The sequence below is a fragment of the Sander vitreus genome, chromosome 11 (genome assembly GCF_031162955.1).
Source record: "Sander vitreus isolate 19-12246 chromosome 11, sanVit1, whole genome shotgun sequence".
NCBI lineage: Eukaryota > Metazoa > Chordata > Actinopteri > Perciformes > Percidae > Sander > Sander vitreus.
In genome coordinates, this window is record NC_135865.1 from 2152650 (window position 1) to 2224738 (window position 72089).

General features: G+C 40.8%; 3 protein-coding genes and 1 long non-coding RNA gene across 9 annotated transcripts in view; 2 read left to right on the forward strand and 2 right to left on the reverse strand.

Moving 5' to 3' along the window:
* The window catches only part of LOC144525948 (interferon alpha/beta receptor 1a-like), a 28420-nt gene extending 21366 nt beyond the window's left edge, over positions 1–7054 (reverse strand). The window contains exons 1-4 of one of the 2 annotated variants that reach the window (XM_078263022.1): positions 6884–7054; positions 4894–5023; positions 4464–4654; positions 1226–1386 (exon numbers count right to left, since the gene is read on the reverse strand). In XM_078263022.1, the coding sequence (XP_078119148.1) occupies positions 1226–1386; positions 4464–4654; positions 4894–5023; positions 6884–6923 (522 nt within the window). In that variant the 5' untranslated portion in view covers positions 6924–7054. The remainder of the gene's footprint in view (positions 1–1225; positions 1387–4463; positions 4655–4893; positions 5024–6883) is intronic. The other variant, XM_078263021.1, reaches the window with a different exon arrangement.
* Positions 7055–14905: 7851 nt separating this feature from the next.
* On the forward strand, positions 14906–25421 carry ifngr2 (interferon gamma receptor 2). 2 transcript variants are annotated; one of them, XM_078263024.1, is made up of 7 exons: positions 14906–15076; positions 16173–16284; positions 17355–17524; positions 18738–18883; positions 22135–22276; positions 23344–23489; positions 24164–25421. In XM_078263024.1, exons 1-7 carry the CDS (start codon positions 15037–15039, stop codon positions 24269–24271), a joined length of 864 nt encoding a protein of 287 aa, XP_078119150.1. In that variant the 5' UTR covers positions 14906–15036; the 3' UTR covers positions 24272–25421. The 2 variants fall into 2 exon arrangements, with proteins under 2 accessions (XP_078119150.1, XP_078119152.1); XM_078263026.1 differs by lacking the exon at positions 23344–23489 and having other exon boundaries at positions 22135–22203.
* A 3446-nt stretch (positions 25422–28867) lies between these two features.
* LOC144525950 (transmembrane protein 50B) lies at positions 28868–50378 on the reverse strand. Of its 4 annotated transcripts, none has more exons than XM_078263028.1 (8): positions 50273–50300; positions 49609–49768; positions 49227–49472; positions 47585–47697; positions 46557–46624; positions 44066–44158; positions 31428–31485; positions 28868–30911 (listed from the first exon to the last, which is right to left on the reverse strand). In XM_078263028.1, the coding sequence occupies exons 3-8, from the start codon at positions 49323–49325 to the stop codon at positions 30866–30868; spliced, it is 477 nt and encodes a 158-aa protein (XP_078119154.1). In that variant the 5' UTR covers positions 49326–49472; positions 49609–49768; positions 50273–50300; the 3' UTR covers positions 28868–30865. The 4 variants fall into 4 exon arrangements, with proteins under 4 accessions (XP_078119154.1, XP_078119155.1, XP_078119153.1 ...); XM_078263029.1 differs by lacking the exon at positions 50273–50300 and having other exon boundaries at positions 28868–30812; positions 30847–30911; positions 49609–50261; XM_078263027.1 differs by lacking the exon at positions 49609–49768 and having other exon boundaries at positions 50273–50378.
* A 4916-nt stretch (positions 50379–55294) lies between these two features.
* On the forward strand, positions 55295–60478 carry LOC144525951 (uncharacterized). Its single transcript, XR_013502717.1, has 3 exons — positions 55295–55441; positions 57365–57457; positions 59934–60478. It is a non-coding gene; the product is annotated as an uncharacterized LOC144525951 (long non-coding RNA).
* Positions 60479–72089: the final 11611 nt, after the last annotated feature.

The following is a 72089-nucleotide window of genomic DNA, read 5'->3' on the forward strand; positions in this document are numbered from 1 at the left end:
GAACTCATGTACTCTCTCATGTGAGATTCACCCGCCTTGTAGCACAGACAGGAATCTCTTCTGCCAGGCATATAGGACACAAGTAAAAACCAATAAAGCAACACGCCCTGCTGAACATACGGAAGAGAAACACAGGAAGCAGGTGCTCTGTTAACAGGGCTGATTGTGAGCGTATGACTTGATTATGTGGCTGCTGCAGTCTCAGGGGTTTCAGCAGGTCTGGAGTGTAAACAGGAGAAACTGTTGGGTATTTTCCCGTTATAACATGTCTGTGTGGATCTCTCCACACTAGTTATTGAACAAAGAATCTGTATCTGAGAGTTATCACATAACATAAAGGCTACAGGGGAATTGATGTAAATTATGTAAAAATCTGTGACAATGCTGATGTATATTCTTCATGTAGTAGAAAAGGCCGCTTTCAGACTGCAGGGGAAAAAAAGGTTGTCCTAAGTCAGATACAGGTCTGATTTTTCAGAGCCTTACAGCCAAGTTTAAAGAAGCTAAAGACTCAAACCACAACAAAGCCGTCATGGATGGGATCACCTGCCTGTTTGACTGCGAGTCTGACCCGGTTTTGGCTGATAATGCCCGGTTGTCAGCCGTTACAGCTGCTTGCTTCCACTGCACATCAACGCTGACTTCAGTGGCCTGCATGTTTACTTCAGTATGACAGCGTGCTGCGTGTGATGTCTTTGTTATTGTTCATTTGTGCATGTGTGTTCAGGACCGTATTGGCCACATATAAAAAATAATGTGAACTAGGGAAAGGCCGATTATCGGGCCGTTTTTTTGGCAGTTTGCCGATTATCTGTAGCGGCGTTTTATTTGCCTGATAACCGATAAATGTAATGAATTAAAAAGTGGTCTACTTTGGCTCGGCTACAGCTCTGTGTCTGTCCCTCTGCTCCGGTTTCACTCATCACTGAGTCTGACTTAATGTCCCCCCCACAACACTACCTGACTATCTCTTACTGGGTACTATGTTGAAATATTCTAATTTATTACATAATTGCTTAAATCATTTAAACAAAGTTTTGTTTGCAACATTTCAAAATCGGTCGATCCCTAATGTCAACAGCTAAACAAAAAAGAACTGGATCTGAGCAATGAATCCAAAATGAGCACTAAGGCTTTCAGTGTGAACGCAGTCAAAGTTAGTTCAAAGGAATATAGTAGGCATGGGCCTAGTGTTTGTCAGAGGGATGAGAGTTGAGTTTCCTACCTGTGTGTCTACAGAGCGTTCCCAGTAGAGGATGTGGTAGTACAGGTCTTCGATATGGTCCTTCATGGAGCTGTTGGTGCTGGTCAGAGGGTCAGAGATGATAATGTCCAGGCCACTTCCAGCAGGAGAAAGATCCACTCTGGATGGAGGACCCACAGCAGCTAGCAGGAGAGAGGAATGGATAGATGAGAGGTCGTTGGGGCCTTTTATTTTTGAAAGCTTCAATACCACAAACCTCGTATTCAATAATATAATTAAAAAAACAAGTTTTAAATTACGCTTACTCGTAAATTTAACTACAGGAATCTTGATTCACAATATCATCACATACTCAAGTATAGAAATGAAACTGATATTTGATTCATTTATTAGTTGATTCACGAAAATTGTATCAACTACTTTTTTTGATAATCAATCGATAGTCTTAGTCTTTTACATGCAAAAATGACGACCTTTCTATTCTCTCTCTCTCTGTTGTTGAAAACAGCTGAATGAGCATTTTAGAGATAGGCCTTTTTCTATTTAATCCATTTATTATAGGCTGTTTATTTATATTTATATTAGGGCTGTCAATCGATTAAATCTAATTAATTACATACTCTGTGATTAATTAATCGCATACATAATTAACGGTGCCTGAACCGATACTTTTTAACAAAGTAAAAAAAGAAAAGAAAAAAAAGGGTACTAAACAACAGTTGGCGACATTAAAGAACGGCTTGTTTATTGCTAAGGCCATATGGTCAAAATGAAATGATTTAATAATAATGTATAACAATAACTTATTTCACTAGTAAATTGCTGTTGAACGACAAAAACAACCACCAGATGGAAAAGGACATTTACAATAACTTCAAATGCACCACGAGGCTGTAGTTTACCAGTTTCATTGAACGCACCGTCTGTGTTGTTTCTCCGACGGCAGCTGCAGATTGTTACATCCCGGTGTTGAATCCTCTACAGTAAAACACAGTCACACTTTACACCGTTTAGCGTTAGCTGTCAGCATTTTAACCGTGTTTAATCCAGCTACTAGCTAGCGGTAGGCTAACGTTAGCTGCTGTTGAGTATAGTGTTAACTAGCTAGCGGTAGGCTAACGTTCGTTGCTGTTGAGTATAGTGTTAACTAGCTAGCGGTAGGCTAACGTTAGCTGCTGTTGAGTATAGTGTTAACTAGCTAGCGGTAGGCTAACGTTAGCTGCTGTTGAGTATAGTGTTAACTAGCTAGCGGTAGGCTAACGTTAGCTGCTGTTGAGTATAGTGTTAACTAGTGTGACATGCAGCGGCGTTTGTGTTTTCTGTAACGTCTGTTTCAGAGCAGCAGAAAGAAGAGCAGACATATCAGTGGCACCAGATTTTCGTCTGTACGCAAACGTCAATATGGAATGGATTAATCTGCGTTAATTTTTTTAACGCGTTATTTTTTCTCAGATTAATTAATCAAAATTAACGCATTATTCTGACAGCCCTAATTTTTATATATATATATATATATATATATATATATATATATATATATATAAATATATGTGTGTGTGCGTGTTGCAGCTGTGTATTTTCAAACAGGAAAGTAAACCTTGTCTTTGCATTTTATTTTGATCACAATCTGTTTAAATTAAAGTGCATGTGACATCTCAAACAGTATGTGATCTACTTACAACTGCACATTTAGCCTTCTTTTTAGAAACTACTAAGTTATATATTGTGTATCACCATTCAGCAGAAAAATACAGAGATATCATTTTTGGTCCATATCGCCCTGCCCTACCACAAGACCAAACTAAATACTTGCAGCGAATCTGCTGCGATAATGGGATGATGCTTAAAACATTTAATGTGATTACAGCAGGGACATCAGCGAAGCAGTTTGCATTGATCTATAAATGATTGTGTGGTTCTTCCAGTATGTGTTATCGTGTGTAATAAACCCTCTCCTTCACCATCTGAAGGCAGCAGGACAAATATGTTGTGAAATCTGCAGCCTCTGATTGGAGAAGTGCTGCCGCAGAGCCATTACACACAGCCGTCTACTGTGTTAACCTGGGTAAAAACATGGCAACCAGGCTGCTACAGAATAACCACACACACACACACACACACACACACACACACACACACCTCAACACACATCAGATTGTCTCCCGGCTACTCTTAATGTCAGGGTCGTGGGTTCGAGCCCCAAGTTGGGGTAGCTTGTGGTACTAGGTAGAGTGGTCGCCCCCTGATCACAAGGTTGGCGGTTCAATCCCACACAGCTGGCCACTGTTCCTGATACTTAGGATGGGTTGAAACACAGTAACAGAATTTGACTACACTCCTGTGTGTATGTGACGATTAAGAATAACGTTTTGTTTATTATATATTTTTATAACTTGGTTTTCCGTTGGCATCCTTTCCAACGTTTCTGGCAAAGGTGTTTTCATGTTTCATTCAGTTGTGTTCACGTCGCTCTGCGCCACCTAGACAAGAATCTAAGTTTCTGGTGAAGCGCTTCACCGTTTAAGTCACTCTTGTCATGCTTCACTGTGATTGGCTTAGTTGTTTTTACAGCTATGTGACCAACAAGAGAATAAATGAATCAACACACTCCCTGATCTATATTCCACCTCACCCATGTAGCCTGCTGCACCTGAGCCAAAATAGCAGGTGAGTTTGGAGACGCCCACACAGTCCGTTCGCCCAAATCTTTACTATCACCTTTCATCTGATCTCAGCTAGTCATTGTTTGGGTTGCTGCATAGTACACATTGAGACCTAATTATATACAAGAAATAATTCAGTTTGAGAAGCATTAACAAATCAATCAGTGAGCAGTATGAGGACCTGCTATTCCAGCCTGTGTGGGGAATTGTAAGCTTAGTGACGCTGTGTTTACAGAAACCACGTTGGAGATGTTATCTTATGCTTCTCACGTAATCTTGACTCAACTCAACGCTGTGGTTTTCATAGTTCAGAGCTGCAAAACACATGCAAAGGTTTCTTTTTCAAAGAATGTCGCTCACAGCTACCTTGTGGTTGTACACTCTTTTGTTCAGTTGCCCTTTTGTTCAGTGCATTTGTCTTGTTTTGGATGGTTTGTGTCACCAAGGATGACATGCTGCCATAGGATTGTGTATGAAATATCTTTCCTGGAAACTGTGAAGTATCTGCCTGACAACATTTAGAGGGACTGATTCTCTCCCTCATCCCACTCCCCTGGGCTCCCTCCACTCGTCTTCATCTCATCCCTCTCTCTTACCATCTTTATCAGGGCAGAAATCCTTCGTCACCCAGTCGGAGACACGCCCGTTCACACTGGCTTGTACACGAAGCACGTAAATGCCCAGGTAGTACAGGTTGAACTTTGTAAGGTCACATGACCTATGTGACGTCTTCTCACATGCCGTTTCCCACACTGGACTCTTTCTCTTAGACTTTAGCTCGAACTTCCTGAAAGGACGAGAAACAAAACAAAATGTAGGGCATTAATCATCGTAACAGAAAATCCATCTTTAAATAGACATCCTTTATTTAAAAAAAATAAAGTTCCTGTAGTTGGTTTGGATTACATTTTGACTCCTTACAAACCACATCTCACAAGTTTGTCACCACAAAGGTGCTGCTCAGCCTCAGTGTCGCTGGTTTCTCTTTCTCATGTATGATCATGTGTCTGTAAAAGTGAGACTTACGCCACATATTGTGTGGTGAAGTTGACAGCGTGTCCCTCTGCAAAACTCTGGTCCCAATCCCAGCTCAGGGTGTAGTTGGTGTTCAGGGTGATCAGGGTCAGGTTCTTCGGTGGGGCCAGCTCTGCTGCGACTGAAACAAGCAAGGGTTAGATCCAGCATGACCACTCAGCCTATGCTGCAGATGTTGTTACAACAATATGGACCGATTCAATCAGGGTCCAAAATTGGCACCATTAACCAGCCAAATGCCAAAGTGACTAGTAGATCTGCTTCACTCATCAGCCAAAAAACAATGGCTATCTATTGAGTGGCTGGTAAAATCTGAACATTCACGGGACTTTGCTTCCAAAAATCTCCAAAATTATACCGTAAAATTGTCTGATTTTCAGTATGACAGTATTAAGTGATGCCCTGTACTCAAATATGTCATTGCCTGGAATTATGGAGCAAAGTCCTTTTATAGCACCTTAAGTTTCAGATATGACATCATTTTACCCTAGAAATGTGGGACTTTTACTTCCTAAAATCTCCAAATTGATACGGTTTAACTGCTTGATTTTAAATATGGGTGTAGTCAGAGGTGTCCCCTGAAATAAATCATTGTCTGGAATTATTCATTGTTAATATTGTATTCTTGTAAACTCAAACAATACATTCCTATCACAATTTACTCATTTGTTTTGTATAAAGGACAGACACAGGTTACATCAGTGGCGCAACTACCCAGTGTCAGAGGGGTATGCAGTGACAATTTCGGCGCCCCCCCCCCCAAAAAAAAACATCATCATGTATGGCCTTTAAATAATATTTTAAAGTATATCAGCGACATTAATGGTTGCACGGTTGTGACACAGATGATTAGGTTGCCAATTGGCCTCAACCAAATTGTGACAATTGGCAACCTAATCATCACCCCGGGTTGATGTGATTTGAGTGGTGAGTGGCTTTCCATCTCTGTCTGCACTATTTCTTCCCCCAAAAAGGACACAGTGAATAGGTTGGTCAACAGAACTTCAAACCATACTGGACGTTTAGTTTTGTGTGGTCTAATAGAAGTCCTACGTGATGTCATCACTGGTCTCATCTCTACCTGATGTCATCACTGGTCTCATCTCTACCTGATGTCATCACTGGTCTCATCTCTACCTGATGTCATCACTGGCCTCATCTCTACGTGATGTCATCACTGGCCTCATCTCTACGTGATGTCATCGCTGACCTCATGTCTGTCTCATTCACTCCTTGCCTGTGTTCTTCTCTACTAAGGCATATTGTCAAACAAATATTATGTAATAGATTTTTCATTAGTTTTTCCATATCAATAATATTAAGAAATGAATCTGTTTGTATCAAGTGGCTCCCCCTACACAACTTACTACTCATAAGCTCGTACCTGCTCACTCAGCGCTCACAGCGCTCACCCCCCCCCCTCTTCTATGTCAACATTCTATGATGGAATCTTATGAAACAGGGCGCCTACTCTAGCCTGTTAGTCCTCTAAAATGTGATGTAATAACACTGAGGAAATGCAGAAATTATTTAGAAACCACTGCTTTGGCACCCCCCATGGTGCTGCGCCCCTATGCGCTGCATACCCACTTTTGGCGCCACCGGGTTACATATATTTTGCTTCTGGTGAATATAATCCATTACTAGTTTTTATATGTACGTCGTATTAACACCTTATTTTGAAAACCGGAAGTAATCCCATGTGTATCATCTCGCTAACTTCGCTACTTGATCTGGGCCGTTTGAATGCGGTATAAGAGCGCACTACAAGTTTAGTGTCGGCTGATTTGACCGCAGTCGTTAAGTGTTTAGCTAGTTTTATTTACAGTCTATGGTTTTTAGCGAGCGTTAGCTTGGGAGAAATTAAGATTTTCATTTCCCACAGACACCCACATACAGGATATTGCCTCACAACTAGCACCGAGAGGTAACCTTAGGTTAGCTAAAAACCAAACTCCAACTGTTAAGGATAACTAATTACCTTGGACGACGACTAGAATGAACAGGACACTGAAAGGCATCGTAACAGAGTCATTTCACAAAGTCCCCGATTGTTTGTCACCATAGCAGTCAGTGTATCTGTCTGTTGAACAATAAGACGACACTTCCCCAAAACCTGACAGTCTGGGAAGTTCCTTGTTTTTTTGGTAGCTTCCTGAAACGCCCCTTAAAAGGAACAGGGGCGATTCCAGGATTTTTAAAGTGTGTGTGTGTGTGTGTGTGTGTGTGTGTGTGTGTGTGTGTGTGTGTGTGCGCGCGTGTGTGCGTGCGTGCGTGTGTGCGTGTGTGTGTGTGTGTGTGGGGGGGGGTCTGATAAGGGGATCTTATCAGAATACAGCATAGAACATCGGCTTAGAAATATAGTAAATTATGGATAGGATAGAACAACACAATTCAATTTTGCTAAATAAAACACATCACATTTATTATTTGAGATACTGTTATAATATTGTCTGTCAAACACTTCATTTTCAACAATTTCAATTCAACAAAAAATTTGTGCCTTTTCTGTATCAATTTATGGTGCAAATGTCTTTATTTATGTAAAGGAAGTTATAATAGGTTTATTGGGGTGGGTTGCATTGGTTGCATATGTTTGATTATAGGGGGGTTGTAACCCCCCCATCCCCCCTGTAAATTACGCCTATGGTTGTGGGAAAGGGAGGTTCTGGAGGACAGGGGTGATGTGATCACGGGAGCGTGAATTGGTGAGCAGACGAGCAGCAGAGTTCTGGATGTACTGGAGTTTATTTCGGACTTATGTTGATGTACCATAAAGAATGATATTGCAGTAGACAAGTCTGGATGTATTGAAGGCATGGATTGAAGTTTCGGCAGCAGAGAAGGTGAGTGATGAGTGGAGAATGGCAATGTTTCTGAGGTGGTACATGGGCAGGAACCCAGTCTGTATAATAAATTATGTATTTCAAAAATTACATCTTGTCTACATGATTTCACTGTTTTGATGTTTGTAAATGCTGCCAAACTTTCCCAAGCAATTAGCGCGTTACTTTTGTTGTTTTCTTCCAACCATTTCAATGCTACTATAATAGCTAGAAGCTCAACTGTATGAACTGATAGATTTGTGTCTCTCATCTTAATAAATATCTTACATTGTGGAATGAAAACTGCAGCTCCAGTACGTCCAGTCTGAGGCTCTTTTGAACCATCTGTACATTTAAATACGTCTGACTATGCCCACTGAAAAGGTTAAAAAACGATCAGACTAAACCAAAAAATATGCAGACTATCACACACGCGCGCACACGCACACACACACACACACACACAGTATTCTTAAGTCACAGAAAACATATTCACAAATGTGTAGATTGATATTTACATGAACACAATGACAGCTGCAAACTTATAGTGCAACATTTACTTGTGTACTTGTTTTTTTAATTCAGGTTCATGTTCCATCACAACCACAACTCAGTGTTTACAACCTCTCGAATCGGTCACTGCGACTTCACATATGTGCTCTCTCTCATCACCAAGCGGCCAATCTGCCCCTCGACTTTTGCAACAGTTCTTGCGATACATTTGGTGCAAAACTAATTTGTACCTGTGGACCGGGTGTGGGGGCTCTCCGTGTCCCACTGGAGCTCAGACTGCAGGTCGGCAGCTGTGTGTATGTGTGCTAATTACCACCAGTGCTTGAAGTGGAGAAAAAAAGGTGCCGGTACTCTCTTGCATTGGCAAATCATTATGACATTTGAGATTTCTACAGTGAAAAACAAAACTTGGAGATATTGCTGATAAGGGGATCTTATCAGAATACAGCATAGAACATCGGCTTAGAAATATAGTAAATTATGGATAGGATAGAACAACACAATTCAATTTTGCTAAATAAAACACATCACATTTATTATTTGAGATACTGTTATAATATTGTCTGTCAAACACTTCATTTTCAACAATTTCAATTCAACAAAAAATTTGTGCCTTTTCTGTATCAATTTATGGTGCAAATGTCTTTATTTATGTAAAGGAAGTTATAATAGGTTTATTGGGGTGGGTTGCATTGGTTGCACATGTTTGATTATAGGGTTGCAACCCCCTCATCCCCCCCCTGTAAATTACGCCTATGGTTGTGGGAAAGGGAGGTTCTGGAGGACAGGGGTGATGTGATCACGGGAGCGTGAATTGGTGAGCAGACGAGCAGCAGAGTTCTGGATGTACTGGAGTTTATTTCGGACTTATGTTGATGTACCATAAAGAATGATATTGCAGTAGACAAGTCTGGATGTATTGAAGGCATGGATTGAAGTTTCGGCAGCAGAGAAGGTGAGTGATGAGTGGAGAATGGCAATGTTTCTGAGGTGGTACATGGGCAGGAACCCAGTCTGTATAATAAATTATGTATTTCAAAAATTACATCTTGTCTACATGATTTCACTGTTTTGATGTTTGTAAATGCTGCCAAACTTTCCCAAGCAATTAGCGCGTTACTTTTTGTTGTTTTCTTCCAACCATTTCAATGCTACTATAATAGCTAGAAGCTCAACTGTATGAACTGATAGATTTGTGTCTCTCATCTTAATAAATATCTTACATTGTGGAATGAAAACTGCAGCTCCAGTACGTCCAGTCTGAGGCTCTTTTGAACCATCTGTACATTTAAATACGTCTGACTATGCCCACTGAAAAGGTTAAAAAACGATCAGACTAAACCAAAAAATATGCAGACTATCACACACGCGCGCACACGCACACACACACACACACACACAGTATTCTTAAGTCACAGAAAACATATTCACAAATGTGTAGATTGATATTTACATGAACACAATGACAGCTGCAAACTTATAGTGCAACATTTACTTGTGTACTTGTTTTTTTTAATTCAGGTTCATGTTCCATCACAACCACAACTCAGTGTTTACAACCTCTCGAATCGGTCACTGCGACTTCACATATGTGCTCTCTCTCATCACCAAGCGGCCAATCTGCCCCTCGACTTTTGCAACAGTTCTTGCGATACATTTGGTGCAAAACTAATTTGTACCTGTGGACCGGGTGTGGGGCTCTCCGTGTCCCACTGGAGCTCAGACTGCAGGTCGGCAGCTGTGTGTATGTCTGCTAATTACCACCAGTGCTTGAAGTGGAGAAAAAAAAGGTGCCGGTACTCTCTTGCATTGGCAAATCATTATGACATTTGAGATTTCTACAGTGAAAAACAAAACTTGGAGATATTGCTGGTACAACAATTTATTGTTATTTATTAACAACAAAAATGTATGTCTTTATTTAAACAAGTCGTGTGTGTGTGTGTGTGCGTGTGTGTGTGATTCTCTTGACAGCTTTAGTCCCATCTCTGTCTGGCCAGCAAGTGAAGGGATGCTGCTACATGTTTTGCAGCCCAGTTTGTTATCTTTAAAAACGAGCCAGCTGCTCATGGAGCAAAAATTCATAATTTGGTCCCTTGTCACAGTCAGGCCATCCATGTGTTTCGTTACTCACGTTATTGTTGACGTCGGTGTCATTGACTAAGGCAACGTTAAGGTTAGCTGTAGAATCCTCATTAACGCTGGCTCTGGCACACACGTTGTTTCAGTTTCAGTTTATTTATAAAAGGGACAATGTGCAATTAAAACATATATGTGACCATTTGATGCATTGCACCAGATTTAGCCTTTGGCTAATTTACATCTGCAGTCCCTCGAAAAACACAAATACAAATACAACATTTTAAAAATGTAAACATCGCTTAATGACTAAACAGAAAACATCCAACAAATAATAATATTTTACATTTCATATCACACACACACACACACACACACACACAGTCAGCCCCGCTCGAGAGACAAGTAAGACCAACAGTTGTGAGGAATGATTAACTAACAGTGTGCATGCATTGCTGAGTCATTTTTAGGTGATTATTTAGATTAGCTTTGAAGCTACTAAACAAACCACAACTTTTTACATTGTCCGGGATAGTATTCCATTGGTTAAGGGCTTTGAAAGAGAAAGCTGCCTGCCCAAAGGCTGAAGAGCGAAAGGGTACAGTGCAGTTATGTATGGAAGCTATTCTAGTAGACCTGCGTTGTGTTTTATTACCTTTCTGAAACCAGGCTAATAATAATGACTTACAAACTCGACACACTTTGTTTTAGTTTCTAGGTTTTCAGCAGTGAAAAATCTGTTACGGTCAGGCTGCAGGCATCAGACAGCTTTTCCAAACTAGCGTCCGTGGCTAAGCGAACTTCTGATAGGGTGGGCCGACTGCTTGCCTTTACGTGATTCTTCAAGATCTGAGGTAGGCTAAGTCACATAGTGCCCTCTGGGTAGTGTAGTTTATGTAACGTTAGGGTCAATCTCTGTGACACTGACGCTTTCTCTGTCAGTGGTAGAGTACCAGCTACAGTAAGTAGTGGTACGCAAGAAAAAGTGCAGGTATGCTTAAGAGTAAAACGTAGAAGTGCCGGTGTTGCACCGAAATCTGTGTCCCTCCTGTTAAAAGCATAGCGCACCCCTCCGTGGTTAAGGTCAGGGACAAGGGTTTGGTTCAGGTTGAGGTAGGGGTGACACCGATCTCTCGATGGGTCACAGATTTCGGTGTAGGGGAGAGCTGGGACAGTTGAAACACTTTTTAATTAAACATAATTTACAAAGCGATCGTATCGCACTGAGAGCTAATATTTTCTCACTAGCAACCTATACCTGTCATCTGTCAAATACAGTTGCATTTTCAGCTTTGAACAAAACCGTTCAGGAATTATTACAGCAAAAGTGGGACGAGCGTAATGTTTCATTCGTCCCGACCAGGAGGGATGAATGAAACAGCATATGGGGACGAATGAAACATACAGTTTAAGCCATATAAACTTCCCACAACTTCAATATTTTACTACATATCATGAATGGTACTCCCAAAAGGTGTTATTTTAGATAGATTGTTGCTGGGCTATACGTCTTGGTGAGTGTCCGTTAACAACTCATTGCTGTCATCGTGAAGCGTGTATGAAGCGGTTATTGAAATATCATGCACTGTGGATGATTCTGCCATTTTTATAGCTAGAACAGTAAGTTTTCCCATTTATATCATGTTTCTATTGTGGAAAATGTCGTTTCACTAGGTTTTTACCTGGGTCAGGCCACTGCACATCCAAATAAGTGCCCTTAACGACCCACAGCCCGTCAGTCTCCATAGGATAACATGGGAAAACCTGGTGGGCCCAAATATATTTTCATCTTTCTAAAACTGCTTTTCCATGTCTCACCTCCATAAATTATTGTATAAACACAGATATTTGTGCATTTTCTTAAAACACATGGAGTTACAGCCTGGTCGGGGACGATTGACACAGCTGTTTCAATCGTCCCGACATAGACATAACCTATTATAGCCTGTTTTGCTTTCCATGTAAACAAGCATGTCTGGGATTGTGAAGAACACTAAATAGTCTACTCAATAAGCATGTAGTCGAACCTTTAAATGAAAAACACTCATTAATAATCAAAAAAGTGTAACCGCTAATGAAGTTTACTTTTGACTATCAAAAGTGGTTTATGGCCTGTAACTCTGTGATAAAAGGAAATAACAGGAAGATATTTGGCTGATAGAAGGAGGTTAACATGCTCTATGTTTTGACCTAAGGAAGTCTGTCTATCATCATTGCACTCGGAGGTCATTGCACTTGGCCCACTTGGCCCACTTGGAGCACTGATTACCACAATCAAAAAAACACGGGTGAGCGGCGAGAGGGAATTAGGATCTGGGGGGTGTGTGTGTGTGTGTGTGTGTGTGTGTGTGTGTGTGTGTGTGTGTGTGTGTGTGTGTGTGTGTGTGTGTGTGTTCAGGCACACCTGAAATCTATTCACAATCAAGCACAGTACAATAAACCCAGGGCCCCGTTTCAGGATGGAGGTTTAACAAACTCTGAGTGTAACCCTGATGTCTGAGTTGATTTACCCTGAGATGGAAACTCTTGAGTTTTCAGAACAGCTGATATGAGTTGGTTCAATCAACTCAGAGTAGGTTCACGCGCGTGCACCGCCACAATAAAAAGGCAGCATGAATGGAGCCGTGATACTATGATTCACCATGGTAACAACCACAAACAAACTTAACTTAAAGGGTCGGATCATGGATGGGGGAGTTATAACCCCCCAATAATAAAAAATGCCCAATGCAACCCACTCCAAAAAACCTATTATAACTTCCTTTACATACTGTAAATAAAGACATTTGCACCACAAATTGATGCAGAAAAGGCACAAATTGTTGCAGAAAAACTCACCACAATGTAGAAAATGAAGTGTTTGACAGAGACTTTTCTTTAACTGACTTTTCTTTGACAGAGACTTTTCTTTAGCTGCCCCCTCCCTCTGGAACTTTCTCCCCAAACACATCTGCGACTGCAGTGCACCAACCTGTGTGGATATTTTTAGTATGTGGATTTCTTTTAAAATACTCTGTAAAGTGTCTATGAGTGTTGTAAAAAGTGGTATATGAATAAAATGCATTATTATTAAGATCTTGAGTTTTGTTCAGACCAGAAATGTGGGACGATGACCGTGGAATGCCAGACAGGGTGGTTTGAGTATCTCACACATTGCTGATCTCCAGGGTGCTTCACCACAACAGTCTCTAGAATTTACAGAGAATGGTGCAAACACTAAAACATATCCAGTGAGCAGCAGTGCTGTTGGTGAGAACACCTTGTTAATGAGAGACATCAGAGGAGAAGAACGGTTTAAGCTGACAGAAAAGGTGACAGCCAGACGTTAACTCAAGAGCGTCAACAGCAGACCACAGTGGGTACCACTCCTGTCAGCTCAGAACAGGAACCTAAGGGTAAAGGCTCACCTAAATAGGACAATAGAAGATTGGAAAAATAAAGTCTTTCAAAATCTCAATTTCTGCTACCACATGTATATGTCAAGAGCAGAATTTGGTATAAATAACATGAATCCATGAATACACTGCCTTATTGTCCAGGCTGCTGCTGCTGGTGTAAAGTGTGGGGAATATTTTCTTGGCACACATTCAACCCATTATTACCAATTGAACATGGTTTAAATGCCACAGCCTAGTTGTTGCTAACCATAGGCCCTATGCATCCATTTATGGCCAGTAGTAGCCATAGATATAAAACATATGTCATAGCAATCAAATGACAGCAACAACATCAATATTTTAATACTATTTATTATATTATTAATAATGTTATTATTATTATTGGTGTGTAATATAGGTCACGTTTCCTTTCAGGGGCGGGTCTAGAGGGGGGGCCTGGGGTGGCACCCACCCCCCCTGACATATGATTGCCCCCCCGGTGCCCACCCAATCCATTGGACTAGAGTGTTGTCAATCTGACAAATTTGATTTCCATTGGATCAGAGTACTGTCACTTTGCTGCCAGTTCTGCCAACCGCTGCCGTTCCATTTGGTAAATGGATATCTACTTTAAACACACGTTGTATGGCAGCTGTGTACTTTGTTTTTGAGGCCAATTTAGAAGTAGAAACATATTGAACTCACTGTAGAGCACTTGTTGCTGTAAGAAATACATTGTGCATTGCACACTTCTTTCTGTTCTGTTTCCTATTATCTGAAAACTGTGTACAGCAATGTTTTCTGTTTAAGTTTGAGGCAAGTTTATTGTAAGTGTATTGCACATTATTCGTTTTTTGATTCTGTGACAAAAAAAAACCTTCCCAGCCCTTGTCACATGACCAATTCATGTTTCCACATATCCACATTATTGCCTTAAGAGCCCATTGAAAATGTATACAATAATGTATTGTATTTGGATATGCAATTTGTTGAGAAAAAAACAACAAGTTAAATTAAAAATGAATGTGATGTGTTTTATTTAGTAACATTTAATTGTGTTGTTCTATCCTATACAAAATGTACTATATTTCTAAGCAGATTTTCTATGCTGTATTCTGATAAAATCCCCCCCCCCCCACTGATTATTGGGCCACCCCACTTTAAAAATCCTGGAATCGCCCCTGTTCCTTTTAAGGGGCGTTTCAGGAAGCTACCAAAAAAACAAGGAACTTCCCAGACTGTCAGGTTTTGGGGAAGTGTCGTCTTATTGTTCAACAGACAGATACACTGACTGCTATGGTGACAAACAATCGGGGACTTTGTGAAATGACTCTGTTACGATGCCTTTCAGTGTCCTGTTCATTCTAGTCGTCGTCCAAGGTAATTAGTTATCCTTAACAGTTGGAGTTTGGTTTTTAGCTAACCTAAGGTTACCTCTCGGTGCTAGTTGTGAGGCAATATCCTGTATGTGGGTGTCTGTGGGAAATGAAAATCTTAATTTCTCCCAAGCTAACGCTCGCTAAAAACCATAGACTGTAAATAAAACTAGCTAAACACCCACACTTAACGTTAGGCTGCTAACGTTACCATTAGTCTTAAACAAAGCCGTTCTTTATTATTATGGAAACAACTGTTTAGATAGCAGGCAGACTCAATTACAAATGCAATTTGATTTATAAAGGGACTTGTGAATCCATTAAACAACACTTAATTTCATTAAAAGTTGAACTCTTTAAGTAAAACTAGAATGTATATATGCCTTTTGAACATCAACAACGTCATGCTTGACTGGTCACCAACTGTGATGTAACGTTAAGGTTAGCTTGATTGTTAACAAGAAAAAGAGTAGAGAGGTCGGATTGACCCAAATATAGATTTTTTCTTGTATTCCCCAAAGACTATATTTATAGTAAAAACCAGAGCACGTTTTTCTCCCATCCCGGAATGCTGTGTGAACTAGACAGACCTTCCTCCGCAGCTCTGTGAAGGAAGGTCTGGAAATGCATGATTACATACGCCTAACTCCTGGCTAATCCAATGGACAGGGAGCGTCCATTGTAGTATCCATGGAGCGTGGATGGAGCTGAGGCGGCTGAATGAAGCCTACAGTCAATGCTCACCTTTTTTTGACGGAAGCCACCTGCACGCCCTTAATTATGCATAACTTTAAGCCTCACTATAATTAAATATAAAGTTGTCATGAAGGGTGAACCTAAGTTCACCTATAGAGACAAACCGTTTTGTACTATTTAGTAAACCTGTTAAATTGGGCATTCTAACATGGGGCTCTGTGGGGATTGAGTCCCTTTTGGAGCCAGCCTCAAGTGACCACTCGATGACCTGCAGTTTTTTCTTTCGGATTGTTTTAATTTTCCTGCACTGGAGGTTGCTGCTTGGTATTCAAGCATAAAGTGTCAAAAAAATCAATCATATTCTCATTCGCTCCTCTGTCCATGTCCATTCCCATCTCTCCCAGCACTGTCCGCGTCGCCACCGGCTCCACAGAACATCCATGTTGATAACTGGCTGCTGACATGGACTCCTGCCGCAGAGGAGGGAGCTACCACCTACACTGTTCAGTACAGCAGGTGAGCTGTGATGCTATGGTGCCTGTTGCAGTGTGGGATTCTACAACCTGCATGAGAAGAAATACTTCCTTTTTCAGTGCTTGTGAACATACATTTGGGTATCTGGAGTGCCTACCAACCTACAAAGCTACTTTTTTTGTGTGCTGCCTGGTAGGCCTGCACGATTCGGGGGGAAAATATGAATCACGATTTTTTTAGCTTAGAATTGATATCACGATTCCCTGCCATCATTTTTTTTTTCACACTAAGTGTAATGTTTATTGCACACATGAACAAAACAAAACAAATTGGCAGTACCAAACATAGATTTATTTTGCGCACCTATAGCACATTGCACATCACCACAAGCCTGTAAACACAGAGGCTTCAGTGAATAAAGAAAATACAGAACATACTGGCCATTTAAGTACAGTAGGCTACCAAAAATAGTGACATCGCATCGAGTGGTGAATCGAGATCACGATTTTATAACGATTTATCGTGCAGGCCTGCTGCCTGGATCAGAAACCATGGGAACAAGCCATTCACATTCGAGCCGAATCCTTCCTATGTCCCATGCAGGCTCATTAGAATACACCGCCCCCCCCATCTGAGTATCTCCACCCATGACTTAAGAACTACCTTTGCAAAGGTGCGCCGTATTTTCCTCGCAAGTCAATCAAGAGTAGGCTGGGCTTTTTTTGGGAGGGGGCCTAAGAGACACAGCGTTAAAACTGAGCATTTTCGACAGAAGGTGAATACAGGTATATTCAGACAGACAGTATGAGGGGGGGAAAAAAATAAAAAATTCAAACATTAAATCATGTAAACATGTTCTTGTAGACCCCCAAAATACAATTCCGAAGCTGAAAATAAGCATGATATGTCTCCTTATGTTTTGTCTGGACATATGCCAGGCAATTATTGCATTATCTTTCCCTTCTGTAGCATTTTCATTTTTGCTTAGATTAATTATTAATAAATGGGTGACGCAGCTCACAGACAGTATTTCCACACTGAATTGACATTTTAATGCAAAAATTGTTATTAACATCATGACTGATTGTAAGTCTCCTGTTCCTTGTCCTCAGCTTTAACAGCCGCAAGTGGACAAATGTGCCATCCTGCGTCCGTATATCTTCAAATTCCTGTAATGTAACGTCCACCAAAGCTGAGGACGAGCACGGCTGCGTCAGGCTGCGTGTGCGGGCAGAGAGGCGTGGGCTGACCTCGCGATCAGTCGAAGCCTGTAGCAGACATGGTGAGAAACAACCAGCTACCATGGCAATAGGGCTGTGTGCAGCCTTTCATAGTTTGTGCATACCTTTAATGTCAAGGATGTGCCTTTCTCTCATGTAGTGTGATTCAAGGTGTTAACCAACCTAACCATGGTGTCAACCACAAGGTGTATGAACCACATCCATACGTACTCTTCTCTGTCTCTCTGTCTCTCTCTCTCTCTCTCTCTCTCTCTCTCTCTCTCTCTCTCTCTCTCTTTCTTAATGTTAAACAGTTATATGTACATATTTGTTTCTGTATTTATTGTTTGTTTATTTCATATTCATGTTTAATATATGTATATATGCACTAACAACCAAGGCAAATTCTGTGAAAGTGTGAAAAGAAATCCCTTTCTGATTCGGTGAAGTGTCAAAAGCTAACAAACCCATAGCAAAGCTTTATAACCTAAGTAAAATCATTGAGTATGTTTACATGCACAATAATATTCCACTATTGCGCTGTAAAGGCCAATATTCCAAATTTGATACGGGTCATGTAAACGGCATATTCCGTTTGGATATTCTTTTTCCACATAGCATTTTCTGATTAAGACGTGGGATATGCAATCAGGGCTTTTACAGCAGTTTGTGACAGTTTACGGCCTCTTGCCTGTTTACGGCTTACGGTCAGCTCTGTGCATTGCTATGGTTGTTGTATATAAACCAACCAGCCAACAGTTTGCAGGGTTGCGGTAAAGATAGATAGATGGGCCAAAAGAAAAGCCCACATCTCTGGTCCGGAGGAGAAACACAGCTACTTTTAAACATTACGAAGGTCTTGGCTATCAACAGGTTTTTGGAAATGCAGAAAAACATCACAACGCCGACCTTTTCAAGAAGCTGGTTGAAGGAATGAAAGAGGAAGGCTGTGTTCTCACGGTCCAACAAGTCCACCACCGGTGGAACACTTCCAAAAATCCTGTTTTGCGCGGCTGCATGTAAACGGGAATATTTGTGAATTATTCACTTTCATTAGCCATGTAAACAGCTTAGTCAAAATATTGCCTTTTTCGGAAAAAGGGCGAAAACAAGAATATTATGCGTATGTAAACGATTTGTAAGTTGAGGTATATGAGGTTTATCTTAGGTCTGAAAAGTTGTTTTTGTTGGTCATACTGTATGAGATCTCACAGATGGCTTAGCCCCCCCGTCCTGATTTTGTCAACACTCAGTATATGTGTTGTGCTCTTCCAGGTGACTCCTGTACTCCTGACTTCAGTCTGATGCCAGGGCCCGTCTCCCTGACGGTTTATCTGAGTAGGAACCACAGTTTGGCCCAAGAATATGGAGGCCATGCAAAATACAGGGTTTACTATGGCAAGGAAGGAGAGCCCCTGCTGGTGAGAAACCTTCCCCTCTTCTCATTTCTCATTGTACATCCTCGCCTCCTCTCCTCGCGTCCTAGTCCCTCCCACCTGAGATGTTCGCCCTAGTTCACAAATTTTTGTGATACTAAATATGGCTGTTGTTGTCTAAATATTTTATGTTAGGAAAGGAAAATATAAATACGTTCTGCTTGATAGGGCTGCAGCTATCGATTATTTTAGTAATCGAGTATTCTAGAAATACTTTTGTTTTATGGAAGAGCAATAATATACAATAGTTTGGTTTAATTTTTGGAAAAAGCAACATTTGTATTGCCTTCATTGCTTACAATATCATCGCTCCAAAAACTAAACATATTAAGTGCATTTAAGTGCCATATTGCATAGTTTTTAAAGAAAATATTTTATAAACAACCTCAAACTAAGGCATACATAAACATGACCTTAAGTTGTGCTGTAACTTAACTTTCAGAACTACAAGTTTCATCCTGAGACTGATCTGCATATAGGCCTATATGTAAATATTAGTTATACTCAACCTATTTTCATTTATATATTTGATTATAATGCTACACAGCTCTGTTACACTAATGCTAGTAGATCGTTGATCAGCTGTTTCTCCGTGAAGAGAAAGAGAGTGGTGCGCAACAATCAGCTGTTTTTCCGAAGGGATAGTCAACAAGTCGGCTCTTTAGATCAAATCGTGGTCACCGCTACGTATTTTCTTGTTTGTTTTTGGTAGTTGTTGTGTTTGGTGTAGTTTCATCGTCCATACCACTCTGTGATTTACTTTTGTCGGGTCCGCTTCGTGGAATGGATGATGAAGTTAGACTCAGTGTTTTCTGTTGAGATGCTGAAGCATTGACGTCGTGCTATTATTGTGGTAAGCTAGTTCCATTTTGCAGTAGACACACTGTACAGAGTTCTCCTTTTAATCACGTTTGAACTGATTCCAAACTTTGGACACTTTCTGTTGTTTTCTCCAGCCTGTCTCTTCTCTTAGCCCCCTATGTGTCGCCAGCAGCGTCAGCCCGGTGTGCGACAGTAATAATCCTCCGTGCGGAAACACCGTGAGCGATACAACAATACAATACAATTATTTAAACGAAGCGTCGAGGCAAATCATTTTGCATCGAGGTTTTTTAGTAATCGAATTATTCTAGTTACTCGAGGAATCGTTTCAGCCCTACTGCTTGACATTCATAAAACTCCCAGGTGATTAATCGAAAAAACAACAACAAAAGATTCAGGCAGAGAGAGCAGAAATAATGAGTGGTTTGCAGGGCTAATATTAGAATAAGCAATATACAGGCTCAATAACAGTTCTTATTTACGGTCAGTTAGAGTCAGTAATACCCCGGTAAAACATTTAGTTAACCTAGTCCAACTCCAGCAAAGGATATGGTGTTATTTTATAGTTTTTACTGTGACTTATACACAGTGTTGTGTACATGCGAACAGACAGGAAGCTAGATGCTGCTGTCATCTGCTGGCATCAAAACGGGAAGGAAATGGTAAAGTAGTAAGGCCCGCCTCTTGATGCTTGCTGCTTCAGCATGACGTGGCGCACAAACTTGTAATCAGACAACATAGAAATGAGTTGAATAGATCGGCTCCATAGTGAGGATACACGATTCAGCCGCTGAGTTAGTCAATATCGGCCCGATATCCAATATCAATATGTGATTAGTGCGTCCTCGCTCATAGCTCCTCCTGCAAGCGTTCTCTCCTGGCTCCTTGAGATGCATTTTTAGGGAGGACAGAGGAGATAAGTTGAGGACGCACATAATAGAGAAATGAGAAGAGCCACTTGTTAGTTTAACACAAGTACACATGATGTTGCTTCCTGTTGAATGTGTACCGAAAGTGATCCAACACTATGTTCACACTAAGTTAGTTCGTTTTGGAAATGTGTTACTCACCAGCATTGTCAGGTCATGTTTGTAACCGTCTCCTAGCACACTAAACAACTTCCTTTCATTTGGTCGGCAAACGACAAACCCGTTGATCGCAGGCAACATGTGAGCAGCTCTGCCGGTTAAACCTCTGTTCAGTCCCCTCCTGCTCTGAATGGATGAATGTTTTTTTTTTTCCAGTTAGCCTAATAGCTGGTTTGATTTGCATTGAGAAATGATTTTATGGAAAGTACCCCATGCCAATCTCTAGGTATGGTGAAGGGGATGTGATGATGTGGGGGGGGGGGGGGGGGGCTATTTTAATTCCAAAGGCCAAGGGAACTTCATCAGGATGCATAGTATCCTGGATCCATGAAATAACTGGCTTTTCAAAATAAAAGTCTGCCTGCCTCTATGGGAATTTAACATAGGGGTGTACTGACTTATGCCCCCTGTATTTTTAAAAGTTTTGTTTTAGCAACCAGTATCAGGAAAAAAAATCCAAAACGAAACCCAACCTTTAGCTCAACTTATCCCTAAAGTATTTATCTGGACACACCCGTTGCAGGTTGTTACAAGTTGTTTAGCACCAAGTACATTTCTTGGCTAGCTGCCTGCATGACATGGTTTCAAGGCTGTGTGGAACAAGAACTGCCTGTTAGAGTTTCAGGATGCTTCCAGCTAATGGCCAATATTGGATGAAAATATGTCCTCGCAATCATCCCTAAATGTTACCAGTTAGAACAGAACCCAGATGTAGTGTAGTGGCTTCGAATGACGACCAATGACGAATTTACTGTGAACATTTTACTGTTCAATATGTTGCACTTTTACAGACAAGAAAGTGAACACACTTACGCATAACGGACATGTTTTGCATCTAGCGTTTCACGTTCATCTCATCACACAAGCTAGCGGGAGTACACAACATTCAACTTCCGTGTAAGCTACTTCAAAATAAAAGCACTTCCTGTGACGCTTCGTAGTAGTACCGAATTACTGTTAAACAAATAAGGTTGTGTACTTTTTTTTCACATACATTAGCTGTAAATCAAGTACTGTAAGTAACGTAAATAGGGAGTTTTAACCTCACTATAATTCAACATTTCCTTTTGGACTGTTTGAAACTAAACAACACAAATAGTTTATTCAAGTGCTTTAAAGAAACATTTCACAACACCAGTATTTGATAAGTAATCGTAACTTTAGACTTTATTTTATATTAATGTTTAATATTTGTTTGTTTGTAAAATGTATGCCCCTTTCACCAAGGCAAATTCCACATAAGTGGACTTATTGTGACAATGAAACCTTTTCTGATTCTAATATACATATGTTAATGTTCTCTAAACGCTTTCCCCTCTTCAACAGAAGTATAAAGATGCTGTGGCCTCCGTGACCATCCCTGAGCTGCAGGAGGGACAGCGGTACTGTGCACAGGTGCAGTACCTTTACTTTGAAAGTAGCGTCGGACTGGCCACCTGTACCCAGTGTGAGCTCATCCCAGAATCAAGTAAGACCGTGGTTGTCGTTTCTGCTGCTAAGAATGTTGTAGAGACATTAAACAACCAAATTAGCTGTGCTGTTTTTTTTTGTTTTTTTTGCCTTGACACAGTCGACAATATAACAATATACAATCTTGCACTATAATGCAGGCAGTGTGTGGCGGTCCACTCTTCCTTGAAAGCACCAGGAAGGAAGAGATTGAAACAATCACTGGACATGTTGTTGGGACAATCATATCTGATTTTTTTTTCATGACAGTGTAAACAGCCCAAGTCACATGGCATCCGGTCTTTTCCAGTTCTGATACAGTCATTTTCATTTCGGCGCCCACGTTGTCCAATCTGTCCGTTCACGGCGGGCGCGTAGCATCCCAGTCGGCCCGCGTGCTGCAGCGATCGTTTCGGCGTCTCCTCTATTTCCCGCGCGAGACGTGAGCGTATGTGTCAAGCCAGGCAGGTACTCGCATACAGGAAGACCGCAGTGCAAAAATAAAACACATTTCAAAATAAAACAGTCAGCTTTATGGTGATCAATTCATCATTAGTTGCAGCCCTAAGCTGCTTATGTGTTCCTTGTGATGGAATACTAATTAATGCAAGTTTATATTTTTTTTGATTTTCAGTCAGAAACAAATTGTGGAATATATCCACAGAAATAGTCTCTTTTGAGTATCTTACGCTCACTCTAGACTTGAAATGTGGCTCTGACAAGTTGGTAGCAGCTCGTATTAAGAGCAATAAAGAGAAAGGAAAAGAAGAAGAAACATCCAAAGAAACCATCCCTGCAGCTCCTCTTCTCCCCCATTGATCTGTCCGTTTGGTTTGTTGGTACACTTAGTTTCTGCACAACATAGCTAAAAGCATATTTACGGTTTATTGGACGATGCGAGGATTGTTTGGAGCGTTCCTTTTTTTTTTTTTAAACGGCAGCATTTTTAAAAGTCCAAATTTCGGAAAGTGTGTCTGATTGTTTGTGTGATCTATTTAAAATGTCTTAAAGCTCGTAAATCCTCGGACGTCGGCACACAATAAAAGGTGTGTGTGTGGCTGTGTGTGTGTGTTGTACATTTCCCAGAAAAAGACTCGAAACAAACAGTGATACTAGTTGTGGGGCTCATCATGGTCCCGGTCCTCCTGATTCCTGTGATGGCCTATTTCCTCATCTGTAAGAGTGAGAGAATCAAGCAGTGGCTGCGACCACCGTACGAGCTCCCAGAAGACGTGAGCACCAACACTGATAATCACATTCACCACACAACACTGGGTCACACTGTGTATACTGTACATTGTGTGTCAGACAGCGCTACACATGGTCAGAGGTAAGACCGCGAGGTCGCAGCGCGGGTAAATGGCATCGATGCTTCTGGAATTGGTCAGCGGCAACCAGGGCTGCACGATATGAGGAAAATATTAGGCATGGGGGGAAAAATCGATAACAACATAGTATCGCGTGTAGCATTTCCGTGGCAATACTGTATCGATACACAGACATATGTGTTTGTCAGTTTGTCCGATATATTATCAGCCCGAGCAGCATGTGAGGTCAAAGTTGAAATAATTTCAACTTTGAAGGCGGCGCTCGGCGGCAACTTGGAGCAGCGTGCCATTCCAAGGCTAGCGCTTCCTCCAAGTGGTCTCCACAGCCCCCCCCACAGGAAAACAATGGAGCAGGCAGCGCACAGCGCTTTCACTGCTGATCATGTGTAGACGGCTTAACACATAAGGTCAATGCAAACACAGGAAAAGACTCACCAGCCTACTGACAGCTTTGAGTAAATATGACCTTATTCACAGCAATTCACATGTAGTTATTAACAGTGTGCATATTGGCTACAGTGTCTTCAAGGTAACTGCTTTATTTAAATAAGGTTGACTTTGTTTCTTTTCTCCGGTAGTTCCTGGAACCATTTCCTGAGCGTCACCTTCCCATCTCCAGCAGCAGCCCCACTGAGGAGTGCTGCGATGTCATTTCTTCCATTTCCCCTCAGGAGTTAAGCAACTGAAAGCAGCATCTGCTTCTGCACTACTCCTCCTGTTTGTGGCCTTAGCCTTCAGCCCTGAACACTGAACCGTTGGGAGACGACCTGCAACCAGCTGTCCACACTCCCTCACATTTCTGTCTGGTCTCCGGATAAGAGACAGTTTGATTTCTAGTTCAAACCTAATTGCTGGGAAGAGGAAGTCTAATTTGATCTACATTTGGCTTTCACTCTAGGTGAGAAAAGGGAGCAATGAAAAGACTGAACCACTCTCTAGATCACTCAAGTGAAAAGGCTCCACATTGTTACCCCCACTATAGCCTCAAGTGGTCTAGGAAATTGTAAGTAACATAACCACTGAGGTCCAAAGTTAATATAGATTTTTAAAGGAAAGTTTGTGCCAAATTGAGCAAAAATACCTAGTTAAGTGACAGAACGTGCACTTTACCAGCCTTGTCCTGCTATGGAGAGCCACAGTTTTCATTAATCAGCTCATTAGAAACCGTTAAAGCCACACACCGACAGGATCGCACACAAACGGTGCGACCTCCTCTTACCTATACATTAGACCATTTTAGGGAAGATCTCCACAGTGCCTTCTTTGAGCCAAGAATACTGCATTCATAATGTTTTATGTGCTACTTTAGCTTATTTGAAAGTGTCACTCCCATTTCATTTTGTTGCCCTATAAGCATTGATGAACAGTATTATAACTCTCACAGCATTAACTAAGTTTGGTTTAATAAAACAACCCACAGTCTGAGACTGGCATATTTCTTGACACTTATGAATCAAGCCATTCAGCAAAAGGCAGAGATTCAGTGGAGGTGCTAATGTTAATTGTGTGTTCTGTGCTGTTATTGTTATTCGTTGAATATAGATTAGATATAGATTTTCTGGCTATCATGACGTTGCCCTTGTGGTTTTTCCTGACTTATGTCAACATTGCCAAGTGTGTTTGTTTACTTCTTTGAACCTGATGAAATCCTAAATGTTCTGCGAGGCGATGAGTTAAATCAAGTGTATCAGTTAGTTTGATGTTGCAAAGTTTTGTCCAGATCTCCTGCAGTTGGCCTTGGACTTTTTCTGTTCTAACACTGACTCACAATAATTGACTAAAGTAAAGACTGAAAGCTTTGTGATTTTTCTCCATAAACAAGGATGTGTCAATTCATTGTAGGCCAGCTGGCTGGGTCACTCAGTCATCTACTTGTGTCTTTTATAAACATTTAAATGTTCGGTTTACTTAAATCACAACAAAACATTTAACGTCTTTGAGTTCCCGTTCATGTGACCTCTCCAACAAGTCCTCCAAACTATACGACGATATGGGTTGTTTATTCCTCCCCTCTAATACGACCCACAGGAGCGTTTAGAAGAACTAATCCACCACCCCAACCTGCCTCCTTAGGTGGAATTTGGTGCTCTTATACTTTAATTTCATTTATTATACAGGAAAGTATAAAGTAACATTACGTTACAGTTTAAACAGGCCTGACTCAGTTTGTTGTCTTCCCTTCAACCTTGAAAAAAACAAACACTTTTTTTTGGACGCCTTTTTTCACAATTTGTTTTTGCTTTTTCCAACGTTTTAAATTTTAAAATGTTTCTTCTATACATTTTTCAGCGCTTATTTCCACGTCCCATATGTTCTGATATAAAACAAAAATTTAAAACTGGTCAATGTGACCCGAGGTTAACACAAGGGTTAAAAGCTGGTTTCCAGCAGGTTTCTGTTCTGCAGAAATATAGAACACAGTTACGGCACATGAAGACAGAAACACATGTACAGGACATTAGCATGGGCTAGACAGATAATAACTAAAACAACAGTACAGACAATCGATTAATGCTGTGAGCACCGAAAACAAGTCTATTCTCCTCCATTGTACTGTGATGCAGACCTTTCTGAGACAAATAACAGCAAAGCCCTGTAAGATAAGAGAAACCTTTAATAATCCCAGAAGGGAAATTTGGGTGTCATAGCAGCAACAGCAATGAGAATGAAACAGGACCTCTCCTGAGAGAGAGAGAACTTAACCAAGAAAATAAAAAATAATAAACACTGAGCAGCTGACCCCAGATATCTGCTCTGGCTCTCTGAACGAGAACAGTCTGTCAGTCTCAATCTATCAATAGATATAAATGAATACATTAATGAGTCCACGGGGGATTCAGAAACTAAAGGTCCAAAGTAAGTAAGAGACAATGCAGGTCTTAAAGGACTCCTGTGGGGGTCAAGGTTCTGGAGCCTGATGGCTACTACTGGCACAACGGACTGGGCAAGGCGCCATGTGGTGTGGCGAGGAAGGAGGAGTCTGTGGCATGAGCATGCTCTTCCTCTTCGCTAGCTTGAATAGAGGCGATAGGAGGGGATTCTCCAGGATAACGCCCAGCTTCCCGCATGGATAGATGCCACCATACTGTAGGCGAATCAGATACTTTGTTTTCTTTTTGTAATTTGACGAACTGTCCCTTTTAAATATATAATAACCAAAAATAATCTTTACCTTTGGGTACAAAATCACATCTACAATGTTAAAACACACACACACACACACACACACACACACACACACATTTTTTATTGCAGTGGATTACATAAAAATAAATGAATTCTTAATATGTTTGGAACTGATACTTCTACAATTCTTTAAGATCCGCCACCTCAGTGTTTCCAAACCTTGTCTTTGATGGAGCTACAATTGGATTGGCTACAACATTGATGCTAAGTGCCCTCTCTGTTGCATCAAATGAAGCGCTGTCTATTCACAGGTACACTGTGTAACCAATCAGGTGTTTTGAGCACACCTCTTCACAAAGGTTGTAGCAGCTGCAAGTAGGCAATTATTATTATTATACAGGCAAACAACATGTGCATACAGATGACACATCAATTTTAGATAGACTTGTTTTAACCAAGCGGAAACTTCCGGATCTGGAAAGTGAAGCCATTGCTGAAGTGCCTTAAAGCTGCATTCTATCTCATTTCCAGTAGGGGGCGACGCCACTGGCTCCAAAAAGAAATCAGTTTCTATAGAAGTCAATGGGAAAATGACCCTACTTCTCATTTGCTTTATTACCTCAGTAAACACTTTCCTAACAAGTTTATGGTCTCAATCGCTAAACGTCCTTGTTTACCCACCGGCAAAACTTCGCTGGATGACTCGTGTCAGTCGGTTGAAAGTTACAAGTTCCCCTTGTGAGCGTTAAGGCCCAGACACACAGAGCCGATGGCCAAACGCCAGCAGAAAAGACAGTTGGACTGATCAGTCTCCCCGAGTTGGTCAAAAAATGCCTCGGAACACACCAAAGAGACAAGACGTAATACGTCTCCATGACAGCAGGCGGCGCTAATCTGTATTGTCGCCCAAAAATGAAAACCGGCAGCTGATTGGACGAACGCGTCACGTGGGTCTGGTTTCTCCGGAAATTCAAAGACAGACTGTCATGGCGGCTTGTTCAGAATACGATCTCATGTTGGACTAAAATAGTTCACTGAAATGTGTTTCTGAAAACATTTGAAGAGAGAAATAGGCCGCGCAGTTGCTGAATCTGTCTTCATTTCAGATCAACAAAGGTCAGTTTAAAAGGTTTTCGTCAGAATTTGAGAGACTCTAGTCACGCTCATCCTGCTCCCCGTTTCCGGGTTAGCACTCCACCAATCAGATTAGTCATTTGAGTCCGACTGCCGGCAGTGCCCGCCCCGCTGATTATACATGTCATATCGGCCAAAATGAAGGCCGACGGCCCCTCGGACGGACGACGGCACGGAACACACCGAACAGACTCGAGTCACTGACCTCGCCAGACTGTCCAACGCCCGATTATCGGCTCTGTGTGTCCGGGCCTTTAAGCTTAGCACAGCGCCACTGAATCCACAGAGGACACCGGCTGTGATGCATCATGCTCCAGCTCTGCCCTTTTGTTCAAACATGGTCACTTCTGGCCTCTAAATACCAAGAAGGCGATGGCCAAAATGCAAACTTGAAGCTTTAAAATGGCTACTATTTTAACAGTCCATGGTTTTAACTCACTTCATTATGATTCATGTTGTATTTATGTATGTATTGGTCTCAGTAAAGAGAAGGCAGTTTGCTCATTTTAATTGGAAATGATCAAAGCGTAGTACAATTACTTTGTTCATGATGGTGGAATAATCGTGTTACACGGCTACAAAAATGCGGACATCCATTTATATTTTGTTCATTCAGTTGTTCTAAACTTATTTTAAAGCTGCACCAGTTAATACTTTTATATTAACAATGTATTAAATGACGATGTTTAATGTGAACGTTTCAAAATGAAATGCTTCAATTGAGATTTATAAAATGATTCCTTTTATACTTATGATTTATACTGTATCGTTTGTTGGTGGTTACACAAATAACCCTAGCGACAAGCTAAGCTAAGCCTCACTGTTGCTGTTTAATACTGACACATTCATTTAGAACTTCAAACAAACTCAAACACCACTACCACACACCTACAGCACTACCGTAGGCGTCCGGTTACCAAAGGTTAATCCATATCTTCCAGCCAATCAGAATTGAGAATGGTCATGGGACACTGCTTGATTAATGCCTGGACTCCCAACCTGAATGTGAGACCTGAGCACCGCAATGTGTGACATTTTTATTAAATATTTCACATAATTATATCCTGCCGGCAAGGAAATACATATACAGTATGTAAAATAACACTTTTTTTGGTAACTTCAATACATTTTTCCTTACTATGGTGTAGTAGAAAACATTTCAAAGTCATTCTGTAGATCAACAATGTGCAGCTCCAGCTGTAAGCATTGAACACGCTATTTAAAATAAACTTATACTGTATAGAAATGTATAGGGTTTGTAAAAATCAGCGTTTCAATAGGTCATGATGAAGGGCTGACAAGAAAGACAAATGAAGGTGACTGCCTGAGAGAGCCTGTCCTTTTGTCTGTGGACATGTTCATTGTAAATATATTACAAGCGAGAATACACACAGATGCATTAGGCTCAATACCAACTGACAGCATATAGCCATGGTGTGCTTCACATTCAGCTCACAACAAAAGCCCTAATGCAGTACATTCAAATAAACAATACATTTTATTTATATAGCACCTTTCATACATAAAATGCAGCTCAAAGTGCTTTACAGAGAAGACTAAAAATGAAAGGAAAGTCCACAAATATACTGCGTCTGGGTTTCATCTTAAGTCTATAGAGTAGCCACTGTATTTGATCTGGTAAATTATTTTTAGTCCATCCATAAACAGTACTTTAAAAACTGGTGGTCAATCTTCTAGGTAATTTATCTCACATTTAGTGAGATACTGTATATTACCAGGGTACTAAACATTACTTAAAGTGCTCATATTATGCTTTTTCCCTTTCCTTTATTGTGTTATATATCATTTTGGTTTAGTACAGGACATGAACAGCGGTCTACTGGGTAAAAGTCCTTTTTGTTTGACCCATCCATCCATCCCGACCTCTTCCCTTCACAGACTTTGATTAGGACTCAGGTCAGCTGATCAACTGCTCCGGAGTGTGAGGAATGATCTGCCTCTGCCCATTTAAATCTGTGTGTCAGCGCTTGAGTACGGTCTGGCTACTTTGGCTTTTGGAAAGCATTCTCCAATTAAAAATTGTCTTTATTTTTCACATTTTAAGCTCTTGACAAGATACACAAATTATAAAAAAAAGTTGAAGGGAAGATGGGAAATAACCCAAAATTCCCAGATTTTTCCATCCTATTTTTACTCCACCTTACAAGCTTTAGAGTAAAAGTCCATCTTATTACGTTGAAATATTGTCTGATGCACATGTCTATATGTGATATTGTAGCAATGAGTGTAAATTAGTCCATTACAAGTCCTTTAATACTGTTCCTACAGCAGTCTGACTTCACAAGATTTGTTCTATACTTAAAAACTGAAAATACTACCAAAAACAATCAGAATACTTGCACACAACATGTTCTGGTAGGTGATTATCAGTTTCAGGACAAAGTAAAAAAAAAACACACTTCCTCCTGAGGCACGACAGAGACTAATCTGTCAACTGGAAACTGACCCTAATATGAATCAGACCCATGAAAAAAAAAAATCATATCATCTGAAATTCATTATAATAAAAATAAGTAGAGACAGCAGAAAGGACTTTCCACTTCAGAATGTACTTCTATCAATCAAATCAGTCCGTCCCAAAACAAATGCTGTTTTCCCTTTCTGATTCACTACAGTGAACTTACACTGTAGCCCTCAACACACTGAACAAACGCTGACATGAGTTGACACATGACACTTAAGATGCATCTGAGATACAATAACAATGACATGGCCCTGGCTTCTTAGTCCTCGATAACAAACAAAGGATTTCCCTCATTTATAACAGATAGTATGAGCAAAACTCAAAGTATGCAAATGTATCCAAGGCAAGGACAGAAAAACTATTTTCACATCAGCAAACACATGAAAAGGGATGCAGAACTATTAAAAATATCTACAACACACTATATGCCTGTTGTGTGTGTGTGTGTGTTGGTGAGAGAGAGAGAGAGAGAGAGAGAGAGAGAGAGAGAGAGAGAGAGAGAGAGAGAGAGAGAGTCAGTAATAAGACAGACCCTCTAACTCCATAAATCTTCAGTCCGGCCGAACTTGTAGATCAGAGTGCTGGAAAGAGAGAGAGAGAGAGACAGAGAGAGAGAGACAGATAGAGAGAGAGACAGAGAGAGAGAGGAACAGTACATTAGGACACATCTCTGCAGCACAAACAGAAAAAAGGATAAGAGCTTCAGTGGAAATGCTGGGCTATTAGTGTGCTTGAACAAGAAAACAGGTTACTATAGTAACTGCAGTACCCTGTTATATATATATACACACACACACACACAGGAGAAACTGTGATTTGTCAGCTTGGACCTAGGGCTGGACGATTAATCGAAAATGTATCCACATCGAAATTCTGAAGCTGTTATCAAGGTATTTTTCCCATGACGAGAGCAGTTTCATTGGGTGGACTTTTAGTGTCCAATATTGGGATACTTAATACAAGTTGCTTAAAATGCAAATGGGAAAGACACTCTTTTAGTAAATATCGGCTACCCCTAGTTTTACAGACAGGCAATGTTTTAATATTTGAATACTGCTTACTAAGTTGGTTTTAGTCCAGTTTCTGGTTATACTCACCTAAAAAAGATGAAGGTGTTCTGAAAGAACACAGCCAGCCCGGGTGCCACTTCTTTCTCTGGGAATTTAACAAAACAAAAGCACACAGTCAATAACACAACAGTAACAGTAAGCAAAGGGATTCTGAAACGGATGCTCGTGTGTGTGTGTAAATGTAGTCCTTTAAGGCAGAGATGAAAGATGACACTGTTCTGTCTGCGTGACTGAGCCATAATCAATATATAATAATAGTCTGTGACTGAGCTGCATTTAGCTCCTGTTGAATACATCTTATGGGATGACAAGGCAGTCGGGACTCACCCGGAAAGGGTGAGCGGAATGAGCGTGACTAGAGTCTCTCAAATTCTGACGAAAACCTTTTAAACTAACCTTTCTTGATCTGAAATGAAGACAGATTCAACAACTGCACGGCCTATTTCTCTCTTCAAATGTTTTCAGAAACACGTTTCGGTGAACTATTTTAGTACAATATGAGATCGTATTCTGAACAAGCTGCCATGACAGGCTGGCTTTGAAACCAGACCCACGTGACGGGTTCGTCCAATCAGCTGCCGGTTTTCATTTTTGGGCGACAATACAGATTAGCGCCGCCTGCTGTCATGGAGACGTATTACGTCTTGTCTCTTTGGTGTGTTCCGAGGCATTTTTTGACCAACTCGGGGAGACTGATCAGTCCAACTGTCTTTTCTGCTGGCGTTTGGCCATCGGCTCTGTGTGTCTGGGCCTTAACGCTCACAAGGGGAACTTGTAACTTTCAACCGACTGACACGAGTCATCCAGCGAAGTTTTGCCGGTGGGTAAACAAGGACGTTTAGCGATTGAGACCATAAACTTGTTAGGAAAGTGTTTACTGAGGTAATAAAGCAAATGAGAAGTAGCCGTCTGGTCAGTGTGTAACTGCCTTAAAGAGTCCAGTAATACGCTACACTGGGACAAATACTGGACAAAATCCAGAGTCTTCTAAAGTTGATCTAAAGTTCAGCTAAAGCTAATATGAGGCTTCAGCAGTCAAAACAAGTTGGTGCCTTCTAAAGTTACAGTCTTTTTGTGTTTCCCCTGGACAGTGTTTCCTTGCTGAGCCAGGGCAGAGGGACACGTCCTGGTAGTCTTTGAGCGTGCCAGTGGCAGTTTGTGAGATGTGGTTGAAAGAAAAGACTGCAGTGTGTAGGCCCAGCAGCTTCAGAAAAAGCCAGCAGGATGACGTTGAGTAAAGACATTGTTGATGTAGGTACCAAGGCAACAAACCTACACACAACTACCAGGGAGAAGAAGCCAAATCATTAGTGTAACTTGGGACTGCTGAAGCCTCATATTATCTTTAGCTGTACTCAAAACTTCATGGATGAATCATCACCGCCACCAATCTCTCTTTTTATTTTCAACCAAAAGGTATTTTATGATGTATAGGCTATACTCTCACAGGGGGTGTTAACAGATTACATGTAATCGGGATATCTTGATTACAAAAAATAAGTAACTAACGGATAACATTTAAAAAATGGGCAATTAAGCTATAGTTACATCAAGGAGTACTTGAGTACATTTTTATTATATCTTTAAAATTATTATGCCCGCATGTTTTTCTAAGGGTAATTTGATTTGACCAATTCTAATTGCCAAAAGTGTTCTACTGTATATCACAGTACTTTATTTCTCTCAGGTTGCCAGTTTGGTTAATGGTGGCTTAACTAATATTTGTTTTTAATGGTGATTTATTGATAATGGATTATTTCTTTTTTATTTACATTGAAAATAGAAGATGACGTTTTGAGTAAGGGCTCCTCTTGTGTTACAAAAGAAAAAGTTCTCCATGTAGCCTTTGGTAAAAAGAAAACAGCATCCCACAGTACACCTGTACTGTAGTTTGTGCCAGTACTGATTTTGTAAGAGCAATTTGATGTGACCTACTGTAACTGCATTATGTCCCAGAATGTGTGCGTGTGTCTCAGCAAAACTGCACCTCTAGCTAGAAGAGTGGTTGTGTCTATAAGCAGTCCAACAAATTGCTGCCGCGAGGGACTAAACACTGAGAGATGCATAAACACACTGTGACGCACTCGTAGATTGTATTGCAATGATTTAATCCTCTTCTTCCACACGTAAAATACAATTAGCACTGCAGTTACCAAATGTAAAGTTACCTTGTGAATTGAAATAATTGCGTTGAGTGTGGCGCTAATTGTATTTTACGTGTGGAAGAAGAGGATTAAATCATTGCAATACAATCTTCGAGTGCGTCACAGTGTGTTTATGCACCTCTCAGTGTTTAGTCCCTCGCGGCAGCAATTTGTTGGACTGCTTATAGACACAACATTCATACTTGCAAACTCAGAAAGGCTGAAAACCCCGGAGAAGAAAATAAAGGGAAAACAAAATGTTCCCGGTGCTAAAACGATACTTTTAAAACGGTGCCTATATACATATGGACACACTTTGAATGCAGCACGAGGCTGGCGAAGCGAATTTCAAGTGAACGCAACAGCCGTCATACGTTCCTCTCCAGTGAAATACAGACACACTTTTACACTGTTTAGCTGTCAGCATTTTAAACGTGTTTACACCAGCTGCTAGCGAACGGTAGGTTAACGTTACCTGCTGCCAAGTGTAGTGTTAACTAGCTAACGGTAGGCTAACGTTACCTGTTGTCAAGTGTAGTGTTTACTAGCTAACGGTAGGCTAACGTTACCTGCTGTCAAGTGAAGTGTTTACTAGCTAACGGTAGGCTAACGTTACCTGCTGTCAAGTGTAGTGTTTACTAGCTAACGGTAGGTTAATGTTACCTGCTGCCAAGTGTAGTGTTAACTAGCTAACGGTAGGCTAACGTTACCTGCTGTCAAGTGTAGTGTTTACTAGCAAACGGTAGGCTAACGTTACCTGCTGTCAAGTGTAGTGTTTACTAGCGACCTCAGAGTCCGTTTTACATCATTTCTCTTTAGGGATGTGGGCTCTGTAAACTATTTTAAATTGGCCTAAAGAGTGACAAACACAAATACAATGCACCCGGTTGCACCATCTTGAGAATGTCATCCCATATTTTAAGCCTGATATGAAATCATAGAACGGATCCTGATCCTTTTGGATTCAAATAACCTTTTGAATGTACAGTATTTGAACCCTACTCTTTGTTGCTCATTTGTTTCTTTCTTTGTTACAAGCTTTTAGAAGAGTCACTACATGTCTTTGCCAGTATGATAAGACAAGATATGTTGTTATTTTCAGAATAAGTTGGGCTTCCCTCAGATGTGCATGCGAGTTCTACTACACGTTTTAGGGCAGTTCTATGACAAAATGTGTTTTTAATGCAACTAAAATAGCGTTTTTTTGTCTGCATGTCCACAGGTTTCAACCAAGGGCAAATGTGTGTAGTTAGGGGAGAGTGTCAGTGTTCCAGGAACATGAGCAGCATGTTGATTGGGCATTCTGAGCCTTAGGAATGTGTTGCTAACCTGATGCACCATATGGATTGTTACACAGATGTCACATCCTCCACCTTTGCTTATCCTTTCCCTCTCTCTCTCAGTAGCTGCTTTCGAAACCGTTCCCGTGTTCACTCACTCACTATTCCCTGTCGATTGTAGAAGCAAGAAACAACCTCAACATCTGAAGCAAATATAAAGTCCAATGAAAATAATGGCCAAACAATGGAATTGCAATTACCCACCTCGGGGGTGAAGCTGAGTTTTGGGGGCATACTTTTGGTGGAAGACTAAAATAATAGGGAAAGATGCATGACCGTTGTGAAAGATTGTGTCCAAATTGATCGGCATTAAAGTGGCCACAGCTGAGTCATATTTAAAACACCAGTAATTCAGTAAAACAAAATGTGGCCACTCTGGGGCAACAAAGCTTAAGAAATAACACTAGCATATTATCACCTTGTGAAATTGATGGTGAATGTGTTAGCAAACAGTTGCCTCCAATGGATCCAACATCCATTATCATTCATTAGGAGATGTTTTCTGGCTAACTACAGAATGTAAGTCCAATATTCACTCTCATTCGAGCCCTGAGAGAAATAGTTGGCTCTTTAGCTGCTTTATGCCAAACATAACAGCTGCGGCTGGAAACAAGGTTGGAGAGAGCTGTGAGACTGAACCTAAACAGTAAAGTCGGGGATCGGAAAACCAAATTAATGAGCTGTAAACTCTCCGGCTGAGAGGGACTGCAGTCTTTCCCTGCAGGTTCTTCACTATGAGTGACCCCCTTTCCTTTGACATTAACAAATGTAAACTATTATTAATATTAAAATGTATACAGTTAAAAACCCTATCTTGATGAGAGTCTTGATGTGCATATGATAAGGTTTGCTAATTTTAAAATATCACTGACTGACATATTACAAAGCATCTGCATAATTAATGTGTTCCTTGAAATGAAATGTAATCTTAATTTAATGACACTTGGTGTGAGTCATGAGGGCGGTCTCGTCTCGTTGTTGTTTTGTCTGGTCTGGCTTTCTGTCCGTGTCTGCAGCTCACTTCCCCCTGGCCATGTAAACTCCACCTAACTCCTTAATTCGCCCTGCTTCCTGCTCTCCTAACTGTGACAAAAACAGGAACAAAGCCTGTCACAGCAGCGTTACTGCTTGCGGTATGTAGTAGCTACTGTGAGCCAAGTGATGAAGGTCAATGAAGAGAACTGAGCACCTTTCAAGCAGGATGTGCAAGGAGGCAGTAGTCTGGTGATGTGTTAGCCATACGCTCTTGCTAGGCCAATTATATATCAAGTTGTCTTTTTGTTCCCTTGCAGACGGAACAAAAACTTTTGAAAAAATAGTAATTTGTCAAGTCACTCTCTTGCTCCGTGCATGTCTGTCAAATCTGATAAATGTATTTGGCTTCACAAATTGTTCATAAGGACAAACACATAGGTCTTCCATTGGCTGAAGTAAATGCCATGCACCTTTAATCCGTTTTTGTTGGTTATTTGTAAGAATCACAGCCAAAGCAGAGACGACTCTTAATGTCTCCCCAGGTCAATACTTTACTTTAGACTATTCCCAAAGCATCTGCCAGGGACTTTGGACCTTTATCAACTCTATTCCCTTCTGAGATTCTCTTCACAAATAGGCAGCAGTTTGTTTAGCCTAAATTGTTGGCTGGAACTTTTATCAGAAGGTGAAGATGGGACAGAGCTGTGCAATAGAGCAAAGCTTTATATTAACAGGACAATCTTTGTTCCAACACGTATCTACTGTGTGAGACTGAGCTCTGAGTATTGACGGAATGAATGAGACAGCATATACAAGCAGCTGAGATGAGTTCACTGTGCAGGGTGACTGTTCTGACTCCTCCTGAGACAGGAGAGGACAAAAAATTAATTCATGCAAATCAGGGTTGGACCCTGGTCTGTTTCAGATTGGATCCGGATTTGTGGCCCAATGAAGACCTCTCCAGTCCTCTATAGTCATCGACATTAATTTTCATACTCCTGGGTACTTTGGGGTTTTTTGGCCTTTAATGGATAGGATAGCTGAAGATGGGCGAGTGGAAGAGAGAGGGGCATGACATGCAGCAAAGGGCCCGGGCGGAATTGAACCTGGGCCGTAAGGACTGTGCCACAGTAAGGACTGAGCCTTAGTACATGGGGCACACGCTCAACCAGGTGAGCTACCAGGGCGCCCCCAAGTATCAAACTTTTATTATTTTTAACTTTTTGGTACTATAATAATAAAATAATTTGCTATTTCAGTCCATTATATGGAAAATTGAAGAGAGATAAACAAATGTCAGAATTGAAGCTGAAAGCAAGATGAAATGTATCTTTTTAGCTAAAACATAAAACACATCCATAAATTGCGAAAATGTCTAAAATTGCAATAATATCGTATCGTGACATTAAGTATTGTCTGGTGATTCTCAACCCTATTAAAGGCTGTCAGTGAGCACTTGTGCCCCATATGGAAGCATCTGCTTTGTTATATCTCCACCTTTTTCCTTTAATTTGTTTCCCCTCCCTGTGCCCTGCTGTCCACTGATCACTGATTTGATCTTGTGCACATGGCGATAACTTGTACTTGTTGGAATGAAGTGATGGCTTAAATGACCTTTACTCTTTCTGTATGTTAATGAGCTGACAGTGCTGCTGTAGTGCCTCATATGTGATTCTGTACTTAATCCACAAAGTGACCGGACAAGTGCTTTTTTAAATTTGAACTTCTCATTACATTGAGCCATTCTGCTGCCTTGCCATGAAGCACCCTCACACCACAAGAAAACACATAACGTTGCTGTGGGAGAACAAGCCGACAATTACCTGAGCCAGGAAATGTGATTTTTCAAGGTAGCGACTGGCGTAAAGGTGAAAGCTGTCTTTGCCAGAGAGGATAAAACATTCTGTCAGTGTAATAAGAGAAAGGTCATCAGACAAGATGGAGTGCAGTGCAAAGGCCTCATTTCTCAGCGTCAAGATAGAAAGGTTAGAGGTTCTATAACGCTGGCAAATCAGGATCTATGCATGTTAGAGGTGTAAAGAAGATTCACCTATACAAATCAGAAAAAGCTTAACGTGGTTTAATGTACCTAAACAACGATCAATCATCACCAAAATTATCATGGCCATATCTTGTCATGTGTGTCTCTATTTCGCTCATCTTAAAATGTTTCAATTTCAACTATCTTTTTTATTAAGAACAAGGTACAGAAAGACAGTTATATAGAAGGACAATACTTTTGGATTTTTCACAGAACACAAACAAATAAACAAATACCCCCACCCACCCCTTCCCCCTCCCTACAACATCCAGTGCATCCCAATCTATGGAGATTAAATAAGTAGATAAATAGATAAAGGTTATGATATTAATAGGTAAAGGTATCATTCAACAGGTATGAAGAATTAAACAAAAAGAAAAGAGGGTGGAAGCAGCTAATTTGAAAGTAAAGCTTGAAAATAAATGAGGAGGCCGTGCTTGCTGTGCAACATCATGCGTCACCCCTCAGGATCTAGTACTTGTGGATTCATGAATTATCAGAGAGGGTTTTAAGTTTGTTTATGAAAGACATTACTGGGTTCTAGGTAGAAGAGGTCTTTTGACCCTCTAAGTGTGTATTTGATCTTTTCGAGACTTAAATGGAGCATAAGGAGGTGCTGGGTGGTATGGGGGGGATTTCCAGTGCAACAATATCCTTCGGCGGGCAAGTAGAGTTGTAAATGCTATAATGTCCTTATGCTTATTGATAATCCGTTGGTCAGCTGGCACTATACTGAAGATGGCAGAGTAGGCGTTAGGTTGCAAATTTAAGGATAGTGCCTGTGAAAGTATTCTGAAGACCTCTGACCAGTAATCCGAGAGGGAAGAACATGACCAGAACATGTGTGTTAATGTTGCCGGGGCGACATGACATCTGCTACAATTCTCATCCGCCCCAGGATAAATTCTGGCCAGCCTAGACTTGGAGAGGTGGGTACGGTGCAAGACTTTAAACTGAATTACACCTAACCTAGCACATGAAGTAGTTCCATTAACTCTCTTCAGAGCATCAGTCCAGGATTCCATCCCCAAGCTCCTCCTCCCATTTCCCTTTAATTCTATTGAGAGAGGTGTCTCCAAGAGATCATATGTTGGAATAGATTCTCGCAATGAAGCCTTTTAAATTGAAGGGAATTTGGAAGATGTCATCCATAGCAGTAGGTTGAGGTGCATTGGGGAAGTTTGAATCTAGATTTTGCATAAAGTGTCGGATCTGGAAATATCGGAAACGACTTGAGCCGGGGAGGTTGAATTTTTGAGAGGGATGACTAAAGGTAGGAGAATACACCTTCGCTGTAGAGATCCTTAAATTTGGAAAGGCCAAGTCTATTCCACAGGGCAAAGGTGTTGTCTAATCTAGGCCGAACAAAAAGATGATTATCACAGATAGGAGCCAGATGAGAGAAATCTCTTAAACCGAAGTGGTTTCGAAATTGTGACCAAATTCGTAAAGTATTGATAACAACAGGGTTATACAGGGAGGTATAGGGTGAAGTAGACAGAGGGAGACTCGAAGTAACCAAGGCGGGAAGGGATGCCAGAATGCATGACTCATTTTCTATTTCACACCACGACAGCTTTGGAGCATGAAGCCAGTATATGACTTTCTGAATATTAGCCGCCTAGTGATAGTGAAGCAAATTTGGTAAACCCAGGCCGCCCTGGGATCGATGTCGCTGAAGAAGCCTTTTCTGTAATCTAGGGGCTTTACCTCCCCAAATGAATGATGATATAGTTTTATCAATGGACTGAAAAAAGGATTTTGGGAGAAATATAGGGAGACATTGAAAAAGATAGAAGAATCGTGGGTAACACGTTCATTTTAATACAGTTGATCTTTCCAGCCAGTGAAAGATTAGTGGACCTCCAATTCTGTAAATCGTTTTTTATTTTATCAATGAGGGGTATGAAGTTATCTTTGTATAGTTTAGGGAAAGCCCGTGTAATATTGATTCCTAAATATCTAAAGCCAGATTTAGCCAGGTGGAAGGGCAGGTCCTTTTGTGGAATTGCAAGAGCTAGGTTGTTCACTGGGAAGCACTCGCTTTTCGTAAGGTTAGTCTTATATCCCGAAAAGATACCAAATCTATCCAACACCTGGACTATGTGGGAAACACACTGCACCGGATCAGACACATACAACAGTAAGTCGTCGGCATATAGTGCCACCTTGTGTTCCCTCCCCCATCTAGAAATTCCAATTATTTCCGAGGATGATTTTAGCATGATGGACAGAGGCTCAATAGCGAATGCAAACAAAAGTGGACTTGTTTGATAATGAAAAAAATTCAGATTGCTTCCCGTTCGTGACCACTGATGCCTTTGGTGAGGCATATAGAAGTTTAATCCAGGCAATAAAAGTTGGTCCAAAACCAAAGGCCTGCAGACATTCAAATAAGTACGCCCACTCCACTCTGTCAAAAGCCTTCTCTGCATCCAGGGAGATAACCACTTCTGGTACCCCCCTGGATGCAGGAGAATATATGACATTAAGAAGGCTCCGGATGTTAGAGAAGGAGTGACCACCAGTCATGAAACCTGTTTGATCGGGGGAGATCACCTCATCTGTAACCGATTCTAGACGCTGGCAAGTGCCTTAGCTAACATTTTAATGTCGCTATTTAACAACGAAATGGGCCGGTATGATCCACATTGTGTTCTGTCCTTCCCGGGCTTCGGTATAAGTGTTATGGATGCAAGCAAACGTCTCATCTGCTCCTTTTGATTGACTGTCTGAACTTTTAACCTCACACAGTCTTGTTTATCGTTCTGCCAATCAAGCTAGCTAGCTAGCGTTTAGGGCTGAAACGATTCCTCGAGTAACTCGAATAATTAGATTACTAAAAATCCTTGTTTGGAATCAGTTCAAACGTGATTAAAAGGAGAACTCTGTACAGTGTGTCTACTGCAAAATGGAACTAGCTTACCACAATAATAGCACGACGTCAATGCTTCAGCATCTCAACAGAAAACACTGAGTCTAACTTCATCATCCATTCCACGAAGCGGACCCGACAAAAGTAAATCACAGAGTGGTATGGACGATGAAACTACACCAAACACAACAACTACCAAAAACAAACAAGAAAATACGTAGCGGTGACCACGATTTGATCTAAAGAGCCGACTTGTTGACTATCCCTTCGGAAAAACAGCTGATTGTTGCGCACCACTCTCTTTCTCTTCACGGAGAAACAGCTGATCAACGATCTACTAGCATTAGTGTAACAGAGCTGTGTAGCATTATAATCAAATATATAAATGAAAATAGGTTGAGTATATCTAATATTTACATATAGGCCTATATGCAGATCAGTCTCAGGATGAAACTTGTAGTTCTGAAAGTTAAGTTACAGCACAACTTAAGGTCATGTTTATGTATGCCTTAGTTTGAGGTTGTTTATAAAATATTTTCTTTAAAAACTATGCAATATGGCACTTAAATGCACTTAATATGTTTAGTTTTTGGAGCGATGATATTGTAAGCAATGAAGGCAATACAAATGTTGCTTTTTCCGAAAATTAAACCAAACTATTGTATATTATTGCTCTTCCATAAAACAATAGTATTTCTTACCCGATTACTCGATGGAATAATCGGTAGAATACTCGATTACTAAAATAATCGATAGCTGCAGCCCTAATTTTAAAGTATGTATTCACATCTGGATGTGTGTGTGTGTGTGTGTGTGTGTGTGTGTGTGTGTGTGTGTGTGTGTGTAATGCTTTAACTTCTAGCCTTACGGCCGCTAATCATTTGCATTTATTCTGTACTGTATTATGTGTTTGTGTGTGTTTTGTTGGCCATATGTGTTGATATTAAGCGTGTTGTTTAGTTTTAGAGACCTCCTTCTCTGTTGTACTATATAAGACAATAGAGCATGTGACGAATGAGGAAGTGTGTCTTTTTCTTTCCTTAGGATTGGCATTTTGTGAGAGAGTGTTTTTGATAACTTATATTTTAGCCTTTTTGCAGTGGCAGTTTAGTCTAGCTTTTCTATTAAATCATTTGTATTCTATTTTAATCTTTTCTAACCATTTTATTGAATACATGTTTTGAATCATTTCTGATTCTGATTCCAATAAATAAGGCCCCTTGCTATTTCTAACTATTACTTTAATGTGTTTGAATGTGCTAAGCTTAAGTCTCTCAAGAGAGAGACTAGCGTTAGAAGTGTTAGGACATGGAAGAGGTTATGTTTTGAGTGAGAGAAAATGCCATCTCTCCGAGGAGAGAGCACTTAAAATCACTTAACACTACAGGCAGCATTCACCATTCACACACACACACACACACACACACACACACACACACACACACACACACACACACTGATTCCCTGGAGCCCGAGGCTGCCATACAGGGGCCACCTGCTCATCAGATAAACATTCAATGACATTCACACACCATCTGCAGCAATCTTCGACATGTAGACTGCAGTGGCCAGCAAAAAAAAACACACATCTTCTGATTGGTAGACGACCACTCTGCCTTCTGAGCCACAGCCGCAGATGATACTGATTTGCATGATTGTTTGTGTTATAACTGCTTGCAATTTTGTGGTTACTGGCATCCCATACCGAGTGCTCAGAGACACCAGAAAATGACATTTAGGGCCCTATTTTAATGATCTAAGGTGCGTTTAGGGCGTGTCCAAATCCACTTTTGCTAGTTTGACGGCGGAAAAAAGGGTCCGTGCGCCGGGTGCATGGTTCAAAAGGATTGTACTTAGTGTCTTCATTAATCATAGGTGTGTTTTGGGCGTAACATGCAATAAACCAATCAGAGTGTCCTCTCCCATTCCCTTTAAAAACCAGGCGTGTTTGGACCTTGGCACGTTGCTATTATGATGGAGGATTTGCTTCTGCATGTGTGTGTGCTGCTGTGCGTCCCTGTGTGTAACAAGCATAGTGTGCGCGTGCTGTGCACGAGCCTAGGAGCATTTTATTAATTTGCTGTTAAAATAACAATGAAATGCTGCGTTATTGACTTTAGACCAGGTTTTTGTTGGTCAATGGTGCGATCACTTCCCGCTGCCTCAAGATAGCAATACGCCCAGAATGCACCTGAACACACCTCCCTGTAAGACCAGCACGCCCAGAATGCACCTGAACACACCTCCCTGTAAGACCAGCACGCCCAGAATGCACCTGAACACACCTCCCTGTAAGACCAGCACGCCCAGAATGCACCTGAACACACCTCCCTGTAAGACCAGCACGCCCAGAATGCACCTGAACACACCTCCCTGTTAGACCAGCACGAGGGCGCTGGACGGGAAATTGACAACTGGGTCGGTCTTAAACTAGCAAAGACACTTGCGTCGGGCTTTGCGCTGCGCAAGATAGGGCCCTTAATCTCACTCATCCCAGCTGCGCTACTGCCTTGCCCAAATCCTTAATCTTTTAAGGATAAACTTTTGCCCCATTGATTTGCCGGTCCAGTCAGAAGAGAAATTACATAAAGCTGAAGGTATTTTAAAACCCTAAAAGATTCGGGGCTGGAGCTGCACAAGGCACCCCGTCAAGAGTAAGAGATACGTAGATCCAAACAAGATTCTGTTTACATTGCTTAGGTTGTATTATTTTATAATAAAGTACATGTACTGAATAATCCATCAACTTGTTTCTTTGTGATTTCACATGATTGTCACAGTAGGTCCTTGACTGTTAGACTTACTACCTGCTTGGCTGTCTGGGTGCTAAATTGGCTAACTAGTCTTTTGTAAGACCTCTTTACCTCTTACACAGGCTTCTGATTGACCCGTCTGCACTTTATTTTGTTTGTATTACTTTGTATTTTTTAACTGTGTATTGTGTTTTTAAAATGTATCATCTTATTTTTTATGCAAAGCAATTTTTTGATTTTTATCTGACATAAGCGCTCTATAAATGCATTTAGTCATTACTTACAAATAAAAAAAAAAAAAAAAGCTAATATAGAGATTCATTGATGTGACAAAAAGTTTATATATAGAGTATAATCATTAAATGTCTGATAATGATGGAATTATCCAGAAAGCTGAAGTTACTTTGAAAGATAAAATATTTGGCCGGTACACAAGTATCAATGAAAGTACAAAAAGATAAGCAGGGACAGAAGAAGTTGTGAAGAAGGAATAGTTGGAGAAAATGTGAAAATGTGTTGAAGTGGAGGGACACTCACTTGGCACCACGTAGCCACCGAACAGGATCCAGATGGAGGCGATGAGCGAGCCAAACATCATCATGAAGCCGATAAACAGCCAGAGACGAGCTCCTGCAAGCATAGCCGCTCTAATCACTTTCATTAGCTCACCAGGTAGTCTCCACACCAGAGGCCTGTACTAGCAAGCAAGATTTGGGGTTACCGAGGTAGCTTCAGGTTCAACCCAGGGTTTTGTTTATCAATACGGCCAGGCACTTGTTACCGGGTTACATCGCCATGGTAACTTGTGCTGAACACCTAACCTGCTAGGGAGTGGGATTGGGCATCTAGAACTTGTTCCAACTTGGAACCGTTTCAAAATTTACGATTCTAATGGAATCATTTTTTTATTTTCATTGGAATCGTGGTTTCAAATCGGATCATCCAGATTTTCCATGCGTAAGTTTTGGTTTCCGTAGCGGCCACCGTACTTCCAGGTGGCGCTCTAGTGTGGCTTTATTTTACGTTGAAAAAAACTGTAAGTCACCATTGAATAAAAATATACTTTTCCTCTGTGAAATAAGCATGTGGCCCGTTTCAACTCCACCAGAATCGGAATCGAGAATGGATAAGAACCGGAATCGAAAGGAAGAATCGGAATTGGAATCAGAATTGTTAAAATAAAAAGGATGCCCAACCCTACTCGGGAGCGGGTTATGTTGGAGAACAGAGATCAACCGGTATGAAAGCACCGCCTGCTGACCAATCAATACTCGATTGATAACGGCGTCACCGTTCTTAGAAGATCAGCTGGAGCTCGGTGGGCGGAGAGAGAGAGAGGGAGGTGCACTCAGAAAAGCTAGAACATTTAGAGACCAACAAAACCCGTTGACATTCCCTGATGGGTATCTTTATGAAAGATATAGATTTTCAGCGGAGAGAAGTACGTATCTTCTTGAGCCGTATGTTGCCAATGCGACACACATTGGTTTGAATTATGTTTTTATATTTATTTTTTATTTGCTCTCACGATCGCTTACCACTGCCAGGGTTGCGGAATGCATAAGTGTTATTATGTTCACATCTTGTTGTGCCTGACTGATGGGGCAGTGATATTGATAAGCCTTGTAACTTACACATTTACAGCGTCTGCCATTCCTGAATTTAGCAGCAGCGACTGTATTCCTTTTGCCTGTATTACGTGTCTGTGTTCTTCATATTTCTGTAGGATTATCGTTTGCTCTTCTTGTGTAAAATACTCTACTGGGTAGACTTGTCCATGTTTGTGATTCGTATTCAAGATTTGTGAGTCATATGGTGCAAACACCGCCCCTTTTATATGAAGTCACTCGTCGCTAGATTGGGAAAACCTGGGTTGATTGAACAAGTTGATAACCACCGTTGTGTCACATCTTGTGCAAGACTGCGGTTGTTAGGTTTGGTGAAGCCGGGTAACAGACATGTTGACCTTGCTTCGTAGTATAGGCCCTGACAGCTTTGTGTGTGTGTGTGTGTGTGTGTGTGTGTGTGTGTGTGTGTGTGTGTACACACACAACACACAAAAATGTGTTTGGGCAAAAGTTCTTTTTAATCATGTATTGGTAAGAACTGGGTGTATGTTCCAATTATAAAATCGATTATTATAACAATGTGCTATAATGTAGACTACTGCGGCCTCTATTAACCTGTAAATTAATATGCTATAACCCATTCATATATTGTTTGCGCAATTGCATTTGTATTCATGAAAGATTTCATTAACTTATGCCGACCTCAAACCAAACCACTTTTCAAGCGATTCCCGGGTCACAGACAAATTTCCAACACGGGAATGAAATCACGAGTCTTGCTAGAGTCGAGGCGTGCTCCCGTCGTCTCAATTGTTTAGTGTATAAATCAACAAATTAATGAAAAAATGATGCTGTGTGGCAGAAAAAAATGCTGCTACGTCACTGAGTATAATTGTGACATTGTATAATTTACAATTGCTCTCTAATGTTTCATCTGGTGTTTCTAGGCGTTTCCCGTGTTTTGCTGGAAGTTTAAGCAGCTAGAGGGGTTAAATTAGGGCTGGGCAATATATCGATATTATATCGACATTGATATATGAGGCTAGATATTGTCTTCAATTTTGAAAATCATAATATGACACAAGTGTTGATTTGTCCTGGTATCAAAGGCTGCATTACAGTAAAGTGATGTCATTTTCTGAACTTACCAGACTGTTATAGCTGTTCTATTATTTGCCTTTACCCACTTAGTCATTATTTCCACATTACTGATGATTATTTATCGCATTGTGCAGTGCACGGTCACGGAAGGCTTGTATCATGTGGACGTGCCAACAGTGTTGTTGTCATTACGTAGAATCCCTCATGGGGGCTGCAGAAACTACACACTGTAGCTTTACGTTCATTGTACTAAAAAGCAGTCAGCTGCAGCACATTTACTGGAATACATAAATAGATGAATAAACACACACACACACACACACACACACACACACACACACACATTTAGAGAAACACACCTGTCCTGCCAAGGCAGCCCTCTCCATATGTGTCTCCCCTCACCTGGCCATTAGAAACTGCATTTATCCTAAAATAAAGACACCGACAAACAAGGAAGTTAAACAAAATAGGAATAGGTCCTAAATATTCACTGTTCTACACTACAGAGTCAGTCGACCTGAGTACTTTCTAATGTTGGAACTGCAGAAAAAAAAGATGCTTTTACGTGATGTTAAGAGATATTCTCAGTGTTGCCTAAAGGGATTTCCAACCAGCTTTGTGTCATACAATGTGGGTAGTATGTGTAGTTTGTCAACTATAGTAATCTTCCCTCCATCGCGACAGTGCCCAGATCTCACAACACAAAACTAAACAGTAGAAATTGTATCGACCTCTTCTTTTGAGTAGCTTTGAGTTTTGTTAATGTTAGGATGTTAGTGTAGTATCTTTTGAGTATTGAGCTGATAGGGGAATACGGACATGTGACATGAGGGGGCGTGTGTGTGCAAGGCTTGATAAGCCAGATAACTGGGCGTAACAAAGTGCAACAGCCTTTGTTATTTTCACTTTCCAAAGCCTTCTGTTTGATGATGTACTTTTCCTCACTTTCACTTTGAACCACAGGTTTGATTCAGTACAACATGCTTGAAGCAGCCAATTAAAAACGTAGGCCTGTTTGATTTGTATTCTATTTTGATATTTGGATACATTTACAGTTTATTAGTAGCCTTGGTACCTCACTATACTGAGAAATAGACCTTTTTCACTATAGGCATTTTGGCTTATGGCTTATAATATGTTTGTTTTGTTTTTATAACATACAATATCTTCCCCCATAAACATACAAAGCAAATCCTCTTCTTAACTCTGCAAACGTGCATGTTAAACACACCATTATTATTAGGGCTGAACGCTTTGAAGACAATATCTTATTGTTTGTTTGTTTTTAAATCGACAAATTTAGCCGATTTTACATAAGTGGTATACAGAACATTACTCAAGAATAACCAAATAGACAGATTTTCAACCTATAACGTCCAGCACTTACATGAAGAATGCTATGGTGGAGAAGACGCCACATGCGTGGAATGCATGGTTCATCTGCTCCTGAGATGGATACATCACTGCTGCGTCAATCATGATCCACCAGCCTGTGAAGAACTGGGAAAAGAGAATACAGTGTTAACATTTGAGGTATCTGAATGCTTGAGACGCAGTATCCATTACATGACTCTTCTTACATTGTAATGTTGGAAAAAGCTGTCAAAGACAGAGAGAATACAGAAAGACAAGAGGGTTACAAATGGCAAAGTCCTAAAAGCGCCTCATGATCACACGGGCGTGAGTCGTGGGGGAAGAAACTGAGACAATATTAGAGGTCACACATCATTCTCATTTTCAGGTTCACACTTGTTATTTTGGGTTTGTACTAGAACCCAGTGTACATGCTTTAATGTTGAAAAAAAAAATGTTCTCATACTGTCTGTCTGAATATACCTGTATTCACGCTCTGTCTGAAATGCTCCTTTTTAGCATCTGTCTCTTTAAGACCCCCTTAAAAAGCACAGGCTGTCTTATTGGTCAGCATTTCTGGGTCTTCCGCATCTGTGCTCTCTGCGCCATAATTGCAGCTGGGAATGACTATAACGACACTGTAAAGTGTCAGATATACTCGCGCTCGACACGGGCCTCCGTAGATGGCGCGCGCTAAGAGCATGCACGGAGACGTTTATGCTCAACGCATTGTTCGTTGCACTACTCTCTGAAACACCAGGAGGCGTACAAACAAAATAATCTGTGCATAAGCAAGAAGTAGTAGAGAAGAAAGCTGAAGTAAAGGAAATCAGGCTGCCTGGCAACAGTAGTAAACACATCCATGATAAACACTGACGTACCGCGAAACATTACATTTATCTACTCTAAGTATTAAACGTGACTGTCGTTTATCTCCAAATCAAAATGACTGTCTGTCTGTAACACTGTTAGGAACACTCTTCCCATGAAGCCATTTTTTTTAGCTTTGACAAAACGATCTCTCATGTTTTTCCACAGTCTCCAGCAAAATGTTTCTTCTTCTTCTCTCTGACCACATATGTAAGGCTGTTTGACTCCCTGTGGTCTGTATATGAAGAATCACACAGATGTTTGTAGAGGTGAACCTGCTCCACCAGCCTTCCCAGCAGAGCGCGCGTAGTTACAAAAATTCAGAGGTGCACGACCACGCGCCGCGACAGCTTGCGGAGCCTTTACGCTGGAAACGACAGCTGCGGTGACGTCATTTTATGGCGTGCGCACCTCGTGCCAGGAACACCCCACAACTACCGTAAACCTAGCTTAATGGCACGTCCTACTTGTATAGTATAGTTGTGACATCACAACCTTAAGGAAGTCCTGACGGCTCGTTTAAAGGCACAGTTTCTGAATACATTTGTTAATTAAGTGTGTCAATTCTTTAGTAGTTCAGTATTTATACAGCACCTCCACTTGCTTTATAACCAAAAAGACACGGAAATCTCACTTTTACAATACGGCACCTTTAAAGACACAACACTGTTTTGGAAATAGTAGTCAGGAAAAGCAACAACCTATGATTTTAACAATGCTGCTCCCTGCATACACTCACACAAAGACAGTCACACTCCAATATTTCTGCTAAGTTTTCTGTCTCTGTCAGTCATTCAGCCACTGACCAGAACTCCAGAGACAATAGAAGCCACTGCGTTCCTCCTCTCCCCCCAGTCGATGCATTCACACTCTGGCCAGCGGAAGCTATCCAGAAAGCCTGCCATCTGCAGCCCTCTTCCTGTCCTTCTTCTTTTTCTCTGATCCTTCTCCGCACAGGTGAACCAGTCCTCGTCCTGCCTCTGTATGGGTCAACACCTGCTGTTCCTCACAGCTCTGCTGCTGGCTCAAATCAGAGACTCGGTCAGAGTTGCCTGTAGATGATGCATACATACATGTATTATTAACATCTTCTATACACAACCATTGGTCTGATGTGTAACTGTTAGGTTTATCAGACATGGAAACAGACCTAGGTTAAGTGTGCTATGTTTCAGAGGGGTTACTTACTCAAGCACAAATGTGCCCTTACTATAAAGGACAGCTGGCACTGAATCCTTTGGTCATTTTGTTGTTGGCTTGCTCATCACCACTTATATTTGGTTCGGACAGCTTGTCCTTTTACCGGTTCTTCATTTTCATTTCAGCATAAAGTCAACCTCATAAACTGCTGTTATTAAAATAAATTGGCATACTCAATTATTGGTTGGTTTTCACAAATGTTTTACACTAAATCAAATAATAATGAGCGGCACAACTACACATTACATATACATATATATGAATTACTGCCAAGCTTGACAAACACACCAGAACCGGCTGATAAACGAAGCTAGCTCTAACGTTAGCACCGCAATTCTATTTCTTCGTCCACTGTTTGGTTAAAAAAAAAAATCTATTATCCATTATTGGCTTGGTAGCAGTAACACACACACCGTCCCTGGGTTGTGTCAAGGCTTTATTGATGTTAGGGAGCTAACTACGGAAGCTAACATCACGTTACTCGTCTAGCTGAGGATGCAGCGTTCTTGTTTACAACGATAACGCGGGAAGCCAGCTATCGGTTAGCAAACGTCAACCATGAACGTACTGAGTTTAAAGGTAATAACCATGGCAAAGTAGTAATAACCCATAATGACATGTTTTGTATGTAGGGTTACGTGTAAACGCCCACCTTGTCAAGAGCCCCGAGATTGCTTTCAGTTTCCATTCAAAATTCTTCTTCTTCTTCACCGACTTCTTCTTCTCTTATTTAATGGCGGATTGCAAAAAACAAAAAAAAACAAAAAAAAAACTTGTAGGTACATACCGCCACCTACTGTACAGGAGTGTGTTACATCATGCCATTTTACACATAGGCTATCTTAAATTCTACTCATCAACTCTGTGTCTTTTACAAATTGAATTAGTGCTTTCCTGGTGATTCTTATCCCCTCTCCGTCTCCTTCTGATCCCAGTATGCCCATCAGATTCCACCCCCGCCCTGCCTCCTGAACCCTATCTTTAAACACCCGTCTTTCCACCTCATTCAGTGTGCAGTACAATATGCAACCAAATTTACGGTGCCAATTTACGGTGGCCCTGAAGTGCAAATCACAACAGCAAATAGAAAAACGCAACGGCAAATATGAAAACATGACAGCAAATATGAAAACACAACAGCAAATAGGAAAACACTTCAACAAATCATAAAATCCAACGGCAAATAGGAAAACACGACAGCAAACATGAAAACACGACGGCAAATAGGAAAACACGACGGCAAACATGAAAACACGACAGCAAATAGGAAAACACGACAGCAGATAAGAAAACATGACAGTAAACATGAAAACACGACAGTAAACATGAAAACACGACAGCAAATAGGAAAACACTTCAATAAATCATAAAACACAACGGCAAATACAAAAACACGACAGCAAACATGAAAACACGACAGCAAATAGGAAAACACGACAGCAAATAGGAAAACACGACGGCAAACAGGAAAACACGACAGCAAATATGAAAACACGACAGCAAATAGGAAAACACGACGGCAAACAGGAAAACACGACAGCAAATATGAAAACACGACAGCAAATATGAAAACATGACAGCAAACATGAAAACACAACGGCAAATACGAAAACACGACAGCAAATATGAAAACACGACAGCAAATAGGAAAACAAAACGGCATTAACTTCTACTGGAAAAGGTAGGGCCTATCTAGCAGAGGACGGAGCCTCCTGATTGGACAGACGGACTGTCTCTCTGTTAAAAGTAGGCGCTTTTCCGTGTTTTTCACCTCTCCTTCCTGTTAAAAGCCAGACAGTCCGTCTGTCCAATCAGGAGGGTCCATCCTTTGCTAGATAGGCCCTACCTTTTCCGGTAGAAGTTAATGCTGTCGTGTTTTCATATTTGCTGTCGTGTTTTCCTATTTGCTGTCGTGTTTTCCTATTGGCCGTCGTGTTTTTCCTATTTGCTGTCGTGTTTTCCGATTCGCTGTTGTGTTTTATGATTTCTTGAAGTGTTTTCATATTTGCTGTCGTGTTTTCCTATTTGCCGTCGTGTTTTCCTATTTGCCGTCGTGTTTTATGATTTGTTGAAGTGTTTTCATATTTGCTGTCGTGTTTTCCTATTTGCCGTTGTGTTTTCCTATTTGCCGTTGTGTTTTCCTATTTGCCGTTGTGTTTTCCTATTTGCCGTTGCGTTTTTTCTATTTGCTGTTGTGATTTGCACTTCAGGGCCACCATAATATATACATACATACATACTATACATACACACACCTAAACCCATACTCTTATGTATACACATAAATTAAAGGAATATCCAAATATGTGGGTATATAAAAGAAAATTCCATTCATACTTAAGGAAAACATTTACAGCAACAGTTTGCATGCAAGTAAGTAAAGACCGATGTTTTGAAAGAGTGCAAAGAAGTAACAGATCTTAGAGACCCAGGCAGGCTATTACAGTCTGAAGGGGCTTTAAATTTAAAGGTACGTCTACCACTCTCTTTATAGAGGTTTGGCACAGTGAAGAAGGGGTATTTAGTGTGTCTATATCTATAGCTGGGTCTGTATGGAATTAAATATTCCTTCAGGTAAGGAGGATAATCAGAGTACACACATTTAAAAATAACCTGGTACCAGTGATACTGGCTTTTGGTGATAATAAGTTCAGTGAGTCATACATTACACAGTGGTGAGTAGTAAAAGGACATCTCAGCACAAATCTGCATATATTATTGAAAGCAACATTTAATGGTTTAAGATTTGATTCTGATGTGTTTTTGATAAACAACATCTCCATCCATCCATCCATCCATCCATCCATCTTCATCCGCTTATCCGGGGTCGGGTCGCGAGGGGTAGCAGCTCCAGCAGGGGGACCCCAAACTTCCCTTTCCCGAGCCACATTAACCAGCTCCGACTGGGGGATCCCGAGGTGTTCCCAGGCCAGGTTGGAGATATAATCCCTCCACCTAGTCCTGGGTCTCTCTGTTCCAGGCACGTCCCAGCTGGACGTGCCTGGAACACCTCCCTAGGGAGGCGCCCCAGGGGGCATCCTTACCAGATGCCCGACGCAAAGGAGCAGCGGCTCTACTCCGAGCTCCTCACGGATAACTGAGCTTCTCACCCTATCTCTAAGGGAGACGCCAACTACCCTCCTGAGGAAACCCATTTTGGCCGCTTGTACCCTGGATCTTGTTCTTTCGGTCATGACCCAGCCTTCATGACCATAGGTGAGGGTAGGAACAAAAACTGACCGGTAGATTGAGAGCTTTGCCTTCTGGCTCAGCTCTCTTTTTGTCACAACGGTGCGATAAATTGAATGTAATACCGCACCTGCTGTGCTGATTCTCCGACCAATCTCCCGCTCCATTGTCCCCTCACTCGCGAACAAGACCCCAAGGTACTTGAACTCCTTCACTTGGGGTAAGGACTCATTCCCTACCTGGAGAAGGCACTCCATCGGTTTCCTGCTGAGAACCATGGCCTCCGATTTGGAGGTGCTGATCCTCATCCCAAGCCGCTTCACACTCGGCTGCGAACCGATCCAGTGAACAACATCTGCATAGTCTAATATTAACTGTGACACAATTCTTAACCTAATCACTTGAGTGAAACAGTTAATAGAGCGATACAATATTCGTAAATTACAGTTGATCTTTTTACAACAGAATTAATATGATACCTAAAGGAGAGTTGTGAATCAAGCCAAAGGCCCAGATATTTAAGTTCATCAACTTGTACAAGTGGAGTATCGTCTAAAAATTTGAATGAAAGATTGTTATCTTGATTCAATATAGCTGATCTGGTAGGAAACAGTATGCTATATGACTTTTTCTTATTCAGTAGAAGGTGGTTGGATTGGAAACAAAGTTGAATAGCATTAAAGTTAGTTTGCAGTGAGGATTGAATCTTAGAGACAGACACATTAGATGTGTAGATCACTGTGTCATCTGCATATAGATGAATATAACAGTCTGAGCATATTTGTGGAAGATCATTGATAAATAAAGAAAATAGGAGAGGCCCTAAGGAAGAGCCTTGAGGGACACCTTTCTCCATTATTCAAGGACTGTGATACACAACCATGAAAAGAGACATGCTGACATCTACAGTGAAAATAAGAATTAACCCAGAGATACATAGTATGTATAGATGGGTAAAACATCCAGTGCAGTAAAAAGCAAGTGACAGCAATGGAAACATTGAAATGTGATGATCTGCTGAAGTTGTTTGTCACAATGCAGTGTGTGACATTTATATAATAAATAGATGTGATTTTAAGTTAATATAACAGTTTTATTTTTGAGGAAGGTTGATTTGTATAGCACTGTTTAATACAACCGCACTTTAAAATGAGTAGCAAAGTAATGACAAATCAGACGTAACATAGCAAAACATACAGCTACAGGAAAGAAGAGATGCAGAGAACAAGAAATAAATACATAGACATATCAATGATTAAGATACAATTATCAAGAAAAAATGACTTTACTAATTTAGATTTGATGAAAGCTGTGTGGAAAAGAAGAGGTGACTTGTGACCTGATAGTAGGGATGGGTATTGTTAGGATTTTATCGATACCAAACCTGCTTATCGATACCAATATTTATACCCTTATTGATACAACCTTCCATAATTTGGTGTAAAAAAAAGACATGACAAGAAGTGAAAAGATTTTTGTAATTTTACTTTTTTGCGGAAATAATGGAAATTGTTTCCTGCGTTTTCTGTATATATAATGAGGGAGGAGTAATTGCTACAAATGTGTAACCCTAACAACCATAAGAATTACAAAATTTGTTGTATCTGGTTGTCAGAACAGCACATACTAAATTCAGCTGAGCGTAATAATAACGCTGGATTTATGCTTCTGTGCTAAATCCACGTCGTAGGTACGTACGGTAGCCTAAAGCTGGATTGATGCTTCTGCAGAGCGTTCGCTGTAGCCTACGTAAGTGGCCTGAAGTTTATTCTTGTGCACTGGTGTCTGGGTCGATCTCTTGAAGAGAATAGCAGGGCCGGCATGTGTGTGTGCGTGGGGAGTGTATGTAGAGTGAGTGAGAGAGTGATGGTGATTAGCTTCAGAACGAGTAGCGACTCTAGAGTCATAGTGAGAGAAACAAAGTGTCTCCCCTGAGCTTTCTGACCACGGTGGGAAATCTGTAGCAGGAACAGTTAACCCTCTCCTTGATTTCATGTTAGTGATTGGATCTCTATCTCTCTCTCTCTCTCTCTCTCTCTCTCTCTGTTAAAAGGAAAGTTTTTCCTCGTCACTGTCACACCAACAGTTGCTCTTGGGGGGGTGGAATTGTTGAGTCTTTGTAAATTATAGAGTGTGATCTAGACCTACTCTATCTGTAATGTGTCCTGAGATAACTTCTGTTATGATTTGACTATAAATAAATTGAATTGAAATTGAGTCCTTGAAGCCTCCATCTCACAAGGGAAGGCTGAAATAAAATACAGATATGGTGTAAGTAAAATAAAACTTTCCCAACCTTTACAATTGCTTCTGTCCACAAAGATTGACTGAGCTACCGCCGCCCACAGGAATAACCACAAAAAATCCAGTTAACACATTTCACATCTGAACAAGGAAGACAGCTCTTGGTAAATTCCTTCTGTGCCTCCTCTCAGAGCAGAAGGGGTGGGACAGGGTTGCTGGAGGAGGGCTCGACTTGTTATTGAAGAAGAGATCCAGTTGCAGATGACAGCTGAGTGCTAACACAGACAGACAAAAACAGATTTGCTCCTGATACACCACTGAGGCTCCACTTTTATTCTGTGCCACAAATCTACAACCCTCTGAGAAATGGTGTGATTGATCATCAATGGTGAGTCCTTACTGTTTACAAGTTTTGGCATAAGTTGTGTTTGAAGCAATCAGGATAAAAATTCATTGCACTGGGACTTGAGACTTCAGAGAATCAACACTGTTGAGTTGTACCTGCTGTCTCTCTGCCACATTAATTATTAACCTGAATCAGGCCTTCAAACCAAATATTAAAGTGTTGATTTAATTTTCTTTTAAATGCATGGGTATTTTGCATTGTGAAGTATCTCAGCCAGCTTTACGAAAAAAACAGTTAAATGCAAACTGAGCTTTGTTTTCATTGGCTGTCACAGTGACTCAGCAGTTTTCTGTCAGGAAGTGGCATACAAATACAGCAGGGCTCTCGTCTCCTGAGTAGCAAACATGGTAGCAAAAGAGTATATGACAGGCCTTAGTGTTTGTCACTAACAAGATAAACAGACAAAGTTTGTGTTGTAACTTCCATAGGGCCTTTGGCTCAGGCAGTTTCAACTTTCAACTGTCTGTCTGTCTTTCTCCTCCTCTCCTCAGGGGCTCTGTCTGTCTGTTTTTCACCTCAGGGGCTCTCTGTCTTTATGACAGCCACAACCCGCTTGAGCACCTCCCGCCAATACCGCTTCTCTCCATCTAGCTGCTGCACTAGTTTAGCGTTCCCAGTGACAGATGAGAGCCGAAGCAATGCTAACATGCAAATACAATGCTCTCTGCTTTTCTCATGCTCATGCACACGTTCGGGGTGTTTCCAGCCATAAAAAAATCACTAACAAATTGATTTTTCTTGGTAGAAAAAAGCACATAGGCAAAGCAAAACATATTACCTGTAGATGGTGAATAGGTGATCCAGTCTCTGGAAACTTTTCCCCTATTTGGGAGTTGACAGCACAGCAGATCATTAGTAAGGGAGCGCACCTTACCACCCAAACCCCCATTACGGGTTGAGGCTAGATATTTGCTCTTTCTATTATGAAAGGCAGCAGGTCCACGATCGATAAGAACAGCACGAGCATCCTCGTCGATTGCCCCCCACAACGCCGGGTCAGACACCTGATTAAACCACTGCTCGCTGCTGCTGCTACCGGTACAGCTAGCAGGTTGTGCTGCGCTGCTAACACTAGCCTCCTCGGGTCCCTGGTTAGCTTGCTCGTCATGATCTACCACACATTCTTCACCCTGATTCTCCTACTGGGCCTGGCTACTTTTGAAGAGTGTTTTGATAGATGGAACCTGTCTTAATAAAGACGCCTCCCTCTCCTCTTTTTCTCTCACTCATTTTCTTGACCTACAACGACTGATCCCCCGGTCCGCTCGATTCAGAGTTATTTGAAGACTGCGGGTTGTTACGTCAGTGCTTTCCACACCTGTGCTTGACCAATTATATAATTCTATTTAAATGAATACAAATATCAGCATGCTTTTTATTGGTTATACATGGTGTCACCACTGCACTAGTTAAATGTTAGATGAGCAGATTTTTACTGCACAGCTGTATTGAAATTACAAGAAAACGTTCACTTTGTGAATGGTTCATTCAGCCTTAAATAGCTCACTCACATGTTTGGGTGTCAGGGCTATTTTCATGACAACAGCTATATATAATGCACTATTTCTGAAATGTGAAAATTAATAATTTTTCCCTACCTGACTATTATTGCCACTGTTCATCACACCCCCAACTGTCACCGTCAGACACCGCCTACCAAGAGCCTGGGTCTATCCGAGGTTTCTCCCTAAAAGGGAGTTTTTCCTTGCCACTGTCACACTAAATGCTTGCTCTTAGGGGAATTACTAGAATTGTTGGGGCTTTGTAAACTATAAAGTGTGGTCTAGACCTACTCTATCTGTAAAGTGTCTCGAGATAACTCCTGTTATGATTTGATACTATAAATAAAATTGAATTGAATACATGGTCAGTGCTACACTGAGTTTAATTTTGTTCTTTTTGTAGCCTGCAGGTACGTGGTGCTGAAGATCCGGGCTGCAGTGAGAGGCAACGTGCAGCCAGAGAAAACAAGCACCACAGCATGTAGCCAGGCTAAAGGTGTGTTTGGTTCAGATGATTCAAGAGTCCAAATCAGTGAGCCCTGCTGTAAACCTATTTGAGTCGTGACTCACTCGGATCTGTCACCCGTGTCTTTAAATTAACCCATGAGTCGCGAGTCTCTAGTATCTAGTATCGGATCAGTTGAGTCCTACTACAATTCAATCTAACATGATAACAGCGGCACACACAAACCTCTTGCAACATCAGCTACTACTAGTCCTAGCCATCGTATAACTTACAACTTCGTAGGCAACCACAACTCCACAAGTCAACTCAAGCGCCTGAGTAAGCAGAGACAGTACAAGATTAGGAACTTCCCGCAGAGCTGGAAACATTGCAAGCTCGCAGACCATGGGACTCATGAGTCATGAGCTCTTGAGTCCTCAAGTGAGTGAGTCAGTCAGTCAGTCAGTCAGGCGAATCAGCCGGCTACGTTGTCATGAGTGGATCTGTAGAGCGATTGAAGTCTCTCCTTGAGTCAGGGTGAAAAGCAAATCCACAACAAAAGCCATTCTTTCACTTCTGAAATAACATAGTTATAGGTTATAGGTTTGGTGTAAAGATGTAACATATCAAAATTAGGTTGATCGATTTAAAATAAATAAATAATTAATATATTTATTCACTCTGGGCATTTCTCCGTTCCTGTTTCTATGTCTACATTGAAAGCCTATATATTACTTAGGCTACACTAAGTTTAGACAATACATAAACAGTCTGGCTCAAAATGCTTTCTTTCCCCCCAGATCTGAAATAGAATCCACAGAACTTCCTACTACGTTAGTGGTTAGAAACAATCGGCTAGGACTAAGTTTCCTTGGCGATTTAGCAATACTGACTCAAGTGGCTCGCACAACCCTGATCAGTTTAGTGAGTGGCCCTCTGTTCAACCCTTTGTTGAACAGAGAGCGCCATCTAGTGAGCTCAGAAAATAACAACAGTGGATCGCAAAGCTTCATTTGACCATCACTACGAGCCAGTGTTGTTTATGGCTTCATGGCGCTGCTGTAAGCTGAACACTGAAGGGGGAAAGTTGCTGATTTTCAACCCTTCTGTAGCAAGTTATCCAGAGGAGATTTACCAGAGGGTAAGCACGGACCTCCGGTACTGGTGCCGTTCATCTGTGGCAGTACAGAAAATCAGCAAACTGTTTTGATCCTATCCCGAAATGTTGTGTGGACTAGCCAGACCTGCCTTCACAATTTTGTTGAGGTAGGTCTGGTGATGGGAGACTATTTTCTCATAGACGTCTACTGCTGGAAATTAAATAAAATGCAGCTTTAAGGCACTTCATATTGGCCTCACTTTTTAGACCCGGAAGCTTCGTCCATTAATTCTTACAGTCTATGAACATTAGAACAAGTTCAAAGTTTATAATAACTCAAACACAGGACTTTCACCCAGGAGAGCGGAGTTCGCGTCCCGCTTGTCACGCTTGCTGTAGTCATTTTTTTCTTTCCTCCCACGTGTCACGGAACCGTACGCCCACCCACGACCCTTTCCTAAACCCAACCGTCCCGTAGTTCCCGCGTGTCACGGAACCGTAAGCCCACCCACGACCCTTTCCTTAACATAACTGCGTCAAAAGGGACGGCAATAGTCCCGACCAAGCATGTTTAAGGAGACTTTTAGCATCAATAAGAACGACAAAGGCACCTGACCAAGCGTCCATATTTTACAAGATGAGTGTGAGAACGTGTTGGTTTCTCACTGAAGTTGACAGTGGATTACATTTGAGGGCAGACATGGTTCTTAATTCTCTTTCATCCCATTTTATCCTTTCTGTGGAAAATGTCTTCAAGTGCTAATGTGTCTTGTTGAACCTGGTCACATTTGCATATGTACATGTCTGTGTGAGTGCTTTTCTGAAAATGGATTTAAACCCAGAAGCTGCTAGCCTGTGTAATTTATTCCCTGTCAGCTGGTCAGCATGTAATTTGGAGTCTGACACAACCCCCCACAAATCCCACTGGCATTATTTTACATGGTTGCTTATTGTCAACCACCATGCCTTGAAAAAGCCAAAGCCAGTGTGGCTCAGTGTGTTTTTAGACAGAGCTCTATGGCACAGAGGAAAAGGCTTTATCAGGCTTTGGTTACACAAGCAATACTTGCTGGGCTTCAGGAAACGCTCAATTTATTGACGGCTATGGTCTTTTAATGGGATTTGTAGACAACAAGAAAAATATAGATTATCACCACACACCAAATCCTTGAAGTTTTCAAACCCTTGTTATTCCACACAGAAACAACGGTCTGTGAGATCAAACTAAACATAATTCCTTTTCCCTCAAACCAAAACCCAAAGAAGTCTGTTTTGGAGGAGCTTAGGAGCTTTTGTTGAGCTTTGGAAATCTGTCTGTTTTTTGTTTTTTGGATTTAGGGGCAAAAACTGCAGGATAAACATTAAACCCAGTTATCTGCCTTTACATCCCACCTCTGTCTATGCCTCTGCCTCTGTCTCTCTGTGCAGGACAAATGGATGACAGGATGAGCGCTGATGGGTCAGCCCTGATTTCCCAACCGACCCAGACAGTCGATGACCTGCAGAAGAAAGACTGTGGATCCTGAAACTAAACCGAGAGCTGGAGGGTAGTGTGGAGGGTCTATAATGAGGAGACAAATACATAATTACACACACACACACACACACACACACACACACACTCTCTCTCTATGTGGTTCTTTCCAAATGTAATGAAATCATCAATTCCTCCACAATCTCACCACACAAACACAGGCACTACCATTCATTAAAAACGCAGACAAAAATACCTTAAACTGCATTGAACTCCCACCTGCTTCCAGCTCTCGGTTTCCTTCGTCCAGTGGAAACAGCAGTCCGAGTTGGCAGAGAGAATGAAAGCCTGATCACCAATTCCTCAGCAGAGGAACGGAACAGTCTGGATAAATATTAAAGACTCTGCTGATAAAGCTGCATCAAGTCATGTAATTGTAGACCTGTTCTTTTTCTCTGTCACTGTAATCATTTTCAGTAAAAAAAGAGCATAGTCCTTGTATTGTGTGTGTTCCTGGCTCTACCGTGTGTGTGTGTGTGTGTGTGTGTGTGTGTCCATATGAGGTTTGACCCAGAGCCGTTCTAGCCACCATTGGACTGTAAAATGAAGGAGGGAGACGAGAATGTTCTGCCTGGATTATTAATTGGAACATTTACTTGTAAAAATCTTCTTCCTGCCAACCCTGGCTACCGAAATCTGGTGCTACTGATATGTCTGCTCTTCTCTCTGATGCTCTGAAGACGATACAGGCAACACAAACACCGCTGCACGTTATGCTAGTTAACACTATACTCGACAGCAGCTAACGTTAGCCTACCGCTAGCTAGTAGCTGGATTAAACACGGTTAAAATGCTGACAGCTAACGCTAAACGGTGTAAAGTGTGACTGTGTTTTACTGTAGAGGATTCAACACCGGGATGTAACAATCTGCAGCTGCCGTCGGAGAAACAACACAGACGGTGCGTTCAATGAAACTGGTAAACTACAGCCTCGTGGTGCATTTGAAGTTATTGTATATTGTCCTTTTCCCATCTGGTGGTTGTTTTTGTCGTTCAACAGCAATTTACTAGTGAAATAAGTTATTGTTATTGTTATACATTATTATTAAACATTTAATTTTGACCATATGGCCTTAGCAATAAACAAGCCGTTCTTTAATGTCACCAACTGTTGTTTAGTACCCTTTTTTTTTCTTTTCTTTTTTTACTTTCTTAAAAAGTATCAGTTCAGGCACCGTTAATTATGTATGCGATTAATTTCGATTAATTAATTACAGAGTATGTAATTAATTAGATCAAATTTTTTTATCGATTGACAGCCCTACTTTTTACATTTCAAGCCAACTTGTTTTAAAACCACTGGTGTTGCGGACAGAAATAGAATAGCATAGAAAGAATTGAGGGAATCCTTTGTGTACCACTGACCACTTTTCACATTATGCTGTTAGATATGTCTACCATTTGTTCATTTTCCCTTTTGACAAAGGAACATGTGAGCAATCCAAACCATCATAATGTTTGATACATTAGTTTTTTCAATTTGGATTTGCTCATTGCTCAAAAATAAAACAGACCAGACATTGTATACCTAAAGCCACATGCTTGCAGATTGGTCATTGGTCTAGAAGATGGAGGGTGAACAGAAATAGATGTAAAACAATAGATGAAATATGCCATCATAACTAGTGGGATAACCGTCCACCATCTTACCTGGGTACTGTTTACAATCGCCACCTACGGGCAGCAATTATATTATCAGCTGTTCAGCAGCTAATTGGTTTACCAGAAGGACCAAAAAGAGGGAGGCTGGCATCACTTTCCACTTGTCAGTATAGATGAGACATTTTTTTTCATATTGATGAAAAAACTACAAAACGGTCAGTGAACTACATAACTTTACCATTAGCTACTAAAGTACCAGCTGAGTTCTAAGTCAAAGTTATTGCTGATTGCTAGCTCTAAAGAGCATTGATCTGTTTGGTCAGCAGATCATTTATAACCAGGAAACATTGTTTTGTTTGCTATGCTACCTTAGCTCAAAAGGTTAACGTTATAACAAAGTTATTAATATTACTCTAACATTTGACCGCTAAAGAGCAGATTCCATGTCAATTAAGTGTAAAGATACAATGTGTTAACGTTGGAGAAGGGCTCGTCTTTACTCCTAAGTTATATAAATACTGTAGTTCTAGAGGGCAGGAGTATATGTAATTGATATTGTTTTGACTGATATTGTGATTGCCATATGATGCACAATATTGGAGGGAACGATCATTTTGTATCATTATTCTCATTTTCTTTGAAAAAATTAAAAATTTATGAAATTAAAATTATTATAATGTGGTTTTTGCAAGGATCTGTACCAAACAAAGATGTTTTCTTTAGTCCGTAGGATACGATGTGTAGGCCGGGACATCTCTGCAGCACCACAATACTTATTTCAGAATGGTTTGACACACATTTTTCCTTTAAAGTGCTCATATTATGATAATTTTCAGGTTCATAATTGTATTTAGAGGTTGTATAAGAATAGGTTTACATTGTTTAATTTTCAAAAAACACCATATATTTGTTGTACTGCACATTGCTGCAGCTCCTCTTTTCACCCTGTGTGTTGAGCTCTCTGTTTTAGCTACAGAGTGAGACCTCTCAACTTCTGTTCCATCTTTATTGGGAGTCGCACATGCTCAGTACCTAGATAAGGACTACTAGCCAGTCAGAAGCAGAGTATGAGGGCGTGCCCTGACAGTACCTAGGTAAGGACTACTAGCCAGTCAGAAGCAGAGTATGAGGGCATGCCCTGACAGTACCTAGGTAAGGACTACTAGCCAGTCAGAAGAAGAGTATGAGGGCGTGCCCTGACTGTACCTAGGTAAGGACTACTAGCCAGTCAGAAGCAGAGTATGAGGGCGTGCCCTGACAGTAACTAGGTAAGGACTACTAGCCAGTCAGAAGCAGAGTATGAGGGCATGCCCTGACAGTAACTAGGTAAGGACTACTAGCCAGTCAGAAGCAGAGTATGAGGGCGTGCCCTGACAGTACCTAGGTAAGGACTACTAGCCAGTCAGAAGCAGAGTATGAGGGCGTGCCCTGACAGTACCTAGGTAAGGACTACTAGCCAGTCAGAAGCAGAGTATGAGGGCGTGCCCTGACAGTACCTAGGTAAGGACTACTAGCCAGTCAGAAGCAGAGTATGAGGGCGTGCCCTGACAGTACCTAGATAAGGACTACTAGCCAGTCAGAAGCAGAGTATGAGGGCGTGCCCTGACAGTACCTAGATAAGGACTACTAGCCAGTCAGAAGCAGAGTATGAGGTTGTGCCCTGACAGTACCTAGGTAAGGACTACTAGCCAGTCAGAAGCAGAGTATGAGGGCGTGCCCTGACAGTACCTAGGTAAGGACTACTAGCCAGTCAGAAGCAGAGTATGAGGGTTGTGCCCTGACAGTACCTAGGTAAGGACTACTAGCCAGTCAGAAGCAGAGTATGAGGGTTGTGCCCTGACAGTACCTAGGTAAGGACTACTAGCCAGTCAGAAGCAGAGTATGAGGGCGTGCCATGCTAGCAGCTAGGCGAGCATTATAACGTGTGTTCCAAAGTGACCACGTTTGTCTCTGAAGTAAAGGCTGGACTACAATAGAGCTGTTTGGAGCAGTTTGTGAACAGTGTTTTCTGTTGGAGATGGTAAGTCCCTTTGGGGGGGACTTCGGGCTTTTTCACTTTGTAAACCTATAACGTGCACAAAAAAGATATATATATATATATATATATATATATATATATATATATATATATATATATATATATATATATATAACACAATAAAGGTAAGGGCCAAAAAGCATAATATGAGCACTTTAACAAATATTGCGCCCCCCCTGCAATTTGGATAATGCACTAGTCTTGCGATTTCGATAAAATTGTGATTAATTCTGCAGCCCTAATATACATCTCTGGAGTCACCATCGTTGATGACTTTCTACTTCAGTTCAATCTCACCAAGTCTAATTCAGTTCTTCAGACAAATGGAACAACATACCATAATGCTGGGGATTTCCCCGCGGATATGTGCCAAGGGAAGTCAACAAGGGCATGTTGAACAACTTATGAAAACAAAACCTGTAAGCTATTTCGAATAAAAAAATAGAAGTGTTCCTGCTGCCTCCTCACCTGTAATCTGTGTCGGGTCCCTCTATTACCACTTAAAACTGTAACAGTTTGCAGACTGCCAGACTGCAGTCTCACCTCTTTTGTATGTCTGATAAAACAGTGCTGCAGACTTTACATAATGCTTTTACCAATTACATTTTAAACACTGCAAACTGTGGTCAGACGAAAAATGAATTATCAGCAACAGCTATTGCATATGTTTCTATTCCCTTTTGCCATATTTTGCTCCTCTGAATTGGACTGTTTTAAAAACACAATTGTAACCCAAACATTTTTCCTTTTAGCAGTGCAGCCTTTTTTTCCTCTGTGCATCTATGTAGTTAATATGGACATATGCAATTTGTATGTGTGAAGCATAAAGAAGAGTCAAAAATCCTAAGTGAATGTCCCACAGTCCTGTATTCTCACAGTCAGACCACAAGGTGAGGATATGCATCCCTGCAGTTGTGCGATGAGAGTATCTGTGGGCTCTTTGTGTTCTTTATTTTCTAATTTTAGCTGAGAGCCAGTTTGTGTCTTACACCTTTGGAGTGAGATAACCTTTCTGAAGTGTTAGTCAGTGTTTCTTCTCACCTCTGAGGAATGTGTACATGATGTTGTGCTGCTGGGGAGACTGGGATGTGGATCCAGTAGCCATTTCAACAATTTATTAGAGTTAAATCAATACAGGCATTAATGACAGTGTGTGTAAAATAACCTAATATTCCATATCAAGACACTACATAAATCAATGGAGTAATAGATTAGCATTCTTCCAGATGCAATTCATGCCTCCATCATCATGGTAATCTCAGTTGTGCTGACAATCCAAAGGGATTTATAAAATGTACACACAATTTTCACTTATGAAAGGCAATGCTACCACATTTATATTTATAACATATATTTAGTATATGGAGAAGTTTTGTCTGGGGGGGAGGGCTTGCAAGTCCGTCATTTGGGTTTTAATGATGTATTGTGATCTTAACACAAGGGGGTAGCCTCTGTTGCTGTCCTGTTAGTTCTAGCCAGATCACTTTCTAATAAAATTTGAAGTGACACTAGCCTGTTCTTGTAATAATGGGGCTGATGTATTTACTACTTGCCATATTGATTCATCTACTTAAACTGCACTTGGTAAGCAACAGAGCCTGTTAATAACAGTACTAGTGACTGAAACTCAGCCCCCTCTAATCTTCTTGATACAGTTGCACCTCTTTCTACCTGACGGAGAATGGAATTCAAATGACATGAATTAAACTGGAAGCTTTCTACTTTACTTTAGCCATCTGTTAGCTGCTCACTCTTTACGGCTCGTGATTTTTTTTAAATTTCTTCTGCAGAAATACATCTGAGATTAGATACATTTGTTTCTTTAGCTACTTCTATAACAGCAGCAGTGCAATATTCATATTTTGAATCCAACAGAATCTCTTCAAAGAGAAAAAAAAAGGTCCAAGGCACTCTTCTTGTGAACAAATTAAAAAGCATTTATTTAGATGAATATTTCATATCAAAATCTTACATTAAAAATGAAACTGGGCAGCAAACCATGTGTATTGGCACAAAGCAGCAAACAAAGGTTTGGATCTCTAATGATTCTCCAAGCCTTTTTCTTGCAGCACCTGGTGTAAATATCCTTTAGGCATGATAGAACAGTGCCTTTTGTATGTTCTGCCGAACAAACCACTCTCTGAAGAGTCTTGCGGTCCTGTTTTTCATAAAGGGGTCATAGTTAATTCCCTGCTCCTTCCTAAAGTCAACTATCTCCTTCTTTAGTCTTGCTGACGTTCATGAGCATTTTGTTGTCCTGACACCAGCAATGAGAACACAGAGAGTGGAAGGCAATTATAATAATTGCTTGATAAGAGCAATCCTGGAAATGTACTTCTACTGATCCAGACTACCTATATACGTATATGAACCAGTATCATCCCTGCTACTTCACATTGTGAAGTGTACATTTGCATGCAGGTTTCATCATATGTCTCTTATTCTTGCGTTGCTACTCTACACTCAATGTATTTCAGATTTCTCTCATCAAGGTGGCTGTGGCTCAGGTGGTGGAGCGGTTGTCTACCAATCAGAAGGTCAGTGGTTCAATCCCTGGCTACATGTCGAAGCGTCCTTGGGGAAGACACTGAATGCTGCATTGGATTATGAATTTTTATCTGATGAGCAGGTTGTATGGCAGCCTTGGCCACCAGTGCATGAATGTGTGTGTGAATGGTAAAAAGTTCCTGTAGTATGTAAATCACTTTGAGTAGTCGTTACGATTAGAAAAGCTCTATCTAAATACCATTTCCATGTCCATTTTAACATCACTGAAGAGTATTCTGCTTTCTATACCTTCCGGGCTCTTTTTGAGTATCATCAAAGTATATAATAGTTTATCTTTAAAGACGCAGACAAACTTGTCACAAGACCATTGTCTATACTTTTCTTTCTGTTGTATGGTGATATAGTATATCATGCCTCTTTCCTCTTTAGCCTTTTGCCATCAGGGTCCTTTACTTCATTCAGGTAGGCCTTTTTATTATGTCTGTGATCAGGCTCACGACATCTGTGTCGTCAGCAAACGGTGATGGTGTTGAAGTTGAACTGAATCTGTACTGCAGAGGATTCAAAACACAGCTCTGGTTTGCTCGGGTGTTAAGGTTAAGGTTAAAGGTGAAGGAGGTGTGTCCGCCGACCCTCACCACCTGTGGTCTGCCTGTCAGAAAGGATCCCCATGTACAGTGTGATGTTAAATCCCAGTTCCTTGAGCATTTGATACATTGATCATTGTATACTAGGCCTACTTGTTTTGTTATAAATAAGCTGTTAAAAGTAAGATGTTAATTTGCCTCAAGTCTTAATGAGTTCTCTATTTACGTTGCTGTCACTTTAACGCTGCCTTCACACTGGCAGTTGAAATCAGCTCCGTAAAATATGCAATACGCCCCCAGCGGACGTCGTACTACACCGTTGAAAAGCTTCGGAAGCGACTCACAAAAATGGAAGAGAGACTAGAACGACTGATAAGTGTCTGAATGTACGATTCTCTATGACCTCTCTTATACAGATAGAAATAGAAAGGCTGCTGCATGGAGAAAAGTTGCCCAGGACGTTGACATGTCACGTCGGTTAAATGTAATATAGCGATATAATCAGGCCCGTATTAAGACAATGTGTTGCCCCTGGGCACTACACCTCAAAGCCCCCCCCCCCCTTTTTGTGTGTCAAATGTAATTTACTAACTTATCCAACTACATACATGTAGGCATATGAGCAGTGAGCACTATATTCAAATGTCTCAATTTAAAATCTATCAATTCAAAAAGCCAAAATCAATACTATATATTGCAGCATTGTGGGTCGGTCAAATATGTATTTTTCTGACTTTATTTCACGGGCCCTGAAAGCAACTCCTCTGATTGGTCAAAAAAGCATCATGGGAAAGCTAAAACTGCTTTAGCATCATACCCAATGATCACAGCTAACGACAATAAAAGGACCGAAAATGAATAAGATATGGACAAAAGACTATCAATATTAGATCTGAGAATATGGATTTATTGCACAAATTCCTCTGAAAGTAATACAAGTCCTAGGAAAAGAAGCGCAGACTGTGGACCAGTCTTTTACACTTCTCTGCTTACTGAATAAACTCACGAAGCGCCCCCGCCATCCTGTGTGCCTGGAAAACACGGAGAAGGGTTGGGCGCAACCAAGGGGGTTTTGTGTGAAAAATGTTTTTCTTTGCTTGCCAATTACATTGAATCAAGAAAGCCAACCACTTATTATTTTTTTCTAAGAGTTAATATTTTACATTCATCATTATGATAAAAATTTTCGGGGGATTAAACTGGCCACTTTTGATTATTGTTAACCCCCCCATCCCCCAAATGATACATTTGTGAGTACCTGTGCACCAACTCAACTCTGACAGATTGGGGAGGGGGAGTGATAGTGGTCATGTAATTTTGATTTATTTATAATGTATTATTATTATTATTATTATGAAATTAGTGTTCATAAACGAGTAATGTATGGTCTTTCAACAATTTCAAGTGAATAATATAACAATTTATGGAAAATATTGTTAAAGCTTGTGTCATGTGGTGCCCCCCCCACTGGTTGTGAATGGTTGGTGCCCCTGGGCACTGGCCCAAGTGCCTTTATGGATAATCCAGGCATGGGTATAATGTCAATAGTTTGATGTCTGTTGCTAGCTAACTAATTAGCTTTAGCAGGTTTGTTCATCACTACCATAGCAACGCTGGAATTGTCGGATAGGAACCGTCCGTAGCCTTTCGCAAAAGTTCAATTTTTTTAACGCATCCGGATGACCAACTGACACGATTTTTTTTCGCACCACACTCGTTCGGACCTGGTTCGGACCCATTCGCATGCGTTCTGTGAATCTCCATAGGAAATGAATGACTTCTGGGTGTTTCGAAGCCGCATCGGAGCTGATTTCAACTGCCAGTGTGAAGGCGGCGTAAGACTCTCAGCTGGTAACCGCTATGTTGCGTGAGCCGTAGTTAGGAAGGAAACGAACGCTACAAACAAAAAACAAACGGTTCAGTGATTTATGGTTGTAGTGTAGCAAGCCAACTACTGTTACATTTGCCTACATTTATTTATGCCTAGAGTAGCATCGTTGGTATGTATTCATTGACTGTTTTTAAATTACATAGGTTCAGATCATTAGTTTGATGTCAGTGTTATTTTGTGTTAAGTTTATATTAGAAATGTCCGTGATCGCTGGCGTTGGTGCTGTGACTAACGTTGCATGGTTGCTAGGCAACATAGGACAGGCTACACTCATATGAATGATAAGCATAATCACACTCATTATCACTTTAATAGTCATGAATTATATGGTGTTACAGTAGAAAAGGAAAAATTTGAATGGATGAAATTACATTCTGAACATTAGGCTTTATTAGAAGCTAGCTATTAGCTATAGAAATGATTAGTCTGTCTTTGTATGTTACAGTTTCACACTTTCCTTGCAACGTCATTAAACCTGTGGACGTGGGAACGACTGTCTTCAGAGTCTTGATGTTATGAGAAAGTTTAGCTGGCTGTCAGTGTATAGAGCAATACCAAAGACGGCACACTACCAGTCCTAGTGTCTAGGAGTACACAATAATCCAGACAGTCAAAGACCTAGAATATGGAGTACCTCAGGGCTGTGTTCTTGACCTTCTGCTTTTGTCAACAAAACAATGGTTTGTGTCCTGGGCAGTAGCCCATCTAGACATGATTATTGTACTGTCTTGTTGTAAGGCCTGCCACACGCTAGTACTGAAAGTCTTTAAATGGTTCAGAATGCTGCAGCTAAAATTTTTACTACTAAGCGGTCTCCAGTGTTAAAGCCTCATGTTTTGTTGAGCCATACATCCACTTAACCTCCTCCCTATGCACTTTGTGGCTTTATAACAGCGTCAACTTACTTCCTCCTTTGCCTCCATCATAATCCCTACAGCTGCTGCAGGCTTTGTCACTTAAACATAAACAGATGTTTTGGCGCACTTGCTAAAATGATTGGTGAAAGAATTATGTCTTTTTTTTGTTTTTAATATTTCATATTTTTATGTATGCACCATCCACCAAGGCAAATTCCTTGTAAGTGTTACTGTTATGAATGCGCTCAGCTAACTTCTCAATGGATCTCCGTCAGCATATCACCATTAATCTCAGGAATCTCTGACACACATGTGCATCTGGTTTATCAAGCCTTGCAGACACACACCCCCTCATGTCGCATGTCAGTATTTCCCCATCAGTGTACTACTCAAAAGACAATCAACTGATATCATATCAATAAAACGGCTACTCAACAGATGAGGTCGTAACAGTTACTTACTTGTTTCTTACAATACAAGGACCCTGAAACAGAAGCAGCTTAACGGAATTCTGCTATCTGTATTTTTTCCCCTACGCAATGTCAAAATGTGTGCTGTGAAAAAGGCAAAAGGCACACCCCAGGAATACCACAGTCAGTGCTGATGTAAGTGGTGTCAAACCAGACATTTTGCAGTCTTATTCGATGACACACCTGTTTATAAAACAGCCAAATGTGAAGTAAATTGGCTATCTCCCTAGTACACGACACACACACACACACACACACACACACACACACACACAGGATGGTGAGAAAATTCATTTCAGACAGAGTCAAATAAAACAGGATCAGATCCGTGATGCTCAGCATCTGCAGGCAATATTAAAAGACAGGGTGGAACAATTACCTCTTTATCTTAAATCTTCTGGCTCTCTCTCGCTCACACACACACACACACACACAAATCAATAACACATGGACAGATGACCTTAGCTAACTGAATTTTGAGACAAGGTTACCTTTAACAAAAAATAATTATCGTCTCATTTGCTTTTTCAGAACATAGATGTGTAACCAAAAAGCATCAGAAATGATTATGCCTTTCAGGGACGTCTGAGAACAATGCTCTATTGCAGTAAATGCCCTGTTCTTGTTCACAGTTCTACAGAACACTCCTCTGGCACATCAGTGGTTATAATGAAATATGGACAAGTGCTGGGACATTTGGTAAAGCCTATTTACTTCTTTCTACACCATTCTATTCCCATTTTCTATAACTGTGATTCCCAACCAGGGGTACTTCTGCAGTTGCCCGGGGATACGTGTAAAGAGTGGAGAGTAGCTGAACTTATTTGAAAAAAATATATATGATGATTTGATTTAAAGAAAATATCACCTGTAACACCTAAACACTACATGTTGCAGTTATATAAGAGGTTGTGAAAACTAGTTAGCAAGCGACAGGTAGCCAAAATTAATGACTTAACAGTTAAAATAGTTAGCTAAAAGTAACATTAATGGATAAATGGTTCAAAACATTCAGCTTCACTCTAAGTAGTAGTAGGCTAGCAGGTTTGTATCAGTATGATTGCTGACCAAACTGACCTTAACATCAACAGTTCCATTTTTATATAATTGATGTTTTGGAACATACATTGGGAATCAATGAGTTCATCAGACAGGGGGCACTTCAGACTCAGACCAAAAAGGTTGGGAACCACAACCTTCACCATAATACAATAAAAACAATAACGCAAAAAATGGTTTGTTTGTAAGCAGAGACAGATCATATATATTATCATATCATATTGCTGATATCCATAAGTTGTGTTCAGCTTCCATTCTGAATTAAGTATTGTGGTGCTGCAGAGATATCCCTGCCTCCAAATCCTAGTCTACAGACTTAAGAACAAATATTTGTTTGGTACAGATTCTTGCAAAAATCACACCATGATCATTTAACTATTTTTCAATAAAAATAAGAATAATGATGCTAAAATGTTCATTATCTTCAATATTGTAAAACATATTGCAATATCAGTATCTCAGTATATCAGTTATAATTTGATTTCCAAAACATTTAGCCCTGAAATGATTTACACTGACAGGCTACAGCTTATGATCACAACCCAAAGGACAATATTAATGCCTGTAGTCATTTTCACACACACACACACACACACACACACACACACACACACACACACACACACACACACACACCATATAATTATTTTTAATTAGCAGGGACACAGCCTCACATTGCTAGACCTTACTCCACATCGCTGTACCGAAGAACTTCTAATAAGGGAAGAAGTTCCACTCTCTCGTTACTTCCGGCTTCTGAACTGGTTGCAGTTCCACCAGAGTTCCATATAGGGGGCGCTCACAGGCCAGTGCAGAATGAATGGGACTCTATGGAGCTATACCCCTCAAAATCCACTTTTCTCAGGATATCATTTTTTGTTTAGTAATTTGAATGTTGCATTCGAAAGGGGAGGCTAAGAAACACAAGTACTCGTTCATTCAACTTTTGACCTATAATCCATGTTGAACTTCCAAAAACTACAATCAAATCTGAGATTTCTCAACGACAATCAGGCAAAAGAGACAAATGTAGCCGTC

Bases quoted from the DNA above. Each gene is read 5' to 3' on its own strand.
- ifngr2 (XM_078263024.1), top strand. From the start codon at position 15,037: ATGCCTTTCAGTGTCCTGTTCATTCTAGTCGTCGTCCAAG. The intron at 16,285-17,354 runs GTGAGCTGTGAT...CCTTGTCCTCAG, and splicing joins TACACTGTTCAGTACAGCAG to CTTTAACAGCCGCAAGTGGA. The intron at 17,525-18,737 runs GTGAGAAACAAC...GTGCTCTTCCAG, and splicing joins CGAAGCCTGTAGCAGACATG to GTGACTCCTGTACTCCTGAC.
- LOC144525950 (XM_078263027.1), bottom strand. From the start codon at position 49,325: ATGGCAGGCTTTCTGGATAGCTTCCGCTGGCCAGAGTGTGAATGCATC. The intron at 47,698-49,226 runs GTCAGTGGCTGA...CTCTTTTCCCAG, and splicing joins CTATTGTCTCTGGAGTTCTG to TTCTTCACAGGCTGGTGGAT. The intron at 31,486-44,065 runs GTGAGTGTCCCT...TTAAATTCCCAG, and splicing joins CGGTGGCTACGTGGTGCCAA to AGAAAGAAGTGGCACCCGGG.